General features: G+C 38.9%; 4 protein-coding genes and 2 long non-coding RNA genes across 10 annotated transcripts in view; 4 read left to right on the forward strand and 2 right to left on the reverse strand.

The window, feature by feature from the left end:
• Window positions 1-3,134: 3,134 nt before the first annotated feature.
• On the reverse strand, window positions 3,135-8,160 carry LOC115429313 (tripartite motif-containing protein 16-like). 4 transcript variants are annotated; one of them, XR_003936767.1, is made up of 3 exons: window positions 7,900-8,160; window positions 3,916-6,018; window positions 3,135-3,356 (listed from the first exon to the last, which is right to left on the reverse strand). XR_003936767.1 is itself a non-coding variant. In XM_030148646.1 (3 exons), exons 2-3 carry the CDS (start codon window positions 5,843-5,845, stop codon window positions 4,163-4,165), a joined length of 1,650 nt encoding a protein of 549 aa, XP_030004506.1. In that variant the 5' UTR covers window positions 5,846-6,018; window positions 7,900-8,160; the 3' UTR covers window positions 3,135-4,162. The 4 variants fall into 4 exon arrangements, 3 of the variants coding, with proteins under 3 accessions (XP_030004506.1, XP_030004503.1, XP_030004504.1); XM_030148646.1 differs by having other exon boundaries at window positions 3,135-4,729; window positions 4,763-6,018; XM_030148643.1 differs by having other exon boundaries at window positions 3,135-6,018.
• A 9,030-nt stretch (window positions 8,161-17,190) lies between these two features.
• LOC115429328 (uncharacterized) lies at window positions 17,191-29,571 on the reverse strand. The gene is made up of 3 exons (XR_003936768.1): window positions 29,422-29,571; window positions 17,648-17,726; window positions 17,191-17,565 (listed from the first exon to the last, which is right to left on the reverse strand). It is a non-coding gene; the product is annotated as an uncharacterized LOC115429328 (long non-coding RNA).
• A 13,922-nt stretch (window positions 29,572-43,493) lies between these two features.
• LOC115429314 (tripartite motif-containing protein 16-like) lies at window positions 43,494-47,218 on the forward strand. Its single transcript, XM_030148647.1, has 2 exons — window positions 43,494-43,754; window positions 44,606-47,218. The coding sequence occupies exon 2, from the start codon at window positions 44,779-44,781 to the stop codon at window positions 46,459-46,461; it is 1,683 nt and encodes a 560-aa protein (XP_030004507.1). The 5' UTR covers window positions 43,494-43,754; window positions 44,606-44,778; the 3' UTR covers window positions 46,462-47,218.
• On the forward strand, window positions 43,930-55,373 carry LOC115429330 (uncharacterized). The gene is made up of 3 exons (XR_003936770.1): window positions 43,930-43,947; window positions 53,124-53,130; window positions 55,281-55,373. It is a non-coding gene; the product is annotated as an uncharacterized LOC115429330 (long non-coding RNA).
• A 7,441-nt stretch (window positions 55,374-62,814) lies between these two features.
• LOC115429325 (E3 ubiquitin/ISG15 ligase TRIM25-like) lies at window positions 62,815-63,865 on the forward strand. Its single transcript, XM_030148659.1, has one exon. It carries the CDS (start codon window positions 63,198-63,200, stop codon window positions 63,750-63,752), a length of 555 nt encoding a protein of 184 aa, XP_030004519.1. The 5' UTR covers window positions 62,815-63,197; the 3' UTR covers window positions 63,753-63,865.
• Window positions 63,866-64,938: 1,073 nt separating this feature from the next.
• LOC115429312 (tripartite motif-containing protein 16-like) overlaps window positions 64,939-72,089 on the forward strand; it is an 18,066-nt gene continuing 10,915 nt past the window's right edge. Inside the window, exons 1-2 of one of the 2 annotated variants that reach the window (XR_003936766.1) lie at window positions 64,939-65,199; window positions 66,099-68,216. Coding sequence is in view for 1 of the 2 variants with exons in the window: in XM_030148642.1 (XP_030004502.1) it covers window positions 66,272-67,960 (1,689 nt within the window). In the remaining variant the exon portion in view is untranslated. Of the gene's footprint in view, window positions 65,200-66,098; window positions 68,714-72,089 lie in introns of those variants that run through there. The other variant, XM_030148642.1, reaches the window with a different exon arrangement.

A 72,089-nucleotide genomic window follows, 5' to 3' on the forward strand; every position in this document is an offset into this window, starting at 1 on the left:
AGCGGAGGCCGAAACAGGAGGAAGAAGAAAAGAGAAGAACTGAGACCGTTTGAGCAGAAAGTCGACAATACTGTGGGTGACACTGTTCTCACAGGGCTGACGCGGATCACCCCCAAAGTAAATATAGATTTAGTATTAGTGTCAGTCACACATTAGTTCATTCTATGGGTCATACAACGATCTGATCACAGCCAAACTAGATAAAGGTCCATGTGTAATCATGTCAGGATATCAAAGAGGAAATCAAAGACTTTGACTCATCTTTAATCACTCAAATGATTATTTTCCAACAATGACACAGCAGACGGTCAGACGCAGTGTCATCCTCCTGTCACAGAGGCTTCTGTTGACTCCCCAGTGTTAGCTGGTCCTCCGGTCCCCCACAGCCCACTGCTGATGCCCGTCCGGCCGGTGTCCAGAACACCGGCATGGGTCTGTGCTGACCCGGGTCACATTAGGACATCATGAGGACAATGGGCGGAGTCAATGAGCGACTGGACCAACTAATAAATGTTCTCACAGACATGAAGACTACAGTAAATGCATTTATCAACCAGTGAATTCTGGGTCCTTGTCTCTTTATATGGTTGTTGCTGAATGTCCTCCTGGGCTGGATTGGCATTGATGGGTTCAGGGTTGGTTCTGGTTCTGGCTGGTCTGGTTGGTTCTGGTTCTGGTGGTGGATGTGCTGCTCTGGCAGTAGGATGACGTACTTGTGTGTTCATTGTTCTTCTGTGTATCTCTGATGTACACATCAGTCGGAGGAATGACCTTTTTCACATTATTAACAGTTTCTCAGTATCACCTCTAAGTGTCGCCAATGGTTCCAAAGCACTAGAAACGTGCGTACGCCAGCTGTGGAGTTGGTGTGGAGGACCGCACATTTCCACGGTCATTTCACTCTTTATACATCTGAGCGTGAGCGTGGAAAAGGGCGTACGCCAGGTTTTTGTGCGTACGCACGCTTTATACATGAGGCCCCTGGTCTATCCACTGCACCACTGTGTCACCCACAACAGGACCTACACATGTAAATGTCACGGTCTGTGAAACTACTGTTTGTTCTTTTTGACATGTCTATATGGAGAATACATGAGTAAATAGTTCTGTTTAATGTGTCTTATTGTGTGTGTGTGTGTGGGGGGGGGGGTGGGGGGGTGGGGGGCTTAATATCAAATACCACATTAGCCCTGAGTTTCTGGTGCTACAAGATGTTCTAAGCATGGGTTCCAAGCAAGAATCACTAACACTTCATTCATTTTCTGAACCCGCCTTATCCTCACTAGGGTCACGGGGGTCGCTTGGAGCCTATCCCAGCTACATAGGGGTGAAGGCGGGGTTCACCCTGGACATTTCGCCAGTTCATCTCAGGGCTGAACATATACAGACAAACAATCACTGTCACATTCACACCTGTGGGTGATTTAGATTAACCAGTTAACCTATCAGTGCATGTGTTTGGATGGGAGGAATGTAAACTCCACACAGAAAGGACCCACCCCCATGGACTGGTGTTGGAATCGAACCCAGGACCTTCTGTCTGTGAGGCTCCAGGTCTATCCACTGCACCACTGTGTCACCCACAGTGGGACCTACACATGTAAATGTCACAGTCTGTGAAACTACTGTTTGTTCTTTTTGACATGTCTGTATGGAAAATACATGAGTAAACAGTTGTGTTTACTGTGTCTTATTGAAAGTCAGTTGTTTGTGGTCAGTAGATGTGTTCTGAGGAGAGAACCTGAGCCCAACATTTGGAAGAACCCACATTAACAGCTTCATTCTGTCAAATATGCATTTTGGACCATTTGGGTGACCTTTGACCTATAATTTGACCTTGACTCTACACCTTTGGTAGTGCAAAGCACTCTGAAGACATGACATGTCTCACAAAAAAACACTGAAGGGCCCAGCATGAGCAGATTGCTACACTGTACTTTATCAAAAGTGAAGAAGGTTTGAAAGTTGACAAAAACCCATGTTTTCAGGGTTGAAAAAGTAATTTTTGGGGGTGGGGTGGGGGGTTGGATGAAAATTTGAAAAAAAATTACACAGGAGTGCTTAGAACATCTTGTTGCATCAGAAAATCAGGGCTAAAGTTGAATCTGAAAATTTTCCTGAAAAAGCCCCCTCCCCCTACTTGTTTGTTCAGACATTGTGTTGAACTCAGAACAAATGCAGAGTGAAAATAAGAGACGATGCGTTCCATTTCCCACATGTTTTACTCAAGAGCAGTTTCAACATTTCCTGAAAGGACTGACGTTCATTTTAACGACATGAAGAAATAATAAGATACAATATTTACAACAATGATAATATAAGCATAGAAATAATCTATTTACTGTATTATTTTGGTTGTAGTGGTGGTGTAGTTGAATACAGGTGACTCATGGGTAATCAGCTCTGGACAGTCATGACATTTTCACACACTGTTGCAAAACTTTCCAGTCAGTAGTTTGGACATTTATACAAAGATGTCATAATTGGATTTTATCATTTAATGTCAAATTTACTTTAGTTTTCACGAGTAGATTTACATTTAGAAGCTATTCCAGTTTGACACATGTATATTTCATAGAACTAAACTTCTAAGGCCAGTGCTTCTGTTTTTGTGGATCACTTTTATGGTATTTTATTTCTAAACTGGAAAATTAACAACTTTTGAATTCTAACCTAATACAAGTTGTGAAAAATCATGTAACCTTTGATTATATGAAGTGCAGTGTGCATAATATGCTCACCTGGATACCTGAAGGTTCCTGCTGTAAATGACACTGACATTTTGGATCAACACATGCTGCCATTCCATGCAGAGTTCAACCAGACCATGTAAAACCACATTGTGAACACATTCCAGAAGGACAGGGTGCTGGTCCTGGACTGGTCTGATGTGGTTCACACTGGTTCCCAGTAGAGAATGAGACACATTCAGACTTATTTACAGGAAGAATTCAACAAAATGAAGCTCAAACCCTTCATGACCTGGTGTCTTCAGTCATGTTGAGAAAAGAAATGGAACATTTACAAAACAGTCACAGCTGAACTGACCCAACTGTTAATGGGAAATAAAAGCATTAAAAGTCCCTCTGCTGATAAGTGTCCTGTTAATGTTCAGAAAAAACACAAACAAAAGGTTCAGTTCAGATGCTTTTATATCTGATAAAAAATTCACAAGAATCTGCTGCTTTTCTCTCATCACATCAGTAAAGGATTCAGTTTTATCTGCATTTATTCAAACAAAAGCATCAAAATGTAAAAAAAAAACCCAGATGATTTTCACAGTGATTCACTTTTTGTTAAAAGTCCAAGTCCATAAAATCGACTCATGTGAGTTTGATCTTTAACAGCAGTAATTCCTCATCATATGTGGCAGACACAGCAGGAATTTTGGATCTAATCTACAGACGTGGATTGAAAATGCACAGACTGAGTGGATGTGTTTGAACAGGATGACAGCGCCCTCTTGTGTTCAGCTTTTCACTTGTTCAGCTGCTGAAGTGTCCATGAAGGAAGACTCAGACACAACACATTTAGAAAGAGATGAAAAGAAAATCAACTATTAAAGATAAATCACTGCTTCAGCTGATATAATGATGATCACATGTTTCTGAACAGACCTCCAACTGTTCAGAAGAAAAAAAAAACAAAGATCAGCTGTTTATCAAAGACTGAAAACAACTAAACACATTTAGGAAATGATTGAACAGAATGACTTCAACCTCTGAATCCACAGAATGACAGTTACTGCTGCACAAAACACTGTTTCCTCAAAAACAGAGTTTTTACAGCAAACTGTACAGGATTCTTCAATGTTTCCAGCAGTTTTGGAACAAAAGCAAAGAGTAAAAAACTATGATCAGAACAAAGTTCAATGTGCAAATATCAAGACAGTTCAGATGAAATAAAATTCACAACAAAAAAAAAAAAAACAAGACCCAATAGAAAAGTTCCAACAAACCATTTTCATCTAGTTCCTGGTTGTGGAATTTCATTAGATTACAATTACTATTCTACATTTTACGATTTCACAAAATCCTCCAAAACCAAATGATGATCAAAGGTTAAAAACCATTTCAAAACAAGTAACAAAGAACTGTATTAATGAAAGAAACAGCTGTTTTTCAATACTTGGGTTTCAGATAGTTCAATAGCTACTAAGAGTTTACCAAAGTTTAATAATTTCTACAACGTCTCCAACAGTCTGAAGCCAAATTCCAAAGTACAGAGGTTCAGTGAATGTGGTCTGGACTCTGTGGAGGAGGGTCATGGTTTCAGAAACATTGTAAAAGGACAGAATACCTGCTGTGTGATCCAGGTACACTCCAACTGGGGAGTTAACTGGATGTGAGACAGGAGATTTGACTTTGTTGTGATAAAATCCAGAAAACCTGTTTAAACAACATAAGGACCAAGATTTGTCATTATATCCAAATGCACTTTTAAAAGACTCTCCTTTTCTTTTTATATTCTTGTATGTGAGGGCTATGTAAATTATACCCAACCCATACATCTCCGGTCTCAGCTCCACCTCCCAGTAACACCGACCAGTCAGACTCTCTTTGCTCAGAACCTGACTTAAGGTAGTGAATCTGTCTGGATGAAATGGGCGTTTTTTTTTCTTTGTCACAACTGTTACCTTTCGGTTTCCTTCAGACAGTGACAGCCATGAGTTCATAGTGTTTGGATCCAGTGTGATTTCACATGAATATTGTAAGAACTCCGCTCTGGTCTGTGGTTCAGGTTGTGATATACTCAGTAAAACCTTTGGTTCAGTGATTGCCACTGAGGTGTTTGTCCATCTCTCTCTCAGATTGTCGAGTAGTTTATCTCTGAGCTCTGACACAGCTGTGGTCACATCCTCAAAGTAGTTCAGAGGACAGATGTTGATGCTGGGTGAGTCTGGATCTTCACTGAGTTTGGACACTGATGGATACTGGAGTAAAAACTGGTTGTGGTCGTCTGTGTGTGAGAGTTTGTCCATCTCAGCGTCTTTCCTCCTCAGCTCAGTGATCTCCTGCTCCAGCTTCGACTCCAGCTCTTTGACTCGAATCATTTCAGTTTCCTCCTTGGATCTGATCCGCTGCTTCACATCACGCCTTCTTTCCTCCAGGAGTCGGATCATCTCAGTGAGGATCTTGTCGTTCTGTTCCTCTGCTTCATCAGCACAGTTACTGATGGTCTTCACCTCCTGTTGAAGCACCTTCATGTCTTTGTGTTTGTCTTTGATTCTCTGTTGGATTTTCTGTCGACTCAGCTCCAGCTCTGTCTGCTTCTCAGTCCTTCCTGCTGCAGATGTGACTGTGTCGTGGCCTTTATGTTCATCCACAGAGCACAGATAACAGATACACTGCTGATCAGTGCGGCAGAACATCTTCATCACCTCATCATGAAGAGAGCACATGCTCTCCTGGAGCTTCTCAGAGGGTTCCATCAGTTTGTGTTTCTTAAAGGCAGGAGATGTGAAGTGAGGCTGGAGGTGTTTGTGGCAGTAGGAGACCAGACACTGCAGACAGGACTTGGATGCCTTTCGCTTTCTGCCGTTGCAGAAATCACAGGCCACATCTCCAGGTCCAGCGTAGCAGTGATCAGCAGCAGCAGCTTGGAGTCCAGTCTTCTTCAGCTCCTCCACTAAATCTGCTAACATGGTGTTTTTCACCAGGACAGGCCTCGGTCTGAAGGTCTGTCTGCACTCAGGGCAGCTGTGGATGTTCTTCTCCCAGTGGGTTTTAATACACTTCATGCAGTAGTTGTGTCCACAGGGAATAGTCACTGGATCCTTCAGTAGATCCAAACAGATCGAACAGGAAAACCTGTCCTGGTTCAGCTCACTTCCTTCCTGCTCCATTTCTCTGATAACTATGACAATGACTGTCAAGTCTCTTCAATTTGTGCAGTTCTGGACTTGAACAGATCTCCTCTTTACAGGACATGTCTACTGGACTTCACTCTGAACCAGTTCATCAGTTAGTTTTTGCAGATGATTGTAGGCAGGTAGGTCACACATCTGAGGTGAAAAAGCTGAAAAGGAAAAGAAAATACAAAACAAAGACAATTAGCAAAAAAAAGCTCAATTACTTAAATGTTTATTCAGTGAATTAATCAATGACCATTTCTCAAACAGCCTTTGAACCTTTTACAAAAGTTATAATTTTAAAAAGGCAGCAATTCTTCCATTCAGTAATTTTCTCATTAGTGCTACTTTTATTAAGCGAGGATTTTAAAACTATTGGTATTTTAATTGTATTTCTTTTAACAATCAACTTTTAATATCGCATTTATCTTGTCAGTTTTAACCAACCACATGTCTTTAACCAACTCTTTTTAAACAAAAAGCAGATTTTAAATAAACATTTAACTTATAAGTACATTATAAATCAAGGTATTTTTAAACAATATACACCACATTAATCCATTAATTTAACCCAATGCTTTTAACCATTTCATCTTTACTTATTTATATTTCATATTAAACACAATTCATTTTAACCAATTAACTCGGCATTTGAAAAATACATTTATTGTAAATGTTCAATATAAAACAATAACATTAAAACCCAATGAATATTCTTTATGCTTCTCAATTGGCTATTACTCAATAAACAATATGACAAACTTTGCAATTAATGGATTAATTATTTGAATAACTAATCATTCATGGGATAAACCCAACAGACTCAGTTGTCTCAGATCAGTATTGAACCCACAGCAGTTTAATCTGCAGACAAGTCACTAATGATTCCATCCACAGTGTCTTCAGGTTTAGTTGGTGAGCACTAACCCACTACCTAGACTGGTTCTGGTTCCAGACTAGTCAGATGTAGTCTGGAACCAGCTCCGGTTCTCGTCTATCAAACTAGTGTTGGATGGATTAGTTCCAGTCAGTGATCGGTACCGTTAGTCTGGTGGTCTGATAAACGGACATGGATGAAAACGGTAGAATTCTGATGATAGTGTCTCAGTATCTAACAGTTGTTGTGCTGAATTCTACTCCCTGCTGAAAACAATTCCCCCTTCCTAATTCAGCCATGAAGAGGACAAAGTGACCCAAATTCACCCTGTCACACTAGAACAGCTCCACATGTGAGCTGTTCCAGTCATTTCACTCCTGTAGCTTTGCAAGTTTATTGTAATGGAGGATGTAGTTTTCAGTAATATCTGCTTTTATTGCTACATATTTTGTGTGTTGTGGATCTAAGATTTAACTTTAGAAAATTTTATATACCTTACAGTTTGAACATTATTTAATATTAACCAGATAAAAACACATAACTGCAATATCTTACAATATTATTCATTACTTAATTGCTCCAGTTATGATGGTGTTCAGAGGTTGAAGAATTCACTGTTACTTTCATACCCTACAGTCAGAAAGGAGAAAAAGTTCTGACAGGGTGAATTTGGGTCATATTTTCCTCTTCATGGCTGATTTAGGAAGGGGAAGTGTTTTGGACAGGGAGTAGAATTCAGCACAACAACAGACACACAGAAGGAAATGAAGACAAAAGGTGATGGTGCAGCAGTATCTAACGGCTGAAGTCCTCACACTCGTAGACTATCTGAAAGCAGGTTCACATTCTGGTCCCGGTGGACACGGCAGACCCGTTTGGACCAAACCTAGTGGATTTGGAGCATTTTTTCCTCCATATTCAAGTTCTGTTCCATAATGGGCGCATTCCGTTTGGTCCAAACGGCTGTTCCGTGTCCACCGGGAACAGAATGTAAACCTGCTTTAAACCTGTGTCCGTGCATCCTCAGCCTCAGCCATGCTGCTCTGGGTTTTCCTCTGTTCCACAGCTAAGGACAGGCCTCAAGACTAACGAGGAAAAGACACAACGAACCCACTGCCCAAAGTTTTCAGAAGGGATTGAATGCAGTCGTTGTTGCATGAATGAAACTTACCGTCCACATATTCCAGTGTGAGTCCCTTGAACGCAGCACACAGGCAGCGGAGGTTCCAGACAAACAGACGCGGCTGTACTGGAGGTTCTGAGCAGATGTCCATCCGAGGGTGGAAAGAGTCTGCACCACACAGTTCAGTCACGACCCACAGTGGAAAAGGCTTCTTTCCGCTGTTGGAGCTCCGAGCTGAGCGCTGCCACCGTCCCACTTCACAACAACACTGACACAGGTCCGGCATTTAAAGTGAACCGGGCGGGAACGCTGAGCGGAAGAAGAGTTCCTTCTTCTTCTTGTGTTCTGAATGGAGGTTGGCTCCAGTTTGAAGGTGCATTACCGCCACCTATTGGACTGGAGTGGGAGCACTGAACTGTCAGACACATTCAAGTCAAACCTGCCTATGACCTGCAGTAACCCTGAGGCATTAGAAGAGAGGTGTGGACCAGAACAATGGAAGTCCAGTCACCCCCCCCCCACACACACACACACACTGACCAAGAGGACATCCCACCCCCCACACAAAAACCAGACGCTCAGCCCTCCACCACACAGCTCCACTCAGTGGTCCAACAAAAAGACAAGTTCACACCTGGAGATTAGGCAAATGGAGATGGAGCACACACTCATCACACTGCAGTCCACACAGACCAGCACAACCCCCCGCTATCACCCCCACCCAACCACACCCAGAGAGAGAGAGAGAGAGAGAGAGAGAGAGAGAGAGAGAGAGAGAGAGAGAGAGAGAGAGAGAGACAGACAGACAGACAGACAGACAGACAGACAGACAGACAGACAGACAGACAGAGACAGACTTTATTATCTGGGTTCTTCTCTTAAACTGGTCCTAAAAACAGGACATGGGGCTAAAAGTTCAACCCAGATGTAGACGAATGTTCTGAAGCAGGTTTGGAAGCACTTTGGCTCTATTTGAAAAAGAAACATTTACTGAGATAAAAGACAAACTATTTTTCAGATAAAACACATTTTTATATTATTTTACATTATATTTAATACATAAATCCACATGTAACACAGTCAAAAGGACACAAAAATTACATGTGACTATTTTTTAAAATATCTCTTTATTCTCTCACAGGTACATTTTGGGAATTGAACTAATTATGCACGACAGAGGGTTTCACAAAAATGACCACTGTTGCAAAAATAATTTGTGATTTATATGTATTTAGATGGGCAGGTTCTGCATGTAACACCAGTGGACACGATGGGTTCCACATTAAACCTTGAATGAGACTGAGACTGATGCCAAACCCACATGTGTGGATCAGAAAACCCACTAGGATCCACACATTGAACACAGTGTCTGTATTTAGAGTCTATAGAAGAGCATTTACACACGTGTTCACATCTAATGCACTCACACCTAGGGAGATTTCATGTCCATATTTGGGTCCTATTTTTGGCCCCAATATTTGATTAGAAATTCATTAATTATGGGATGGCTCAGAGCAAGAGGATAATTTTTTTTTGCATTTTTCTGAGGTCATCATTCGGTCCATCCTGGGGGGAAATATGTCTACATTTACCTTTTATTATTGGGTCTAAAAAGATGGAAAAGTGACAGATACTAAAATAAACCCAGTTTCATAGAAGCACTCATCTATCTGTTCTTTTTGACAGGCTCGTACGCTGCAAAAAAGTGTCTAAAAGCAAGATAAAAACACTAAATCGGAGGAAAAGGTCCTCAACACAGGTGAAATGATCTGTCCATGCAGCAAGATAATGTCACATGACAAGATATCCTGAATTTAGATTGTTAAATCTAGAGATATGCATGTGTACAGATGGATTTAGAAGGCTGAAAATAAGTATAGAACTGGTTGTTCTCACCAAAATAAAATAAAACAAACACCTGAGATTTTAAAGTGTTAATTAATTTATCTTGTTGTCAAAGTTCATTTCTTATTTGAAGTGTTCAGCTTTACACTAGAATCTTCAATCAAGCACAACCTTATCTTTTTTGTCTCAAATAGGCAGGAAATGTTAAAATGGGGTAAATAACTGTTAAAATAAGATATATTACATCTACCACCAAAGTCTGATCCAAATAAATCTGGTTTTTAGATTCAGTATCAAACTGAAGTTGTTCGATTCAAGTCACACAAAAAGCATCTGAAAGAAACAGAGTTGATTATTCCTCTGAAAAGGAATCTGAACTAATGACAGTAACTCACTTTATTGAACTTGTCATTTTCAGACTTAAACCATGACAGAAATGAGAACACAGCTGAACATGAGCCTAGACTCATTTGAGAAATGACCGATAAATTCCTGCGTCCGGTCGAATGTCGTACACACATGAAACCACAGACACAGTTTGGTCTCATTCACTTCCATGTTCAGTGTCTGTCACTGACATGTTGGACCAACTCCACCTTCGCTCTATCACTGCTTATTCACTTCAGACTGTTTTCCACATATTATACATCCATACGTTCACAGACTCATCACAAGTCTCACCTGCAACAATTATGGAGATGAGAAGTACGTTTATGGATGAATACCAGTTTGTTTAAGGGTTGGTTTCTTAGTTAATTTAACATGGACGCCCATGTCTCCTCTATGACAACTAGTAAATTGGTCACATGACCCCACAGTGGGCGTTGACCTCAGTAGGTACGGCACTGGACTCTAATGTGGAAGATCTGAGTTCGATTCCTGGTTGAAAAGGTCATTTTCAGCTGAATCCAATGTTTAATTTCAGAGTTTTTTCTCCTTGTTCCTCTTATTTTAAAGGGCTCATATTTGTCTAAACCCACTTTTCTTAGTCTGTGCTTCATTTCTTTGTGTATTTGGACCCTAATAGTTCAGACAGTTTGAATTTGAACCCTCCAGCTGCTGCAAAACTAGCTTTAGATTCATTCTGGCAAAAATCCAGAGGATTTCTACAACCTGTTTGAATTCCTTCTTAATTTGTTACCTTTTGAAACATTTGCTCATATCAGGTCCAGACTTCAGACCAACATTTCTCCAGTTTTTCCCCATAATTGTTTATCAGCAGCAGCGGTTGTAGTCCAGACTGAAAATATGTCCAAATTTGGAGCCCATTACCTCAAATGTTGGTTGAACAGGACAGAGCAGCACAGCCAATAACCTGGAGGGGGCGGGGCCTGAAGTGGCTCATGTGCATTTAAAGGGCCAGCGCTCCAAACCACCTTTCTGGTGTCATTCCTCAGAAACAGGGTTGAAGATGGACCTGTGGAGTTGAATGAATGAAGAATTCAGAGCCAAGCAGAGCATTTACAGTTTATGGAGAGCACAGGGAAATGAGGGAAAAGGAAGAATTTCATTGAAAAAATCCAAATATAACTCCTTAAAATGAAATAACTGACACAGAAATGGGCAGCAGAAAGTCAGACTGCAGCCAAATGTGGTCCAAATCGGATTTTTTTGCCCATATGTGACCCGCATCTGATCTGTTAAAGAGAGTTTGAACAGCACTAATCTGACCCAGGCCACTTTCATATGTCAATCAATCAATCAATCAATCAATCACATTTTATTTATATAATGCCAAATCATAACAAAAGTTATCTCATGACACTTGACATATTGAGCCGATCCAGACTCTCAATCCAATATGTGGTCCTAAATTCAATATGTATCCGTTATTTTGCAATGCGGCTTCAGTGTGAACCATCAGGTCGCATTTATCCGACCATAATGTCATTGAAATGTGACTAGCACAGAGTGTGTCTGCATGGTCACGTATTATATCAGGACTTCTTTTGTGTATGCGGGTCACTTCAGGGTCACATTCAGTTCAGACTCAAAACTGATAGAAGTCGCATTTAACCCTTTCATGCATGAAATTATGAGAACCTTAATCAAGATTTTTTCCAGAGTGTTTTTATTCCTCTTTAGGCATGAAAAAAACTATTTTTCAAGGAATTGCAAAAACATCCACTCAAATGAACACCATGAGATTGATTTTTGAAGCAAAGAAACATGTATTTACTAATATTCTGTGTGAAAACTATAAAATATATATTTTTAATGCTGCTAATCTGAGGCTTTGTCACATTTTAACATACTCTAATATTAGTTATCACTCACTTTATGGAGATAATATGCAAAAAAGCCCTTTTTGTCAGAAAAAAAAAAAGTTTATTACAGTCTAATAACAATAACAAGGAATTGACTTACACTCAGACATGTTACTGCAGATCAGGTTTATCAAGAACAGCAAAGTTACAGCAATGGTACGTTCACTTTATTGACTGATATAGAACTAAAACAGTAAAATCCATGAATATATAAGATAACAGCTTAGAATAGCTGTCCACTGTAGTGACCACTACACATGAAAGGGTTAATGTGGAATATGAACAAGCACACAAAAAAATCAGATTTCATTAAAAAATTCCTGCAGTCTGAATGTAGCCGTAGTGTCATAAAAACCAGCCCAGGTCAAACTTTCATTTAGTACAATCAATGAAATTTTACTAATCAACAACAATTTTGTGATTCTTTTCTAGGATACATTCTTCATCTACAAACTGAAATCAAATGAAGCTCTGACTTTGTTGATAACATGAGCCTTTAGAGACGTTTGATGACACGACACTGAACTCATTACAGCTGCAAATAAAACCTTATCATTTAACTTTACAATGAAGTCCTTCACATTTCACACTTATCTTATCTTATAATGAATAAAATATGGATTTATTAGATTTGCGTTGTGTTCCGTTTTATCTACATTTTCCACAGTGAAACGAATCTGAAAACCATCTTCCTCCGCTGATTCAAATGTTAAATGTCAGAGTAAATGTGGTTGTACAGGAGTTAACCAGTGCGGTTGTTCTGAATGTAAAGCCCTTGAACTGCCCTGCCCTTTGGTTTCCTGCAGTGTAATAATTACACACAGTGAGTATTTAGGGCCTGGTAATAACAGTGCAGCCTGTATCATTACTGCTGCTGCCCATAAAGAGGAACAACAGAGATGGAGGGGAAGTAGATGCATTTCAGCTCCTGTCCTCAGTTCAGTTTGCAAATAAACGGAGGCATTTTGCATCTGCCGAAAGATTAACATCAACTCAAAAAAAACAAGGAACTACAGAACTACAGGGGTCAGATGTTGAACTGTCGACCTGGATCAGTGATTTAAAAAAAAAAAAAAGAACTGAAATAAGCAACAAAGTCAACAAAAAATGAGTAATTTGATCATTTGAAAATTTAAAAAAACATAGATGACATGTTGGAGCAGAACTGTGAGGGTGTCATGATGTAAAAGTAAAATGTGGATGAATGGAAAAAGAGCTTCTGAGATGCAAGAAAAGCGTCAGCCTCGAGCTAAAAAATAACAAAGTGGCTACTGACACGGTGCTGTGGCGCGAAATATTGGTTTGTCTGTTACCACAGAACCAATCAGCGCCCTCGTAATGCTGGTAATATTTTTTTCTGTCCGTTTTATTTATTATTTCGTGTTTTTCTTAAATTTTGTTGAGTCTGAACTGTAGATCAACAAATGGCAACTTAGCAAAGATAAGAACATCCCATAATAATAACTTTATACCTTCATTAATCTCAGGCTCAAATTCACTCATGTAGAAGAAACGCTGACATTTCACCATCGAACTCCATTCAAAAACGGCAGCTTCTATTTTTACCACTTCTTTTCTTTGACTCTAAAGTTGTTTCTTAATGGTTCTCATCCTATCTGGTCATTTTCTGGTGTTTCGGTCAAAGGCCCTGTGGCGTTATTTTCCTCAGAGTGACTCACTACTCCCTCTAGTGGTCACTCTGTGCTACGATACACTGGTGATAATTCAAGGTCATTGTTTAAATATTTTATTTTATATGATATATTTTTATTATTGTACCACATAGATGACGCATCATAACCTCCTCAAACACGCAGGTGTTCTAAACAGTGACCAGTCAGTTCAAACCAACTGTCAAATCCAACCTGTATATATTAAACTGACTTAGCTCCGCCCTTTGGACTGACCCCGCCCCCTGTGACCCATGGTAAATCTGCGACTGGTTTCAGGAAAGACTTGACGACCGCGTTGGACCATGACCTTCAGATAAGGCCTCCTTCAGACCGACCTTTGACCCCCTGATGACGAGGCCAGTTGGTGTTTGTTTTTATCTGAGCTGCAGTGAATCATTCAGTTGAAACCGTTAACACTTTGACCTTTCCTTTAGAGTCCAAGGGTCAAAAACATCACATATATTAAACATATTCATGTTATTTTTTGCTTTAACTGACTTGAATCTGAACCAACTTCATTCATCTGTCAAATATTCATTTAGCTTCACCATTTTAACTCATTAAATATCAATTTAAATGGTGATGAGCCTGTTTTTCAATGACTAAACATCCCAAAAAATGCACATTTTCTACAAAATATATACTTGAAGTTTATTTTATTATTCTTTTTTTTTATTAATATTGACTTTTTTTCAGTATCCCAATCACTTCTCGGCACAAGCACTGCTTTTGATGTTTGTTTTTATACATTTTATTTTCTACTTCTAAAATATTTTTCAACTTCATCATCATCAACTTCAGTCTTGATTAAATATTCATATATTTGCAGAATTTTAACCCTTTGAATTTCATTTTGAAGAGTTGTAACCCAGTTTTTAATGTACAAAAAAACAAACAAAAAGAAAACCCCAAATATTTTCTATATAAGGCATGACAGGTACAAGAGAAGAAAATAGATTTTTTTGTCTTTGTTTGTATGTTTTTTTTTTTCAAAGTGGTTACCGACTCAGTGCTGGGGCACAAAATACTGGTTTGTCTGTTCCCACAGAGCCAATCAGCATCCTCCTTATATCATATGTAGACTGGTAACTTCTCACATCCTGAAAAGGACCGAGGCAATCAGACAGCAAACAGGTCAGACTTAAAAACAGTGGAGATTTCGCTCACACAGTAACACATCAAACTGCAACACAGAAGACTCGGGTTCAATTCCCGGTCGAAGTAGTACTGATGAGTTCATGGAACAGTGTTGTCATCAGTCGGCCTGTCTCCGAACAGTCTGAAGGAACAGAGCAGAGCTGAGGCAAAAAGTCCAGGTGCAGACCACAGCGCATTTTATTCAAACTTAACCCAAAGACAGAAAAAATATTTACAAAAGGGACCTCAAAAAAGGTTTAAAATATGCAAAAATGGTATCATCTTGGTTCAGTCCAGGCAGCACTCCCCTTGAACAATGGAGGAAAGTTTAATTTTTGATTTTTGCATTATTATTTATGTTTTACTTGTTCACGTAGATGTTAAATTTCATTGCATGTTTGGAATAAACACTAAAAATAAAACATAAATAAATAAAAATGTTATCATATAGTATCTTATTTTATCTTATCTTATCTTTGCAAACAGAATTATTAGCATAAAAAATACTCCATATCAGTTAAATATATATCAGCACATTTAATTTACTTGACCGTGATAGAACCTCTGTAGAGATGGAAACCAAAGATGAAAAACACAGGGAAGCTGATGTTGGAATTGAGGGGGGAGGAGCTGAACGTGGGCTTGAGAGGAGGATTTAATGGGAAAGAGGAAGAATGGGAGTGTTTGAGACGGAGGACTGTGATTAAAACGTCCACAAATAAAAGCTGTGAAGCCCATTCAGCAGCAGAAAGCCACCGGCTTTTACACCAACACCACAGCGTGTCTTATGGAACGACTTTATTGCACAAAAATATCATACAGCTGCATCTCAGCAGCACAGACTGTCACACAGTGAATCCAAAAACACATTCAATACTGAGAAAACAAACAAACAAACAAAAAAAAAACATAGTCATTGTTAAATAGTTCAAATGAATCTCGAAGACGCATTTCCTCTGAATAAAATGTTCATTGCAGAATCATTTAATAAATACGGAGGGGTTGTGTTTCCTGGTTCCTGCAGTAGGAGGTCAAAGGTCAGGATTAGCTGCAGATCATATGTTTATGCTTCTGTCTACGTATGAACCCAGATGATTGTTTTCTCTTCCCTGAGACACTGATGTGTTCGTGGTTAGATTTAATTTATTTACTTTTGTTTTATTGCGTCAAGTCAGACGCCTGTTAAAAAAATGCTGCATAATGTCTCTGCAAACCTCAGATCTCTACGATGTCAAACTTTGTGAACAAAAAATATCTTTAGCCTCGTAGCATAATTGCCTAAGTTGTATTTTTTCAGGTCATAGCCAATGACGCAAAATGAAGCAGCAGTGTTTGGAGCGTAAAGTTATGCAGATATCACAATTTGGCTGAAAATATGACTTCGGCAATTATGCTTCGAGGCTATCGAGATGATTCATATCAAGTTTTTCAAGCATAGCAGGGCTTTTTCTAGTTCTAAACTAGTAAGAATTTTATTTTCACACATTCATCCTCTAATATCTTCATAACACAACTTTTTACCACTGCTTCACCTGCAGTTCTTCACCTTTCTTTCTTCGTCTTTACTCTCAAAAATGACTCTTTTATACTAAAAATACTATGGCTTTATTTCAGATAAGCATCCTGGGGTCAGACTGGAGCTACCTGAGTTTAAAAAGTGCCTTTTCATCTCACCAGCTGATTGGCCGTCGGGCTACTGTGAAGGTGTCGTGTTCTTCGTCATCTTCGTCATCGTCGTTGTCTTCGTCATATTCGTTAGCAATTTCTTCAAATATCTCCTCTGACAAAACTACTTCGCAGATTCATTTCAGATTTTTTATGTATCTTCCTTGGGACAATGTCTATGAAGTCTGTTTGCAGTTTTGAGAAATTTAGGATTTTTATTTTTTGAACATTTTTGAATATTGAAAATGTGCCTAACCTTCTAATGGTTCATATTTTGATTTGATTTGGTTTATAACATGTAAATGGTTCCAGATATCAATACAATGCCTGTTGATCACTGACAGGAAGTCATATATGGACTGTGATTTGGGTCCGTGACCTTTGACCCTGTCTGACCTCGAAGGGTCGAACTCAAGGTCACCGATGTTTACATTTCAACAATTTTCTCCAAAACTTCTGGTTGGATTCATTTCAAATTGTATATGTATCTTCCTTTGGACACTGTCTACAAAATGTATTCACAGTTTTGAGAAATTTAGATTTTTTTATTTTTTTTTTGAGTTTTTGAAATATTCTAAATGTTCCTTTCCTTCTACTGGTCCATATTTTGATGGTTTAGAACATGTAAATGGTTCCAGATATCAGTCTAGTTCCTATTGATCACTGATAGAAGTCATATATGGACTGTGATTGGATGAGTTCAGTTCTCCTCCAGTGAAAGTCCCGCCCACTTCTATAGTTAAGATTGATGTGCATCCAGACCACAGGACTGGAACATAGAACTGAACCTGACAACCTCACACATTGGACTGGGTCTGATCCACATAGAACAGACGCTGGCGTACAGGGACACTGGAGGCTGTTTTTCACACTTATCATGTGACTATAAAAGGAGTCCGTCTGTACCAGTGTTTGTCACATGTCTTGCGTTTCACAGTGCAATGAAGCTGTCATATCAAATGTCACAGTCAGTAAAGTCAGAGCCGAACACTCGACGCAGCCTCAGGACCTCAGGACGTCAGAGGTCAAAGGTCAAAGCTGAGACTCAGGGGTCGTACATGGGGTTGCTGAAGTTTCCCAAAGCGCTGTAGTCGCTGGCGTCCAGCAGGGGGCCGTAGGATGTTCGTCTGAAATGGAGACGGAGCAGGTGATGAGGACGCCGCATGTACCACATAGAGGTCAAAGGTCAAAGCTGCGACCTGAACTCACCTGAATTTGTAGTAGTATATGCCACCTAAAACCAGGAGGACTGTGGCAATAAACACACAAATGATGGCAGCGATGCCTCCTAGAGAGAGAAAACAAAAGACAGCGGTTTAAATGGAAAGTATAGGCTTGAATTTTCAATACGTTTGTTTTTATTTACTCTTTTAATTTGGGTTTTCAGTTAAGTCAGGGCAGGGGGGTCGAACTCAGTTTAGTTCAGGGGCCATATCCTCCCAATATGATCTGAAGTGGGCTGGACCAGTGAATTAATAACATAATAATATATAAATAATGCCAACTCCAAACATTTCAATATTCTTTATAGTGAAAAAGTAAAATTACATTATGGAGGCATTTACATCTATTAACTGTCCTTTTAAAAATGTGAATAACATGATCAACCGTGAAAAAACTAAAATTTATTAAGAAAAATAAGTGCAATTTTAACTGTATTCTGCCTCTGCTTATCATTTGTAAATGTGCATGAAAACTTACAGATCACAATGTGAGGAAGAAAATTTGTGATTGGAGAACACAGACAGCACCCTTTTGTTTCATGTTCCCTGCTGAAGCTAACCTGTTTAGCATTAACCAGTGAGGTTTTGATTATATGTTAAGATGCCTCCATCAGGTCTGAGAGACTTACCCTCCCTTTCCCTTGGTGTGAACGCCCCCCTTCCTGGAGTGCGACCCCCCTCCCTTTTCCGTTGAATGTAAATTCTCTTGTCTCCTTCCTGAAGTACAACCCCCTTTTTTCTTTATTACTTTGTTTGTCTTTTGTTTTCTGTTGACTGCTTTGAAGTAACTGTCTAAATACCATCTGAAAACGTAGATTCGGGGTCAGACGACTGAAACAGACTCTGTCTGCATCGGTACTCTCACCGTGCTCCGGAACACTAAATAAAGCTACACTCATCGCAGCAAACTTGGAACCACGTTTTGTGATTTTTCTTCAACAAATGGATCTGCAAATACACAAAATATTTTAGTAACTGGCAGAATATTAGTAAAATTACACTTACTTCTCTTAAGACATTTCTAGTTTTTCATATTTTTTGTGACAGGATAGTTTGTAAATTTACACATTTTCATGGAATTACACTTTTTTTACACTAAAACAAAAAGGAAAAATTTGGAATTGTCATTATTTGTAGGTTTTTATGATAGTATTTAACTGATCTGACCCACTTGAGACTAAAGCAGGGCTTTACATGGGCCCTAAAGTAAAAGGATTGACTGTTATTATCTTGAGTGTAATTTTTGCATTTCACAAATTCATCCTACGGGCTGGATTGGACCCTTTGGGCTGGATTGGACCCTTTGGGCTGGATTGGACCCTTTGGCGGGCCGGTTTTGGCCCCCGGGCCGCATGTTTGACACTTGTGAGTTAGGGGGACCAAACGTCCATTTTTGCCCAGACATGTTTTCATAAATTAGTGAAAATGTCTGGTTTTCATTGTGTTTACAGGAAAACTCTTTAAATGCGTGTGTATCGGCACAAGCCCATTTCTGATGTCCATCACTGTCACTGTTGGAAAAGTTCCAGATCCCACTGGAAGAACAGACTTTGGTCTGTCCAGGGACATGTGGGACATGAGGGACATGAGGGCAGTGAAAGGCTCTGGTCCACACCAGCCTGTGGATGTGGGATGGGCCCACCTGTCCACAGACCCACTGGAGCAGGGCTGGCACACATGTGGCCCACGGGCCAAAACCGGCCCACCAAAGGGTCCAGTCTGGGCCATGGTAGGAATTTACAAAGAGCAAAAATGATACTGAAGTTAATAACACATTTTATGAAGTTATTAAGGCATTTTTATAGACTTGCCTTCATGTGATGTCGTCTCTTTTTAATGTTTTTAATGTTGAATATTTATTTTTACCCTGTTTTGGTTCATTTTTATTGACATACATGATGTTGTTTTATTCCACTCCTTCATTTCACATTGATCTGACAGCATCATGTTCTGTTATTTCTGCCCTCTCCACTGTGATACATTCAAAGTTCATCATGTTTTCGTGTTTGCTGGACTCATCTCTTTTATTGTGTTGTCTGCTGTGTTTTTATGCTGCTGTTGTGCACTTTTGCTTTGTCTGTCAAAGCACTTTGTAAACTCAGTTTTTAAAGGTGCTATATTACGGAAGTGTATTGCATTCACACAAAAAAATAAATTCGGCTCTGTTTTTTCAATTAACGAGATAATTATCTTATTATTACGAGAAAAAATAAGTTGAAAAAAATCTGTCTGTTTTTCTGAATTAATGAGAAACAGAGCCAAATTAATTTTTTTGTGTGAATACAATACACTTCCGTGCAATATAAATAAAGTTATTATTATTATTATTATTATTATTATTATTATTATTATTATTATTATTATCATTATTATTATTATTATTATTATTATTATTATTATTATTATTATTATTATTATTATCATTAAGAGTCAAAGGTGTCAAATTTGTTTTAGTTCAGGTTCCACATCCAGACCAATATGATCTACGGTAAAATAATAACATAATAACCTATAAATAATGACTGCAAATGTTCTTCTTGGTTTAATGTGAGACAAATAAATACAAATTATATTATGCCTATAACTATTGCCAAAAAAACCCCCCAAAACATTAATTTATGAAAATGTTTACAGAAACAAACTGTCCTTTAACATGATCACATGCTTTGTAAATACAGTAGTATTCTGTGCAGGTACCCATAAACCTGGAGAAAACATCTCAGTGAACAGTGTGTTTGGAATAATTGGATTATTCCAGCTGCAGAAGTGTCATAAAAGCTGCGGTGTCCCTTTTTCAGTTCATATTTGTTCATGTTATTCACATATTCATGTATCTCGAAGTGGAGCTGACTGTTCTCTTTTTTTGGAAATCAAAATATGTTCACCCTAGTTAAGTTTAAGGAATTCATAAGTTTTTTACTCTGTTTTACTTTATTTTTAATCAAGATTATGAGGAAAACCTTGTTTTATACAGATGGATAGATCAGACTTGAATTCATCATATTTTGTTGTTTTTAATTGTATGGCTTTTTCGCTTTTTTTTAATCTATTCTTATATTTTATTCTTTTATTTAGGTTTTATTTATTCTTCTGTATAGCACTGGGTTTTTTTTTGTACAGTTTCTACATCTTTAAATCTATTCTGTATTTTATTCTTCTATTTTGCTTTTAATTCTTCTTCTGTACAGCACTTTGGTCCACTGCGGTTGTTTTTAAAGTGCTTTACAAATAAAGTTGGATTGGATCATAAACCAAAGCCTGTGACAATAAACTGGAATTTAAAAATATTAAAAGGACTTTGTTCCACAAGTTGATTCGTGGAACAGTTTCAGAGTCTTTTGTCTTCGTGGTTCGGACACGCTCACTCTGTTGTATCAGATGTGGTGGAGTGGATGGAGGTTGGACTGGATGGTGCTTCATCCAGGACTGGAGGCATGTGTGGTCCATGTGAACTCTAGGTTCTGGGTTCGGGATCATTTGTAAGCGGGAAATGGCTGCATTGAATTATAGTGAATATTGAATTATACTGGTTCCAGGCAGGAGGAAATGAAGCCTATGAGATGGGCTCCAGGTCAGTTCACTCATATCCATCCATAATGATGGTACGTGGAGGCGGTTGAAGATCTGGGAAAGGTTACACATTTCCTTTTGTATTCGGCATATTTGTAATGAATCTCTCACATTGTCTGACATTTTACAAACCAGTTTAACTTCGAATGCGTTTCAGAAACAGAGAAAACTGAACATAAACCCAGTGTGTCCATTCACTGTCATTGGGTTTTACTGGTGAATCAATGTTGTAGAAGATGACGCTGTTTCCACGGTAACTACGGAGCCGCTGAACATCCAAATGGGTCATATCTGATGCCCATGAAAAGACGACAAACTGTATTTTACACCAATTATTTCCATGTATTGATAGGATTAGTGGATCGGCAGGTATTAAACAGTTTAGATCAGTAGATGGTTTAGGTTTCTGAGGATTATCAGACTAAATACAGGGTTCTGGATGCTATGAAGTGATGAACTCTGCTAATTTTTCAAGTATTTTGCTCATTTTGTCCTCATTGTAGAAGTATTTGTCCCTTCTATGCCATATTTCAAGGTTTTTTGGTCCATTTTTCCCTTTTTTTCCAAGTATTTTGCTCATTTTACACTCATTTTACAAGTGTTTGTACATTTTATCCTTTGAATAACTGAGTTAAAACTGTATTTTACACCAAATATTTCCATGGATTGATAGGATTAGTGGATCAACAGGCATTAAACAGTTTAGATCAGTAGATGGTTTAGGTTAAAGGTGGATGTTTGGGTTTTTATGGGTTAAACTCTGAACACTAGACAATGATTCAGCAAATCGGTGGAAAATTCCTCCTTTTTTGTCAATGTAAAGCTGTTTTTGTTCTACATTTACGCAGACGATGTGATACAAAGCAGTTGTAAACTAGAGCAGAGTTTCTATGACTGAGGTGACGCATCACATTTAAAACAACGCCCTCTGACACAGTTTAACCTGGACAGAAGTCATAAAAACCATCAGAGTCACAGTGTCAGGTGTAATGAGTCTAAACAAGTCGAAGGAAGAACAAATCAGGAACAGTCTCCAGTTCAGTCATTTAATCTGCAGATCATCTTCTAAAGTATTAATAAACCTCCTGTAAATACCACACAAGTTAATGAATAATTTAATACATAAATGTAGGTCAGTCATTCTGTTTCTTCAGGTCAGAACAGAAGGATCAATACCAATCTAAACAATATAATAATTATGTACATTTTTCAGCTGGATTGATGGGTTTTTTGTACAAACCCAACCCATAATGGAAACATTTGGACATGGAAAACGGGATTAAAAAGTACAATATTAACCTCTGAGATGCAGGAGAACAGAAAAATACAAGTTACGTAAATGGACATTTTGACGTAAGAAATGAAAATAAAAATAAAAGCAGTTTGTTTAATTCCCCCAAAAGGAAATAAAGCCAAAGCTGAATGTAATAAAGAAAAATTGAATAAAAGAAAATGAGCTAAATCCATAAAAACCCAGAGCTACTTTTGTGTCAGTTCCCAAATGATTTTTTCTCCCTATTTCTTAGTGATTTATCCATTTATTAGCTATAATATTTTCTTGTGTATTTTGCATTTTTTCCAGTGAACATTGCGTATTTTCCAATGTGTAATTCACTGATCATGTAGATGTTCATTAAAGCGCAGATTAGAGTTGAGAGGTATTATATTTGAAACACAGAAAACCGAAGAAATAGAGACTTTTTCCAGCAAAATCTGTCATTAACTGAACATAAACCCAGTGTGTCCATCCACTGTCATTGGGTTTTACTGGTGAATCAATGTTGTAGAAGATGATGGTGTTTCCACGGTAACTACAGAGCCTCTGAATGTCCAAATATGGTCATATCTGATGACCATGAAAAGATGAAGAACTGTATTTTACACCAATTACTGACATGTACTGATAGGATTAGTGGATCAACAGGGATTAAACAGTTTAGGTTAAAGGTGGACATTTGGGTCTTTAAGGGTTAATTAATTTATTTATTTTTAACCTTTATTTAACCAGGAAGTCCCTTGAGATGAAATCTCTTTTTCAAGGAAGGTGGTGCAGGTGTTAGTATCTTACCACTTCCTGTCACAAAAAGTGTCAGGAGGAGGGAAACCAGGTCAGTGGTTTAACACTCTGACTGTGTAAATGAACAGAGGAAGACTTTCTATTCCTCCCATTTACTGGCAGCATGTTTTTATTGTGCTTCTAAACTAAGTTAATGAGTAACTGGTTCGTCACTGGTTTGGTGGAGATGATTCCAGTCGTAAACAAGGCTGTGTATTAATCTGTGGAAGAGGATTTAGGTTCAAGAACAGGCTAAAGCAGCGGCTCTCAAACCCCTCAACCCCAACAACATTTGAATCCTGTTTCACATCTCACTTTTACTGAAATCAATATTACAACCTTTTTTTTTTTTTTTGGTGTGTGTGTGTGTGTGTGGGGGGGGGGGGTGAAATAATTTGTCGCACACATTAAAAACAACACACATTTTTGCTTAACCCATAAAGACCCAAACATTCACCTTTAACCAAAACCATCTACTGATCTAAACCATTTAATAACTGTTGATCCATTAATCCTATTAATCCATGGAAATAATTGAGGTAAAATAAGTTTTACCTCAATTATTCAAAGGATAAAATGTGCAAACACTTGTAAAAAAAAAAAAGTGTTCAGAGAACGCAAACCTCCTCCTTCACCCCAAACAGTGTGCATGTGTGGATCGACTATTTCTGTTTAAATTCAACAGTTTCCAGGTTGTTCCATACAGCAGAAAAAGCTTGGTACCAGTCATGTGTATGTCAAATTATATTAAATTCACATCAATATTTGATGAGTTCTAATTTTAAATGTGTGGTAAATGGGATTTTCAATGTTAAATGTAAATGTCCACAGAGTCCACATTCCTCAGTGGATGTGGACAATTTTGTAACAGATACAAGATACTGTTCTAAGCTACAGGTGGATCCAATTGGAGGCTAATCGGAGTCATTTTGAATTTTTTATGAATTTTGGAAAATTGCTCAATGTTGACAGATAGGACAATTGTAGATTTTGTGACCTTGAACTTTGGCCTACTTGGCCCAAAATTTAATGGGCTGGTCCCAGGGCCTAGGCCTATCTGTGGGGAAGATTTGGGAAAGATGGTTGGAAGAGTTTTCCCATAAAGTTGCTAAAAAACAAACAAACAAACACGCAAACAAACAAACACACAAAGCAAAGTGAACACAAAACCTCCTGGAGGAGGTAATGAGAGTAAAATGAGCAAAATACTTGAAAAATAAGGAAAATAATAAACCAAAAACCTTGAAATATGGCATAGACGTGACAAATACTTTTACAACAAGAAAACCCGGTAATGAGGACTAAATGAGCAAAATACTTGAAAAATTAGCAGAGTTCATTGTTTCATAGCATCCAGAACCCTGTATTTAGTCTGATAACCCTCAAAAACCAAAACCATCCACTGATCTAAACTGTTTAATACCTGTTCATCCACTAATCCTATTAATCCATGTCAATAATTGGTGTAAAATACAGTTCTTCATCTTTTCATGGTCATCAGATATGACCTATTTGGACGTTCAGAGGCTCCGTAGTTACCGTGGAAACAGCGTCATCTTCTACAACATTGATTCACCAGTAAAACCCATGGAGTCGGATCAATGACAGTGGATGGACACACTGGGTTTATGTTCAGTTAATGATATGTTTGTTGAAAAAATCACTTTTTATTCAGTTTTCTCTGCTTTGACATAATAACCCTCAACTTTAATCAGAGCTTTTATGAACATCTATGTGATCAGTAAAATGAAATGTAGGAAAATACCTAATTTTCACTGAAATAAATGCAAAATAAAGCAGATAATATCACAATAAATGATGATAAATTCTTTAAGAAAGGTTAAATATAAAGAAAAAATAATTTGGGAACTGCCACAAAAGTAGCACTGGGTCTGTATGGGTTAAACAATACAAAATAAATACTTACAATATGATGCTTTTCCAAATCAGAATATGAAATGTGCACTAATCTTGTTATAATTGTAACAGTAAAGTGAACCCTCCGGTGTCCAGCCCATAGAGGTCCTTCATAACCAACAAAAGTTATAGTAGTTATAGTTAGTAATCTACACAGGGGTGTAAAAAAAAAAATCTCAGTTTGCCGTTTTTATTTATTCATTTTTTTCCTCATTGTTTTGGACTTCATCAACTTGAGCCATAAACAAAAAAGACCAAATACTCAATAACTGTCACATTTTTAACCCTTTAAATGCCACGTTTCTAATGTAAACAAGCCATATTTTTAATGCAAACAACACAAAAAAGTCTCTGTTTTTTCCACTATACTACATAAAATTTGGATTACATACTTTTTTAATTTTTTCCTCCTGTCTTATGTCAGTGATTAACACCAACATTGGTTCATATCCAGTATTATTTCTTGCTCTAGGTCAAATGTTAAATATTAAATGTGTCAGTGTGTATTTTGCACTCACTTGGTAGAAGGGTGTTAGTGTAGGAATTTAACACTGTTTATTTTGGGATGGTTTTAGTGGATGGATCAGAATTTAAAACATCATGAGAAAATGAACAACTTTTGAATTCTGACCTAAAACAAATTATGAAAAATAATTTGACCTTTAATAACATGAAGGGGAAAGTGTGCATAATATGCTCACCTGGATACCAGAGGGTTAAATGTATTATTATTATTATTATTATTTTATTTTTTTATTTTTTATTTTATTTTTTTATTTTTATTCATTTATTTATTTGCTTATTTTTGGAACAAGCAGATTTTGGCAACAAAGATGAATATTTTCACAGTATCAGTGGCTGAAATGAACCTGTTTTTCATCGTACATTTTCTCAGACAGTGGAAACTGCACAAACGGTGCAAAAATGGAAACGTCAGTCTGACATAAAGCTGAGGCGTATGTTGTCGAGAACTGAAACAACACAAACTCTCTCTTAAAGTCATCTCAGTGTTGACACTTTTTTGGGTCAAATGCTGATGTCACCATACGTACATGTATATAGACTAGGGCTGTGTATCTGCAAGAATCTGGCAATACGATACAATTCACAATACTAGGATCACAATATGATATATCACGCTATATCATGATACTGTTAAAAAGGCAATTTTTTGTTTGTTTCTTTTTTTAAAATGATTATTTGCTTGAAGAATTGTATTACACCAGAAATCTGCACAAATACTAAACATATTTTTATTTGATCACAACAGGATCTAATGCTATATCACAAAATGTTCCTGTGTTCAAACTTAAATTCTGTTTTACAGACATTACAGTTTAAGATCCTGTTCAAATGTTCACATTCTATTAGTTAAGAACTAACATCAGAACGTATTTTTGTGCGATCCCAACAAAGGAACTAAAATTATTGAATGAAAGAGTGTTAAATAATAATAATAAATAAAATGGAAACAAAAAAGAAAAACAAAAAAACTAAACTGAACCTCAACAATATCATCATTTGAATAAATATCTAAAAATATCCATACAGTACTTTTTAATATTGATACAGTATTGTGAAGTGAAATATCACGATATATTGCAGAACCTATATTTTCTTACACCCCTAATATACTGTAGATGTGATTATACCAGGACACGCCCACATATGCTGACATCACCACACATATAGACATGATGACATGATGGGCTTGTTGTGCCTGGAACCACTTGTTTTATTTGATGCGTTGCATGTGGAACCAGAACCCCTGTAAGTGTTTCTATCTTCAGTATAATTTGTACACATCCATCCCTGGGCTGGACTGGACCCTTTGGTGGGCTGGTCTGGGGCTGTGGGCCTTAGGTTTGACACCCCTGCTTTAACATGATAAACAGAGCGGAAAGAATAACACAGTGTACGATCTGGAGGCTGTGAGGTCATGTGACTCCCATCGTCTCCACACTCATCAAACCGTTACTGGTTGGTGTGATTAGTATGAATGGGTTTGATGAGCTCGGCCTCTGTGGATAAAAGCGTTGTAAATGTGGAACACACACATTTTCAACATCAAACACTGCATTTCTGACATTCTTGTGACTTTACATGCACCACTTTGTACTTTTATTGCGTTGTTTTACAATAGTCCTTCATACACATGTACAGGAATCTAACCCTCTTTGGTTTTGGGGAAGTCATTCTCAAATGGAGCCTGTGAAAACTTTTAATTAAGTCAAAAAGTCAAGATTTCTGCTCATGCTCCAAACTTTCTGCACATTTAAAACATATGCAATGCATGTTTGGATACTTTTAGGACTATTAAAGCTAACTGGCAACACACATTTTGGCACCAAACGATTAAACCTCTAAGTACTCTTATTATTATTATTATTATTACTTTTTTTCTGATCAATACTCTGTTTTACAAATGTGTATTCGTGCTTGTCTGTGCAATAACTGCTTTTATATGTTTTAGCTGTGTTTCTGTTTTGTTTCTGTTTTTTATTCATATCTTTTTCTAACTCTGACTCAGGGAAACACACGAGAATTCCAGTGTACCTATACTGCTATGTATCTGCGCAGATGGCAAATAAAGTCTATTCTAAACATCAATTAAATCTCTTAAAAATAAGATGTTGCAAATACGTCTGAGTTCATAACTCTGCTGTATTATGAGTGTGTGGTGAATCTGTCTGTTTTGTTTAAATATTAAAAAAAACTGGAAAGTGACCACAATTGGTTTCTCAAAAACTGTGAATCTATTCAGTTTTTAAAGTAAATTTAACTTACTACATACCGTTAGCCCTGTTAGCTTGATAGCTACTGAGAACTGATAGATTGTTTGGAAAAAATATAAATGTATTTGATTAACAAATGAATCATATTTCATAAACACTAAAACAAAGATAACATATTTATATTTATACTCATTTGTTGTCTTTAAATCTGAGAACCTGCTGTAATTTAGAGATATGAGTGACAGGAAATACTTGAATACATTTGTGTATATTCATTTATATGATGGAAAATAGAAGAAAAGCAGCCTTCATCTGGAACATTTACATCTGCAGTGTTTCCTGTGGAATGATCTCTTGGTGTGGTGGTGTGTAATCTGGGGGATGTGTGTGCTATTCATACAAACGTACTTCAGGGTGCAAATTTATGTGTCCCAAGGCTCTACTATCGCTTGTATTGGGGGTGGAGGGGTAGGGTTAACCATCTATTTATTTATTTTTTTATTTATTCATTTATTTATTTAGACAAGAGTCTGTATTTAACTCCATAGTAATACAGGAGTTGTGTAAGACATTATAATTCCTAGACAGTAATAATGTAAGGTAAGGAATTACTTTTAAATAACAGTAACAAGTAATCTGTAATGGATTACAGTCTGGAAATAACTTGCACAACACTGGTAAGGACGTCCCATAACTACTGTGACGTGGGAATGAGGTCCTGAAGCGTCTGGAGCTGACACACCAACCTTTGACTGGACTACTGTCCATAAAAGTACAACTGGTAACAATGGGCCGTCCTGTTGGAGACCATCAACCCACTGGGAATGAGTCACTAAACACTGAACCTTTAACCCAGAAACACCCAGGGCTACGTCTGTGGCAACTCCCAAAGGATTTTTTCTCTATTTTTAACTTTTCTTAAATGATTTATCTCCATTTATTCTAACAATATGGTCAGTATTTTGCATTCTTAAGTGAAAATCAGGTGTTTTTCTACATTTGATTCACTGATCATGATTTTTGTTCATAAAAGCTCAAATTAAAATTGAGGGGTATTATATCAAAACCAGAGAAAATGGAGGAAACAGTGACTTTTTCAGTCAAATCTGTCATAAACCAATCATAAACCCAGTGTGTCCATCCACTGTCATTGATCCAACAACATGGGTTTTACTGGTGAATCAAAGTTGTAGAAGATGACGCTGTTACCACAGTAACTACGGAGCCTCTGAACGTCCAAGTGGCTCATATCTGATGACCATGAAAAGATGAAGAACTGTATTTGACACCAATTATTGACATGGATTAATAGGATTAGTGGATCAACAGGTATTTAACTTTTTATATCAGTAAATGATTTTAGTCTCCAGTGGGTGTTTGGGTCTTTAAGGGTTAAAGTACGAGATGTTCAGTGTCTTATGAGGTGTTGGACTATGCATGTCACAGAAATGTTAACTGAAAATCAACACTGATGTCGCTTACCTGAGCTCACAGCTTTGGATGTGTGTTGTACTCCAGCGGTGGTGGTGGTGGGGCCGGTGGTACCAGTGATAGAGGTGGTGGTACCAGTGGTGGGGGCAGTGGTACCAGTGGTGGTGGTGGTACCAGTGATGGGGGCGGTGGTACCAGTGGTGGTGGTGGTTCCAGTGATGGGGGCGGTGGTACCAGTGGTGGTGGTGGTACCAGTGATGGGGGCGGTGGTACCAAGTGGTGGTGGTGGTTCCAGTGATGGGGGCGGTGGTACCAGTGGTGGTGGTGGTTCCAGTGGTGGTGGCGGTACCAGTGGTGGGGGCAGTGGTACCAGTGGTGGTGGTGGTACCAGTGGTGGGGGCAGTGGTACCAGTGGTGGTGGTGGTACCAGTGATGGGGGCGGTGGTACCAGTGGTGGTGGTGGTACCAGTGGTGGGGGCAGTGGTACCAGTGGTGGTGGTGGTACCAGTGGTGGTGGTGGTACCAGTGGTGGTGGTGGTACCAGTGGTGGGGGCGGTGGTACCAGTGGTGGTGGTGGTTCCAGTGATGGGGGCGGTGGTACCAGTGGTGGTGGTGGTTCCAGTGATGGGGGCGGTGGTACCAGTGGTGGTGGTGGTACCAGTGATGGGGGCGGTGGTACCAGTGGTGGTGGTGGTTCCAGTGATGGGGGCGGTGGTACCAGTGGTGGTGGTGGTTCCAGTGGTGGTGGCGGTACCAGTGGTGGGGGCAGTGGTACCAGTGGTGGTGGTGGTACCAGTGGTGGGGGCAGTGGTACCAGTGGTGGTGGTGGTACCAGTGATGGGGGCGGTGGTACCAGTGGTGGTGGTGGTACCAGTGGTGGGGGCAGTGGTACCAGTGGTGGTGGTGGTACCAGTGGTGGTGGTGGTACCAGTGGTGGTGGTGGTACCAGTGGTGGGGGCGGTGGTACCAGTGGTGGTGGTGGTTCCAGTGATGGGGGCGGTGGTACCAGTGGTGGTGGTGGTTCCAGTGATGGGGGCGGTGGTACCAGTGGTGGTGGCGGTACCAGTGATGGGGGCGGTGGTACCAGGGATAGTTTCATTGATTGTGGTGGCCACAGTGGTGGTAGTTACATGAGCAATGGTGGTCTCACTGGTTGTGGTGGATCCGGTGGCGGTCTCACTGGTTGTGGTGGCTCCCGTGGTGGTGGGTTTGATAGCAGAGGTGGTTTCGTTGTTGGTAGGTGGGGTGGTTTGAACTGGGCCTATTCCGGCGCTGCTGGTCTGTATGGTGGTGGTGGTGGTGGTAATAGCAGGGGTGGTGGAAGGAGTGGTTGGAGCATCTGTGGTGGCTGACGGGGCATTGGTGGTGGGAGTAATGGTTGGAAGGGCAGAGGCTGCACAGGTCAACAGTAGACCTGCAACGGAACACAGCAGGATCAAGTCAGCGGTGACACATGAGGACATGAGTCAGATGGTTTGTATCTGCTGCTCTAAAGTGTTTAATAACCTGTGAACCACTCATCTTACAAGTAAGTCAAATAATTCAGGTAAAAATGTAGTTTCACAGCTTTTCAGTGCCTCAGATTTGTCTTTTTTTTTTGGACGTTCAGAGGCTCTGTAGTGAACAGAGACACCATCAGCCTCTATGACATAGTTTCACCTGTAAAACCCATGGAGTTTGGTTGTAGATGCTTGTTTTTATGTCTTTGAATCATATATTTTTGCTGAAAAAGTCACTTCTTCAGATTTCTCAGTAAGATTGGAGAAAATTAATAGTAATTTTTTAAAAAAAAGCAACAAAACAAATTTAAAATGTGCGCCTTTGAAAACCCTCAGCCTTCAGTCCACACCATACGGACACATACAGACAGATGGACAATGTGCCGGACCCCCCCCCCCCCCCCCTCCACACACACACACACACACACACACACACTCATGGACCTCAGTCCGGACCCTAGTACATAATTCTACAAGTGACAGACCTGTATGTATGTATGTTGTTGTTAAATATCTGCTGAACCACTGGTGCATGCCACAGTTTTTGCACATACATGGACAGACGGACGGACGGACGGACGGACGGACGACCAACTGATGACAATACCCTTCAGCCAATGTGGGCGAAGGGTAAAAACCAGTAAGAAAATTTACAAAATCATAAATAACATGGAGAAATTGAACAAAAACGGCCAAAGTCATCAATAAAATGGACGGGGGCCCACTGATCTGCCTTGGCGGAGGTCTGCGCTCTCCGAGTGCTTTTCCCGTTAGGTTATGTTTTCATCAGCGTCTGTCTGTCTGTCTGTCTGTCTGTCTGTCTGTCTGTCTGTTAGCAAGGTAATTCAAAAACTTATGGACAGATTTTCATGAAATTTTCAGGAAATGTTGATACTGGTACAAGCAGTGGCGTGCACAGACATTTAGAGGGGCAGGTCCACAGCCAACGAAAAAGGGCACCCCTCTCCTGAGTCCGACAATCCTGATCTGCAGCATTTTCATAAATATTGGTCCGCAATAACTTGCCATTACTGTTTATTCAGTATTACACATATGCAGGGCCGTAGCACCAAATTCTGGGCCCATACACAAAAAGTCCTGATGGGCCCCCTGCAACCCCCCCCTCGACACACACACACACACATACACACACACACACACACACACACACACACACACACACACACACGCCCACCCATCTGCCAAAGGCCTTACCCACCAACACAATGGCTATATCACAGGGCTAACATTATGATTTAACCATAATTCGCAAATCTGCTTCAGCTGCTGTATAAGAAAACACAAGCACACAGACTGTATTTACCCATTAGATTTCATGAGTGAAAAAGATTGGGCCAAATTTTTCAATAGCCTATAATAATATGTCATAAAAGGTAATCAAACAAAACATGACTCAATAGTCTTTTTCCTGTAAAGACGCAAAAAAGGCAAAAACAAACAGATTTGAACAAGTATTCCAAAAATAAAAACAGCACAATTCTAGACATTCCAGTTTACTCGACAGAAAAGGCCCACTGACGGCTCTTTTTGCTGGAAAAATCCCTGATGAGGTCTTTAAAGTCCAGTGCTCTTGCCAATGTGCTTTCAATGGAGCGAACCATTTTGTGCTTCTTTCAAGGGGTGTTCACAGAGCAGTGACATCTGTCTTTACTTTTTTGGAATACAATAATATACCAATTTATAAAATCTAATGTGTGAAGTTTGAATATAGGTCGATATTTATCATGTAATTTAGTTGAACAACAGGGAAAAAAAATACTTAAAAAAACCCCAAAATCATAACTTCCCATGGGCCCCCCTCTCCCTTGGGCCCCCCCACAGCCATTTAGGTTAACACCCCTGATCAACGGCCCTGCACATATGTTAGCATTCTACAAAACAATGTTCTGCTACTGCAATGGCCTTACACTGTTCACACCAAATAACTGGAAAAAAACAAACCAAAAACATTCTACTGGTGAAGTACAGTGAGCACAGGCCTGAAGAGTCCAGGATTATGAACCACCCAACCCTGTGAAGATCTACAAAGCCAAAACTGAGTCCCAGAACCAGGACAGTCACTCATTTACTGAACAAGCCAGTATCAGAACCAGTCTAGGACTACACACTGACACAGCTGTGCAGAAGGACTGACATGTGGTCTGGTCCAGGACAGAACAGAGCTGCTACTGTGGGCTGTCTGCTGACAGTCTCTGTCCCTGTTTCTTTACTCTTTCCTTTCTTGGAATTTTGCTGCAATTGATGAATAAGAAACATCAAACTGTGCTCACAGTGAACAGTGTAGACCAGGGGGGTCAAACTCATTTTAGCTCAGGGGCCACATACGCTTAATCTGATCTGAAGTGGGCCGGACCAGTCAAATAATATAAATAATAGGATAAGAACTTCTGAGTGAAAAAAGTAAATTCTGTAATGAAAATGTTTACATCTACAAATTGTACTTGAACATAACACGAACAAATATGAACAACCTGAAAATGGGTTAGTAAAATAAGTGCAATGTTAACAATATTCCACCTCAGTTTATCATTTATACACGTGAATCACAACTTAGAGACCACAGTGGATCTACAAATACACCAAACATTAAATAACAGGGAGAATATTATTAAAATGCCACATATTTCTCTTAAGACATTTCAGATATTCACATTTTTTGTTAAAAGCTTGTCTGTAAATGTAAACATTTTTGTGTAATTTTACTTTTTTTTTTACACTAAAACAAAGAGACAGATGTACAGTTTTCATTATTTACAGGTTATTATGACAGTATTTTACTGGTCTGATCCACTTTAGACTGAAATGACCTGAAATGATTTGAACATCCTTGATTTGCAATATCTTCAGTGTAATTTTTGCTTTTCACAAATTCATCCCAGGGGCCGGATTGGACCTTTTGGTGGGCCAGATATGGCCCCTGGGCCACATGTTGGACACCTGTGTTGTAGACATACAGATTTTTTTTCATGCTTGTGTAACTTATTATAATGACAAACAACGACTTTGACAATAATCTAATAATCTGAAACTTTACATCCCAATAATTTCCAAAGAAGGGGATTTGATTTAACTTTAATATTATGTGTAATACTCCAGTCAGTGTGAATGTAACATGAAGCCTATCGTCTGGGTGTTCACCTCTGACCTGCTCCTGTCGTCCACTCCCCACAAACTACAGACTCCAAACTCCACTGCCTCTGTTCAGCCTGACACCACAACAACACACACTTTTACACACACTTTGGATTCAGAGGCTATTATAGATTTGTGACTCTGGAAATATAGCGGGCACTCACAACTTTTCACGCAAATAAGTAGCAGAGGATTTTCGTCAGTTTGCTGGTTCGCCCCTCCATCTCTCCTCACATTATCAAATACACTGAATTAGCATCACTGGGCCGTGGGCTGTGACCTCTGTGACCTCTATGACCTCTGTGTGACCTCTGTGACCTCTGTGACCTCTGTGACCTCTGTGACCTCTGTGTGACCTCTGTGACCTCTGTGACCTCTGTGACCTCTGTGACCTCTGTGACCTCTGTGACCTCTCTGCTTGTGACAGCTTATCAGCCGACACACACTAGTATTGGACTACCGGCTGCACTAACCAGACAAACTGGTGGGGAACGGGACACAGATTTGCTTAAACAGTTGGAGGTCAAAGGCACCGCTGTTCTGACCAGTTTGACTCTTGCAAAAAGTCGAGGTCATGCGATGTGTGATCAGCAACAGCAGAGCCCCGACCGCACTGAGCAGGAGAGAGAGGCAGAGACAGGAGGCACTGGGAACTATGTGGATTTAACTGAACAGTAAAATATGATTCGAATGTCATGTCGATGCAGACTCTGGTGTCTTCTTTGAATGAGGAAAAAAAGAAATAATTAAGAAAAAAAAAAAAAAAAGATTGCCAGAAGGGCACCGAGGCCAAGGGGCAGGTCTTTAGGGACCCCTCAGGTCTACCTGTGCACGTCCCTGGGTACGAGGAACAAATGGTCACATTTTGGTGGTGAATGGTGTAGTGTGTGTGTGTGTGTGTGTGTGTGTGTGTGTGTGTGTGTGTGTGTGTGGGTGTGGGTGTGGGGGGGAATACTTGAATTTCCCTCAGGATTAATAAAGTATCTATCTATCTATCTATCTATCTATCTATCTATCTATCTATCTATCTATCTATCGTTCTATCGTTCTATCGTTCTATCTATCGTTCTATCGTTCTATCGTTCTATCTATCGTTCTATCTATCTATCTATCTCTCTATCTATCTATCTATCTATCTATCTATCTATCGTTCTATCGTTCTATCGTTCTATCGTTCTATCTATCTATCTATCTATCTATCTATCTATCTATCTATCTATCTATCTATCTATCGTTCTATCTATCGTTCTATCTATCGTTCTATCTATCGTTCTATCTATCGTTCTATCGTTCTATCTATCTATCTATCGTTCTATCTATCTATCTATCTATCTATCTATCTATCTATCTATCTATCTATCTATCTATCTATCTATCTATCTATCTATCTATCGTTCTATCGTTCTATCGTTCTATCTATCGTTCTATCTATCTATCTATCTATCTATCTATCTATCGTTCTATCTATCGTTCTATCGTTCTATCGTTCTATCATTCTATCTATCGTTCTATCGTTCTATCTATCGTTCTATCTATCTATCTATCTATCTATCTATCTATCTATCTATCTATCTATCTATCTATCTATCTATCTATCTATCTATCGTTCTATCGTTCTATCGTTCTATCTATCTATCTATCTATCTATCTATCTATCTATCTATCTATCTATCTATCTATCGTTCTATCTATCGTTCTATCGTTCTATCATTCTATCTATCGTTCTATCGTTCTATCTATCGTTCTATCTATCTATCTATCTATCTATCTATCTATCTATCTATCTATCTATCTATCTATCTATCTATCTATCTATCTATCTATCTATCTATCTATCGTTCTATCGTTCTATCGTTCTATCTATCTATCTATCTATCTATCTATCTATCTATCTATCTATCTATCTATCTATCGTTCTATCTATCGTTCTATCGTTCTATCGTCCTATCTATCTATCTATCTATCTATCTATCTATCTATCGTTCTATCTATCGTTCTATCGTTCTATCGTTCTATCTATCTATCTATCTATCTATCTATCTATCTATCTATCTATCGTTCTATCGTTCTATCGTTCTATCGTTCTATCTATCTATCGTTCTATCTATCTATCTATCTATCTATCTATCTATCTATCTATCTATCTATCTATCTATCTATCTATCTATCTATCTATCTATCTATCGTTCTATCTATCGTTCTATCTATCGTTCTATCGTTCTATCTATCGTTCTATCTATCTATCTATCTATCTATCTATCTATCTATCTATCTATCTATCTATCTATCGTTCTATCGTTCTATCTATCTATCTATCTATCTATCTATCTATCTATCTATCTATCTATCTATCTATCGTTCTATCGTTCTATCGTTCTATCTATCGTTCTATCTATCTATCTATCTATCTATCTATCTATCTATCTATCTATCTATCTATCTATCTATCTATCTATCGTTCTATCGTTCTATCGTTCTATCTATCGTTCTATCTATCTATCTATCTATCTATCTATCTATCTATCTATCTATCTATCTATCTATCTATCTATCTATCTATCTATCTATCTATCTATCGTTCTATCTATCTATCTATCGTTCTATCTATCGTTCTATCGTTCTATCTATCTATCTATCTATCTATCTATCTATCTATCTATCTATCTATCTATCTATCTATCTATCTATCTATCTATCTATCTATCTATCTATCTATCTATCTATCGTCCTATCTATCTATCTATCTATCTATGGGTGTCAGTTTGAGGGTTTTCAAGTGTGCGCACATTATGTTTTCAGTGTTGATAGAATAACTGTTGAATTTGCTCTGAGCTTTAATGAACATCTACATAATCAGTGAAATAAATATTTTTAAAAAATGCACTGAAAAATTTTTAATACAAAGGATAATATGATGAAAACTGGTGGTAAATCATTTAGGAAAGGATATACTGTAATCATGTGGAAATCACCACTAAAGTAGTTGTAGGTCTTTAAGGGTTAATTACACTAATAAATGCAAACATAACTGAAGCTGAAGCTGTGTTTTTGGGTTTTTTTTTTTTTTTTTGATTGGAACAGTTGCAGTGAACAGGAAGTCAGAGCAAACACTTAGTAGGTGTTTGAGGTTTTCCATCTGTACTCAGGTCAGAATGTTTCAACATCATCGTGTGTTCATTAACAGAAAATTAACCTGACTTCTGCATTAACCTGAGATCAGAAAAGCACCGTTCAGTGACTGTTTCACCACAAAATCAGATAGAAAAACAGGACCTTGTGCATGTGCCTGTACTTCCAACAGTCTGCGTGCACCGTTGGAACTGCCGCTGCAAATGTTTCTGTTCTGCCTCCAGTGCATGAACGCTGCTGGATTTATCCACTTCTAATGGACACAAGAACTGAAGAACCTGGAGCTAAAAGGACTGAAGTCACAGTTTGGGACAATTCAACTTGAGCATATAAACATGTTAGATTTGTTTAGCTAAGTCCACCCTATAATGCAGATTCAGATTCAGATTTATTAATTGTCATTCAATAAAAACATTCCAGATGCTGTAAACTGCAAAATGTACAGCACGAAATAAAACAGAAAAAAAAAACAAAAACAAAAAACACAACTAAAAACAACCCAATAAATATGATAAAGTATTAAAAACTGCACTAAAATAAATAAATAAGTTAGTATAGGTAAATAAAAATAGTATAGTATATAAATATTTCTCACAGACTTTTTTGTGACCTCAGTGTTTTTAGCTCCAGGGTTTTCAGTTGTACATTTGTAAAACCGTCAAGTGTGACTTTTGTTTCCAGATCAAATAGAAACAAACTTTCTAAACACGTCTTGAATGATTTCAGGTCAGACTGAATATTTGTCTTTGAACGTGTCTGATCCATTTAAGTCCTACCGAACATTTTACATCAGTGAACATTATAATGTCCTGTCAAATAAATGTAAACACTTACAGAAAATGAATGTGTTGAATCTGTGTTACACCATAAACAGGAAACAAACTCAACAAACCACGTTTCCACAACAGAGCGAAGAGTTTAGTGAAATGAGCTGAAGACGGAAGCACTTTGTTAATAATTGAGTGTCTTCATGAAGCAGAACAGGACAAACCCACAGCTTCATTCACACAAATACTGTTTACAGCAGCAGGTTCATGTTCAGGTCCAGATGATGGGGGTCCACTCACCTGCTGTCAGAGCAGACACCATCAGCCGCTCCATGACTGTAGATGTGCACGCACTGGAGTGAGTCTGCTCCTCTGTGGGTCTGGAGTGGGTCTGGTGTGGGTCTGGTGTGGATCTGGTGTGGGTCTGGTGTGGATCTGCTCCTCTGTGGGTCTGGCGTGGATCTGCTGCCTGGGACTGGAAGTGAATGATTATTAAAGCCCATGCGGGAGGGAGGAGGAGGAGGAGGAGGAGGAGGGAGGGGTGACGTAGTCAAAGCAGTGAAAAGAAACTCAGGACGTTGATAACACGTAGCAGTGATGTTTAATTTCAGAGGAAATACAAGTAAAAACCACAGGATTAGGAAATAACTGGGTGGAGTACTCAGTAGTACTCAGTACTGGAAGAAGTACTCAGGTATTCAGGTACACTGTAGTACTCAGGTACTCAGTGGTGAAAAAAGTACCCAATAGTGGAAGAAGTACTCAGGTACTCAGGTACACCGTAGTACTAAGGTACTCAATAGTGGGAAAAGTACTCAGTAGTTCTCAGTAGTGGAAGAAGTACTCAGGTACTCAGGTAGACTGTAGTACTCAGGTACTCAGTAGTGAAACAAGTACTCAGTAGTGGAAGAAGTACTCAGGTGCTCTGGTACACTGTAGTACTCAGGTACTCAGTAGTGGAAAAAGTACTCAGTAGTGGAAGAAGTACTCAGGTACACAGTAGTGAAGTACTCAGGTACACAGTAGTGAAAAAGTACTCAGTAGTGGAAGAAGTACTCAGGTGCTCTGGTACACTGTAGTACTCAGGTACTCAGTAGTGGAAAAAGTACTCAGTAGTGGAAGAAGTACTCAGGTACTCAATAATACCCAGTAGTGGAAAAAGTACTCACTAGTGGAAGAAGTACTCAGGTACTCAGGTACACTGTACTACCCAGGTGCTCAGTAGTACTCAGTAGTACTCAGTAATAGAAGAAGTACTCAGGTACGCTGTAGTACTCAGGTACTCAGTAGTACTCAGTAGTGGAAGAAGTACTCAAGTCCTCAGGTATACTGTAGTACTCATGTACTCAGTAGTACTCAGTAGTGGAAGAAGTACTTAGGTACACTGTAGCACTCATTACATCACAGTAGTATTCTGTAGTACTCACTATTACCCAGGTACTCAGTAGTTCTCGGTAGTACTCAGTATTACTTAATAGTACTCACTAATATTCAGTATTACTCAGTAGTATTCAATAGTAACCAGTATTACTCAGTAATACTCAGTATTACTCAGAAGTATTCAGTATTACTCAGAAGTATTCTGTAGTATTCAGTAGTTTTCAGTATTACTCAGCAGTATTAGTAGTATTAGTAGTATTATTCAGTATTACTCAGTAGTGTTAGTAGTATTAGTAGTATTATTCAGTATTACTCAGTAGTAATCAGTAGTACGCTGTAGTATTAGTATTATCAGTAGTACTACTAGTATTATTCGGTAGTATCAGTAGTATTAGTATTATTATTCACTAGTACTCGGGTACTCAGTAGTACTCAGTAGAATGAGTAGCATCAGTAGTATTAGTAGTATTACTCAGTGGTACTCAGTAGTATTAGTATTGTTAGTAGTATTATTCAGTAGTACTCAGTGGTATCAGTAGTATTAGTATTATTCTGTATTACTCAGTAGTCATCTGTAGTACTCAGTAGTATTAGCAGAATTAGTATTATTTTTCAGTAGTACTCAGTAGTACTCAGTCGTATTAGTACTTTTGCATCATTTATGTATATTTTAGTACATTTTTGTGCATTTGTGTATATTTGAATGCATTTTTGTGTGTTTTCCAAGCATGTTATCACATTTTTTAATAGTTTTTGCATAACTTAGTGCGTTTTTGTGGATTTTTAACTATATATTAGGGTATTTTGTGTATTTCAGTCTTTGCTGTACAGTGTTTGTGTATTTTAGTGTATTATTTTGTGTATTTTTGGTAATAATAGCTATGATACCATCTGATTTGTGTATTTTAGTGAATGTTTCCTGTGTTTATCATGTGATTTGTGATAACCATGATGTATTTTCATAACTTACATGTGTGTATTTTTCATATTTACAGATTGTTATTTGTTTTTCCTCATTGTCATACATTTATTTTCTGAAATAACGTCTCATGGGACACAACAGGAAGGGGTGGGGCTATCATTTTGTAGCTCCACCCCCTGAAATACATGTGTCCCAATACATTTGTCTATATTATTATTTATTTATTTATTTATTTTTAATTCTTTATTATTATTACATTTTTTTTTTATTGTTTTTTTTTTTTTTTATTGTTATCCACACCATCTCTTCCACTGACCTGTAGTGGAGTACATAGTCATACTTCAAATGAACTTCTATAAATCACAGAATACTTTGTCTTTATCAGTTGGATGTTCTTACGTTGCTTATATTTCTTTCTTCTGATGCTATTCTTTAGTCCAGTCCACATGTGGCAACAGCAGAATTTACACGTGACATTTATTATCCAGATTATTATCCTTATTATGTGTTTCCTTGTGAAAACAGCCTGTGGTGTTTAAAGTGTAGTTCTACTATGAGCCACAAGAGGGCAGCACGTGACTGGGAAAGTCAATGCACGGGGATCCTTAAAAAGTTTCACATTTGTCCTAAATTAAGTCCTAATTCTCCTTCAAATTAGTGATTAATCCTCAAATCTGTCACTCAAGGGTCTTCAAAACTCCAAAACAGACACAATAAATGATGTTTCTACATTTTCTCTTTTACAGAATTAGTCCAATGTGTAACCCCCCCCCCCCCCCCCCCCCCCCCCGGCTGTCACTCTGATGAACACTTTATGACTCATCCAGTGTCAATACCCCCCTTACTCCAGTTCACCAACTCACAAACTTACATTTTACACTCTTTATAAAATGGTCTAATTTGCACAGTGTAAAAAACTGTATTTCCAACACAGTAATTTTTACATATACATGGGATACATGGGTGTAGGTGTTCATGAGTGGAGGTGTTCAATTATGAGACCTCAATGTGAATTAAAGTCTGAAATTATATATATATATATATATATATATATATATATATATATATATATATATATACACACACACACACACACACACACACACACACACACACAGTATATATATATATATATATATATATATATATATATATATATATATATCCACTATAAGAAAAAAAAGATTGTGATTTATTTAAAAAGAAGTATCTGAAAAATAAATGTACCCCTTAAATACACTTGTATGAACAAAAAAATGTCCTAAAAAAACCCTTTAAATTAAAAATAAATTTGTACAAAGAAATAAAATAACTTTGTATGATTTTTTTTCATTAAATGAAATGATCTCCTCAAATAAAATAGACTTTTACCAAAAAGAGTGTCTCAGAATAAAACTAAGCAACATCAAACGTTATATGCCAAAAAAAGAAAACCCCTTCACTTTTTAAATAACGTTCATCTAAAAAAGAAAGAAAGAAAACATCATCAACCTTTTCAATAAAGGGGGCGCTGTTTACCCAAAAGGTCTCTTGCTTTAAAATGAAGGCCACCATAAAAAATAAAAGCATAGGCTGAAAATGTTTAAGGCCTTCAGCTAATGTGGCTAATGCTAAGGAAGTACCCCACTGGAAGTGGGGGGCACTAAAAATAAAATTATTTTAAAAATATTTGAAGTAATCACCTGGAAGGTGTTGGAAGTTAGCTGGACTTGAATTATCTTGAATTAAGATTGTTAGATGAAGAAATAAACATGTCTAGATGTGTTCAGAAGGTGTCAAATAAGCATCAAATGCTGATTTTGAGATGAAATTTCTTACAGCCTCAAAATTGGTGAAATATACTAAATATACTAAATATAAGATTACTGACCTGAGCATAAGAATTTCAGTCTGGAAATAAGAGTAATTGCTGTCATTTTTAAGATTAAATGGAGACGTTGTGCAAGTGTTTTCAGTCTTAAATAAGGAAAATGATGTGGATCCTTTGATGGAATCATTTGTAAAATATTGCCAAACCTTGTTAATAGTGAAATCCGGCTTGATATTAGTTGGAAAATCTAATTAAGAAAAAAATAGATATGTATTTTTAAAATAAGAATATTTTTTCTTATGTAAAAAGTTCTTAGCAAGCTTTTTTTTCTATTTAGATGAAAATCAGACAAATGTTCTCGAAATAAGGCTTCTTTCACTTTCTTAGAAACCATTTTTTGCAGAGTTGTCTTTAGTGTTTTTATATGAACCACTGGGTGACAGAGAATAAAGTCTATCTATCTATCTATCTATCTATCTATCTATCTATCTATCTATCTATCTATCTATCTATCTATCTATCTATCTATCTATCTATCTATCTATCTATCTATCTATCTATCGCTGTCTCTTTCTCTCAGTGAATTAAATATTTAAAAAATGTACTGAAAATTTTAGAATACAAAGGATAATATGATGAAAACTGGTGGTAAATCATTTAGGAAAGGATATACTGTAATCATGTGGAAATCACCACTAAAGTAGTTGTAGGTCTTTAAGGGTTAATTACACTAATAAATGCACACATAACCGAAGCTGAAGCTGTGTTTTTTGGGGTTCTTTTTTTGGATTGGAACAGTTCCAGTGAACAGGACGTCAGAGCAGACACTTAGTAGGTGTTTGAGGTTTTCCATCTGTACTCAGGTCAGAATATTTCAACATCATCATGAGTTCATTAACAGAAAATAAACCCGACTTCTGCATTAACCTGAGATCAGAAAAACACCATTCAGTGACTGTTTCACCACAAAATCAGATAGAAAAACAGGACCTGGTGCATGTGCCTGTACTTCCAACAGTCAGCTATCACACTCCCCCCCCTCTCTCTCTGGGTGTGGTTGGGTGGGGGTGATAGTGGGGGGTTGTGCTGGTCTGTGTGGACTGCAGTGTGATGAGTGTGTGCTCCATCTCCATTTGCCTAATCTCCATGTGTGAACTTGTCTTTTTGTTGGACCACTGAGTGGAGCTGTGTGGTGGAGGGCTGAGCGTCTGGTTTCTGTGTGGGCGGTGGGATGTCCTCTTGGTCAGTGGGGGGGGGGGGGTGACTGGACTTCCATTGTTCTGGTCCACACCTCTCTTCTGAATGCCTCAGGGTTACTGCAGGTCATAGGCAGGTTTGACTTGAATGTGTCTGACAGTTCAGTGCTCCCACTCCAGTCCAATAGGTGGCGGTAATGCACCTTCAAACTGGAGCCAACCTCCATTCAGAACACAAGAAGAAGAAGGAACTCTTCTTCCGCTCAGCGTTCCCGCCCGGTTCACTTTAAATGCCGGACCTGTGTCAGTGTTGTTGTGAAGTGGGACGGTGGCAGCGCTCAGCTCGGAGCTCCAACAGCGGAAAGAAGCCTTTTCCACTGTGGGTCGTGACTGAACTGTGTGGTGCAGACTCTTTCCACCCTCGGATGGACATCTGCTCAGAACCTCCAGTACAGCCGCGTCTGTTTGTCTGGAACCTCCGCTGCCTGTGTGCTGCGTTCAAGGGACTCACACTGGAATATGTGGACGGTAAGTTTCATTCATGCAACAACGACTGCATTCAATCCCTTCTGAAAACTTTGGGCAGTGGGTTCGTTGTGTCTTTTCCTCGTTAGTCTTGAGGCCTGTCCTTAGCTGTGGAACAGAGGAAAACCCAGAGCAGCATGGCTGAGGCTGAGGATGCACGGACACAGGTTTAAAGCAGGTTTACATTCTGTTCCCGGTGGACACGGAACAGCCGTTTGGACCAAACGGAATGCGCCCATTATGGAACAGAACTTGAATATGGAGGAAAAAATGCTCCAAATCCACTAGGTTTGGTCCAAACGGGTCTGCCGTGTCCACCGGGACCAGAATGTGAACCTGCTTTCAGATAGTCTACGAGTGTGAGGACTTCAGCCGTTAGATACTGCTGCACCATCACCTTTTGTCTTCATTTCCTTCTGTGTGTCTGTTGTTGTGCTGAATTCTACTCCCTGCTGAAAACACTTCCCCTTCCTAAATCAGCCATGAAGAGGAAAATATGACCCAAATTCACCCTGTCACACTAGAGCAGCTCCACATGTGAGCTGTTCCAGTCATTTCACTCCTGTAGTTTTGCAAGTTTAATGTAATGGAGGATGTAGTTTTCAGCAGAATCTGCTTTTATTGTTACATCTTTGTGTTGTTGTGGATCTAAGATTTAACTTTAGAAAGTTTTATATACCTTACAGTTTGAACATTCTTTAATATCAAACAGACCAAAAATATAACATTTGTAAAAGGTTAAAAGGCTGTTTGAGAAATGGTCATTGATTTTAATTCACTGAATAAACATTTAGAGTAACTGAACCTTTTTTTTTTTTTTGCTAATTTCTTTTGTATTTTCTTTTCCTTTTCAGCTTTTTCACCTCAGATGTGTGACCTACCTGCCTACAATCATCTGCAAAAACTAATTGATGAACTGGTTCTGAGTGAAGTCCAGTAGACACGTCCTGTAAAGAGGAGATCTGTTCAAGTCCAGAACTGCACAAACTTAAGAGACTTGACAGTCATTGTCATAGTTATCAGAGAAATGGAGCAGGAAGGAAGTGAGCTGAACCAGGACAGGTTTTCCTGTTCGATCTGTTTGGATCTACTGAAGGATCCAGTGACTATTCCCTGTGGACACAGCTACTGCATGAAGTGTATTAAAACCCACTGGGATGGAGAAGATGAGAAGAACATCCACAGCTGCCCTCAGTGCAGACAGACCTTCAGACCGAGGCCTGTCCTGGTGAAAAACACCATGTTAGCAGATTTAGTGGAGGAGCTGAAGAAGACTGGACTCCAAGCTGCTGCTGCTGATCATTGCTACGCTGGACCTGGAGATGTGGCCTGTGATTTCTGCACCGGCAGAAAGCTGAAAGCTGTGAAGTCCTGTCTGCAGTGTCTGGTCTCCTACTGCCACAAACACCTCCAGCCTCACTTCACATCTCCTGCCTTTAAGAAACACAAACTGATGGAACCCTCTGAGAAGCTCCAGGAGAGCATGTGCTCTCGTCATGATGAGGTGATGAAGATGTTCTGCCGCACTGATCAGCAGTGTATCTGTTATCTGTGCTCTGTGGATGAACATAAAGGCCACGACACAGTCACATCTGCAGCAGGAAGGACTGAGAAGCAGACAGAGCTGGAGCTGAGTCGACAGAAAATCCAACAGAGAATCAAAGACAAACACAAAGACATGAAGGTGCTTCAACAGGAGGTGAAGACCATCAGTAACTGTGCTGATGAAGCAGAGGAACAGAACGACAAGATCCTCACTGAGATGATCCGACTCCTGGAGGAAAGAAGGCGTGATGTGAAGCAGCGGATCAGATCCAAGGAGGAAACTGAAATGATTCGAGTCAAAGAGCTGGAGTCGAAGCTGGAGCAGGAGATCACTGAGCTGAGGAGGAAAGACGCTGAGATGGACAAACTCTCACACACAGACGACCACATCCAGTTTTTACTCCAGTATCCATCAGTGTCCAAACTCAGTGAAGATCCAGACTCACCCAACATCTGTCCTCTGAACTACTTTGAGGATGTGACCACAGCTGTGTCAGAGCTCAGAGATAAACTACTCGACAATCTGAGAGAGAGATGGACAAACACCTCAGTGGCAATCACTGAACCAAAGGTTTTACTGAGTATATCACAACCTGAACCACAGACCAGAGCGGAGTTCTTACAATATTCATGTGAAATCACACTGGATCCAAACACATTGAGCCAATGGCTGTCGCTGTCTAAAGGAAACAAAAAGATAACAGCTATGAGATATGAAAAGGAATATCCAGATCTTCCAGACAGATTCGAAATCAGTCAAGTTCTGAGCAAAGAGAGTCTGACTGGTCGACGTTACTGGGAGGTGAAGTTTAAAGTGAGGAATGAGGGTTTTGGTTTCACTTCTTTAGCCGTCACGTACAAGGATATACAGAGAAAAGGAGGCGATGTTGATGATAGATGTTTTTTTGGATTCAATGACAAATCTTGGTCATTCTCTTGTCATAGAACTGGTTATGAATTTTGTCACAACAGAGTCCCATCTTCTCGCTCATGTCCAGTTTCCTCCAGAATCGGAGTGTACCTGGATCACACAGCAGGTATTCTGTCCTTTTACAGCATCTCTGAAACCATGACCCTCCTCCACAGATACCAGACCACATTCACTGAACCTCTGTACGCTGGAATTTTTCTTGTCTCTGATGGAGCCACTGCAGAAATTAAGTAAAGTCTTAGTAGCTGTTGAACTGTCTGAAACCTAAGCATTGATTTAACTGATCAATAAAATTCTTGTTTGTTTTTTTCTGATGATCATTTGGTTTTGGAGGATTTTGTGAAATTGATGTAAAATGCAGAATAGTAATTGTAATCTAATGCAATTCCACAATCGGGAACTAGATGAAAATGGTTTGTTGGAACTTTTCTGTTGGGTTTTCTTCTTTTTGTTGTTGTGCAGCAGTGACTGTCATTCCATGGATTCAGAGGTTGAAGTCATTCTGTTCAATCATTTCCTAAATGTATTTAGTTGTTTTCAGTCTTTGATAAACAGCTGATCTTTGTTGTTTTTCTTCTGAACAGTTGGAGGTCTGTTCAGAAACATGTGATCGTCATTATATCAGCTGAAGCAGTGATTTATCTTTTCTAGTTGATTTTGTTTCATTTCTTTCTAAATGTGTTGTGTGAGTCTTCCTTCATGGACACTTCAGCAGCTGAACAAGTGAAAAGCTGAACACAAGAGGGCGCCGTCATCCTGTTCAAACACATCCACTCAGTCTGTGCATTTTCAATCCACGTCTGTAGATTAGATCCAAAACTCCTGCTGTGTCTGCCACATGATGAGGAATTACTGCTGTTAAAGATCAAACTCACACGACTCGATTTTATGGACTTGGACTTTTAACAAAAACTGAATCACTGTGAAAATCATCTGGGTTTTTTTTACATGTTGATGCTTTTGTTTGAATAAATGCAGATAAAACTGAATCCTTTACTGATGCAGATTCTTGTGAGTTTTTAATCAGATGTAAAATCGTAAATAAAAGCGTCTGAATTGAACCTTTTGTTTGTGTTTTTTCAGAACATTAACAGGACACTTGTCAGCAGAGTGACTTTTAATGCATTATTTTTCCATACGGCACTTCACGGTCACTTGTCATTTAGTCGTCTTCTCGTTCGACCTGGAAACATGAAAACTAAAGCTGGGAGAAAGCAGCAGAGTCCAGTCTGGGATTTATGTGAATACGACAGTGAAGAAGAGAAAAGATAAGAAAAACGAAGCATTTAGACAAAAACTAATACAAACTATCAAACCTGCTCTAAAAACTAACTGAATAAGAGAAAAGTCAAAACTGAATGAAACTAAACTAGAATGAAAAAGCCAAAACTATTCCAGCCTTGGTCTGATCCAGCTCCAGATGATCCCATCCATGGAAATGGAAGAACAGGATGATGCACAGGTGGAAAATATGGTAAGATCTAGACGCTGGGTTTTTCCACAGTTTGATGGCTGTGCAGAGACTGAAATGAAATCACTGCAATAAAGGGGTGTCTCAAAACAAGAACTGAATCTGAGGAAAAGGTTCTTGAAACAAGTGAAATGATCTGTCCATGCAGCAAGATAATGTCACTTGACAAGATTTCTTGAATTTAGATTAAATCTAGGAAAAAGCATGTGTACAGATGGATTTCGAAGGCTGAAAATAAGTATAAAATACAGGTTTTAAAATTATATTACTTCAAATGTAACTTTTTGCAGCCTCAAAATAAGTGAAATATACTAAATATAAGCTGACTGAGCTGAGTATAAGAATGGAAGTCTGAAAGGAGTGATATTTGGCTTTTTGAAATGGAATTCTTCCTTTTCCCACATTTCCCTGTGCTCTCCATAAACTGTAAATGCCAGTGGTGGAGAATCCCAGCTCTAGAAAGTAAAAGTCCTGCCATGTATTGGTTCTACGTGTTGACGTAACACAGGTGATTCCACTAATTATCCCATCTACCTGGATGAGGAGTTGTGCTCATCAAAATGGGCTGGTGCAGTGAATGGCTGGAACAAACACATGGCAGGATTTTTACTTTATGGAGCTGGGATTCTCCACCACTGGGTTTCAGTGGCTGTTACATGTAAGACAGCACCTTCTTTGTTGTTTTGTGTGAATTTAAGATAAACTTATTTCTGGTAGTATTTAAATATGCTCTTTTATGGCTGATCATAATCAGGAATAAAACAACCCCCATTAAGTCATAAATAACCAGTGGTGGAGAATCCCAGCTCCATAAAATAAAAGTCCTGCCATGTATTGGTTCAAACCATTCACTGAACCAGCCCATTTTGATGAGCACAACCCCTCGTCTAGGTAGATGGGATAATTAGTGGAATCACCTGTGTTACGTGAATAGGTAGGATCAATACCTGGCCGGACTTTTACTTTATGGAGCAGGGATTCTCCACCACTGGTTGGCTCTGAATTCTTCATTCATTCAACTCCACAGGTCCATCTTCAACCCTGTTTCTGAGGAATGACACCAGAAAGGTGGTTTGGAGCGCTGGCCCTTTAAATGCACAGGAGACACTTCAGGCCCCCGCCCCCCCGCCCCCTCCAGGTTATTGGCTGTGCTGCTCTGTCCCATTCAACCAACAACTGAACATTTGAAGTAATGGGCTCCGAGTTTGGACATACAGTATTTTCAGAGCGTCTTTGAGTACTTAGAAAAGCGCTGTATAAAACTGATTTATTATTATTATTATTATTATTGTTATTATTATTATTATTATTATTATTATTATTATTATTATTGTTATTATTATTGTTATTATTATTATTATTATTATTTATTTTATAATAATAATAATAATAATAATAATAATAATAATAATAATAATAATTATTATTATTATTATTATTATTATTATTATTATTATTATTTTCAGTCTGGACTACAACCGCTGCTGCTGATAAACAATTATGGAGAAATACTGGACAAATGTTGGTCTGAAGTCTGGACCTGATATGAGCAAATGTGGAGACAGAACTAGTTATAGACGGAACAAATTAAGAAGGAATTCAAACAGGTTGTAGAAATCCTCTGGATTTTTGCCAGAATGAATCTAAAGCTAGTTTTGCAGCAGCTGGAGGGTTCAAATTCAAACTGTCTGAACTATTAGGGTCCAAATACACAAAGAAATGAAGCACAGACTAAGAAAAGTGGGTTTAGACAAATATGAGCCCTTTAAAATAAGAGGAACAAGGAGAAAAAACTCTGAAATTAAACATTGGATTCAGCTGAAAATGACCTTTTCAACCAGGAATCAAACTCAGATCTTCCACATTAGAGTCCAGTGCCGTACCTACTGAGGTCAACGCCCACTGTGGGGTCATGTGACCAATTTACTAGTTGTCATAGAGGAGACATGGGCGTCCATGTTAAATTAACTAAGAAACCAACCCTTAAACAAACTGGTATTCATCCATAAACGTACTTCTCATCTCCATAATTGTTGCAGGTGAGACTTGTGATGAGTCTGTGAACGTATGGATGTATAATATGTGGAAAACAGTCTGAAGTGAATAAGCAGTGATAGAGCGAAGGTGGAGTTGGTCCAACATGTCAGTGACAGACACTGAACATGGAAGTGAATGAGACCAAACTGTGTCTGTGGTTTCATGTGTGTACGACATTCGACCGGACGCAGGAATTTATCGGTCATTTCTCAAATGAGTCTAGGCTCATGTTCAGCTGTGTTCTCATTTCTGTCATGGTTTAAGTCTGAAAATGACAAGTTCAATAAAGTGAGTTACTGTCATTAGTTCAGATTCCTTTTCAGAGGAATAATCAACTCTGTTTCTTTCAGATGCTTTTTGTGTGACTTGAATCGAACAACTTCAGTTTGATACTGAATCTAAAAACCAGATTTATTTGGATCAGACTTTGGTGGTAGATGTAATATATCTTATTTTAACAGTTATTTACCCCATTTTAACATTTCCTGCCTATTTGAGACAAAAAAGATAAGGTTGTGCTTGATTGAAGATTATAGTGTAAAGCTGAACACTTCAAATAAGAAATGAACTTTGACAACAAGATAAATTAATTAACACTTTAAAATCTCAGGTGTTTGTTTTATTTTATTTTGGTGAGAACAACCAGTTCTATACTTATTTTCAGCCTTCTAAATCCATCTGTACACATGCTTATCTCTAGATTTAACAATCTAAATTCAGGATATCTTGTCATGTGACATTATCTTGCTGCATGGACAGATTATTTCACCTGTGTTGAGGACCTTTTCCTCCGATTTAGTGTTTTTATCTTGCTTTTAGACACTTTTTTGCAGCGTACGAGCCTGTCAAAAAGAACAGATAGATGAGTGCTTCTATGAAACTGGGTTTATTTTAGTATCTGTCACTTTTCCATCTTTTTAGACCCAATAATAAAAGGTAAATGTAGACATATTTCCCCCCAGGATGGACCGAATGATGACCTCAGAAAAATGCAAAAAAAAATTATCCTCTTGCTCTGAGCCATCCCATAATTAATGAATTTCTAATCAAATATTGGGGCCAAAAATAGGACCCAAATATGGACATGAAATCTCCCTAGGTGTGAGTGCATTAGATGTGAACACGTGTGTAAATGCTCTTCTATAGACTCTAAATACAGACACTGTGTTCAATGTGTGGATCCTAGTGGGTTTTCTGATCCACACATGTGGGTTTGGCATCAGTCTCAGTCTCATTCAAGGTTTAATGTGGAACCCATCGTGTCCACTGGTGTTACATGCAGAACCTGCCCATCTAAATACATATAAATCACAAATTATTTTTGCAACAGCGGCCATTTTTGTGAAACACTCTGTCGTGCATAATTAGTTCAATTCCCAAAATGTACCTGTGAGAGAATAAAGAGATATTTTAAAAAATAGTCACATGTAATTTTTGTGTCCTTTTGACTGTGTTACATGTGGATTTATGTATTAAATATAATGTAAAATAATATAAAAATGTGTTTTATCTGAAAAATAGTTTGTCTTTTATCTCAGTAAATGTTTCTTTTTCAAATAGAGCCAAAGTGCTTCCAAACCTGCTTCAGAACATTCGTCTACATCTGGGTTGAACTTTTAGCCCCATGTCCTGTTTTTAGGACCAGTTTAAGAGAAGAACCCAGATAATAAAGTCTGTCTGTCTCTTTCTCTCTCTCTCTCTGTCTCTCTCTCTCTGGGTGTGGTTGGGTGGGGGCAGGGCCACCTTAACCTAATGGTAGGCCCCGGGGCTGAGGGAGGTGTTGTAGGCCCCCCTGTCCCATCCTTCAAAATTACCAAGCCTCATTATAAAATATAATATCTTGGTAATCTACAACAGCGAGTAGATTGTAACCAAGATGGATGGAAGTTTGACTTCATGATAAAAATTATTGTCACCAACCATCAACTGTCAGGAAAAACAATTATTTAACAGCAGCAACAGATCAAACTATAAAGCCTGAGAACCCATGCACCTGCACATAGGCGTAAACTCAACCCCCCTCCCCCAGCTCACACAAACACACACAGCACCATGGACAGTGACATGGAGATAAAGTGCTTCTCCTGTATGGCTTTCAATGGGGAGGAACTTTACAAAGCGCTCTTCTATACAGCCCTCTGGCGATACATAGCACAGAATGAAAGTCAGCGGGTCCAGATGTGGAATATCTGGTGTGGGGTCCACACTGAAAGCAAAATACTTTGCAACTTTTACTCGACTGATATTTTCATCCAGCACCTTCTGTGCCATCAGCTGTATGAATTCCTCACACACATTTAGAGAAAGGTTGGATGGAGTTCCTCTGCTAGCGTTTCCATATTTTTCAAAATGAACCTTTAAAAAAGGATCAAACTGTCTGATCAGTTCCATACTGCCCAAATCATTTCCATTGTTGGTGTCTCCAAACCTGTGGCTATCACTCTTGAAAGTTAGCCCACGCTCAGCTAAATACTTCACAACAGCAACAACCCTCTGTAGAACCTGTGTCCAATATTCACACTCATCAAACTGTTTTTTTTTTTAGTTCTGAGTCCACTGTCCCACGGCCAGCTGCTTGATTGATATAAGTGATCATGGCCTTTCTGTGGGTGTCACCAGTTTCGTGTTCTGCTGTGCGATCACCTGCATGTTTCCAATCTGAATATCCCCCATTAGCAAATACCGACTTTTCATTTTTCTCACCAAATATCTTGCATGCAAAACAAAACACACTGCCTGCTGATGGTGAATAACAGCCATTCTCTACTAACACACTCTCCGTTATTTAGTTTGCGGCTGAAATGAGTTCTAGAACAATCCCGTCTCTGATGCTTGTATACACGCTCTGATGCACACTGTGTCTGGAGTTTGGCTGGTCTCTGGTCCCATTTTCACCCAGTATGCGCGTACCTGTTGCTGGTCAAAGTTGTTTCCCCAACGACCCGGGTCACTGCTGAAAGGTTCACCTGGCTCTCCTCCCCCGCCCTGATGCTTCTGTCTCCCCCTCGCCCTGATGCTTCTGTCTCCCCCTCCTTCTCCCCCTCTGTGGCTGTTAACTCCACCTGCACGGGCTGGGGCTTACCAGTTGGGATCAATATGCAGCTTCAGACGTGCATACAGTACGTATAAAAAGATAGACAGGAAAACTGACAAATTACAAATCGATGTTAGTTTTTATACTTATGGAGTACGTAAAAATGATAGGCCCTTTAAGTCAGTAGGCCCCTGGGCTACAGCCCCGGTTAGCCCGTGCATTAAGGCGGCCTTGGGTGGGGGTGATAGTGGGGGGTTGTGCTGGTCTGTGTGGACTGCAGTGTGATGAGTGTGTGCTCCATCTCCATTTGCCTAATCTCCATGTGTGAACTTGTCTTTGCGTTGGACCACTGAGTGGAGCTGTGTGGTGGAGGGCTGGACTGGACTCATTTGCATGTGTGTGTGTGTGTGTGTGTGTGTGTGGGGGGGGGGGGGTTCTGTGTTACTGGACTTCCATTGTTCTGGTTCACACCTCTCTTGTGAAGGCCTCAGGGTTACTGCAGGTCATAGGCAGGTTCTTTGGGCGTTTTTTCACAGTCGTAGTTTATGTCGATTTAATGTCGTTAATTAGCGGTTGAAGTCTTGCTAATGAGGGGAAAGACCAGGAGGAACTCATCTACCACTTCGAGACATTCACAACTTTCTTTCCAGACTGTATCAGAAAGGACTGAGGGTTTGCTTTGTTTGGGTCCTGCACATGTGGGATTAGAAGGAAATGAGGATGCAGATGTTCTGGTGAAACAACCTGTCAAATCACCCACTGTAGAGATAGAAGTACCACTGAGCAGAACAGAAGGGAAACCAAACATCAAAAATCACAGACAGGCAAGATGGGACAATTATTGGGACAGTCATGATACAGGAAGGCACTGATATAATATACAGAAGCAGGATGAGAGGAAAAAAATGAAGGGCAGGAACAGGAGAGAAGAGGCAGTGATCTGTGGCATTAGAATAAAACCAACTGGGTCAAATGAAACACTGCACAGAAGAGGAGAACACACAGATGGAGAGTGGGATCACTGTGATGAACCTGAATCAGTCCAGCATGTTCTATTTGAATGTAGGAGGTATGAGGAAGAAAGGAAAGGACTGAAAGAAGCAGCAGAGAAAGAGAAAATAACATTTAATACAGGAAGACTGAGGAGCTTTGATTTATTATGAATAAATAGTGGAATTGGTCCAAGATAAGGTTGTGTCATTACATTATGCTTCTACTTTTCAGATTTTATCAGAAGATGTTACAATTGAATGTTTCTTTCAGAAAATAGTATACGTGTTTTCATTCCATTCGAGCAGCGCATCCGAGGCAAGTAAATATCAATGTTTATTTAAGACTTAGTCAAGACAGAGTTAAGATTGAAATAAGTGAAGTGATGATAAAGTCTCTTTTCATACAGAGCAGATGAAAGCAAATGAAAGTTCTGGAGTTCTGGAGTGATCCCAACAAAGACAGCAGTTTAATAATGACACAACTACGGAGCAGAAAACCAATGGACCATTTCATTTCAGACATAAGAGCACATGTTCTAGTGCCAATCCAGATGCAAACAGACAAGAAAAGAACACAGAAGGTATTTTGGTGTCTTTGCAGGTCTGGATGCTAGGGCCGAACTGAAAATGGACTCAGGGATGAGTGGCACAGCACCCAAGAGGGCACGCCTTAAATGCCTGATACGACTTTGTCTCACTTCCCTCTATTTAACCTTTCTTAAATGATTTATCACCATTTATCAGGATTTTATCCTCTGTAATTTGCATTTTTTTCTGTGAAAATCAGGTATTTTCCTGTATTTGAAGACCCTGGTGCTAAAAGTACAGATATCACAAAAAAAGGTCTGTTAAAAATATTAGAGGGTGGACTTAGCTAAACAAATACATCATGTTTATATGCTCTACTTGAATTGTCCAAAAATGTGACTTCAGTACTTTTAGCACCAGAGTCTTCATTTATTTTGATTTGATTTAGTGTTTTATTCCGAGCATGCAATGAAATTTAACATATATGCAACAAGCAAAACATAAATAATAATACAAATATCAACAATTATAACAATCTTAGACAGAAGAACCGTACAATAGTTTCATTTACGTGCCCAAAAAGGGGTGGGAAGAAGTGCAACTTATTTAATCCCACCCCCTCTCCAGAAAATATTATTAATAATGAATATTTATGTATTTACATATATCTGGAATATGTGGACGGTAAGTTTCATGTGCTTTTCACACATGTATACAACAACAACTCCATTAAATCGATTCTTCAAACACTGGGCAGTGGGTTCGTTGTGTCTTTTCCTCGTTAGTCTTGAGGCCTGTCCTTAGCTGTGGAACAGAGGAAAACCCAGAGCAGCATGGCTGAGGCTGAGGATGCACGGACACAGGTTTAAAGTAGCTAACGGCTAACGGCTAAAGTCCTCAGACTCGTAGACTATCTGAAACCAGGTTTACATTCTGTTCCCGGTGGACACGGCAGACCCGTTTGGACCAAACCTAGTGGGATTTGGACCAGTTTTCTTCCATATTTAAGTTTTGTTCCATAAACGGCGCATTCCGTTTGGTCCAAACGGGTCTGCCGTGTCCACCGGGAACAGAATGTAAACCTGGTTTCAGATAGTCTACGAGTGTGAGGACTTTATCCGTTAAATGTATAAAAATTATTTTTGTTTGTTTGTTTGTTTGTTTGTTTGTTTCTGAAACCTGTAATAGTTGTGTTTAATCATTCCACCATGTCTCAAATGTATTTCTATATTTCTCTTTTGTAATGTTTATTCCATTCTTGATCTGTAAATTTGGTTTATGCCAATAAAAAAAAAAAAAAACGTAAAAAAAAAAAAAAAGAAAAAGAGGACTTTAGCCGTTAGCTACTGAGACACTATCATCAGAATTCTACCATTTTCATCCATGTCCGTTTATCAGACCACCAGACTAATGGTACCGATCAAAAATAGAACTTTTGTAAAAGGTTAAAAGACTGTTTGAGAAATGATCACTGATTAATTAATTCACTGAATAAACATTTAGAGTAATTGAACTTTTTTTTTTTGCTATTTCTCTTTGTTGTGGATTGTCCCAGAATCCCTTTTTTTCTTCAGTGCCTTCTCTGTGTCTGTTCTCCTGCGTGTTTATTTCTACAGAATAACAGTGAGTTCAGCCGCATTCTGTAATAAATTCCCATTATGTAATAAAAGTTCAAAATGTAATAAGAATGTCATGTCATCTTGTAATAAATAAGTTTTTACAATTTCAGAAATTTATTACAAAATGCACTTGACACATTTTTATTTTTAAAAAAATGTAATAACATGGTCCATTATGTAATAACAATCCAAATTAATATAATTTCAGAGCAGTTTAGAAGAAATTAGTTACAGGAGCTACAGGTAATGGAATCAGAACTTTAACCACACAGTTTAAAAATTAATTTAGCACATTACATTTTCCTGAAAATAACAATGTGTCAAGTCCATTTTGTAATAAATTTCTCAAATTGTAATAACTTACTTCATAATATGAAAACATTTACTACATAATGCATTGAGGTAGTTTATTACAAAATGCATGTTTATTACAAGATGACGTGACATTCTTATTACATTTTGAACTTTTACTCCATAAAGGGAATTTATTACAGAATGCGGCTCAACATGTGCTGAGCTCATGCGCAGAAACCTGTTCATCTGTTTGAGTTCATTCTGTTCCATCTGAGCATGTGCAAGAAAAGAGAAGTGAGGGAAAACAGAAGTGATTTAGTCAAACATGAGCTGAAGAACAGAACAGGAAGTTAGATTCTATTGTTACTACGTTTGTACAAACCCCCAAAGAAATCCAATAACGGACTGAAACACGTAAACGCAGGTTTTTCCATTCTTTCTGAAGTGCATGTAAACGCATCATATCTGATTATTCCATTTATCTGATTATTCCAGTTATTTATTTATTTTGTTTTTATGGTTGTGTAAACGGGCTGAAAATGTTGGATGACCCAGTTTGATAGACAGATGTCCACCATCTTAGAAAATGGACACATTTATCCTTAAAGCTTGAGGTGTGACTTAGTTCAGTGACGTAGAAAATGTTGTAAATATGAGAAGATGTAATATTAGGAGAATTATCAGTCATCACATAATGGGGAAGTTTATGGAAAAATGTTGATTTGTGCATGAAAATATGAACACAAAAATAAAGAAACAGTATTGTCTCTGAGTTCTAAGTCTTAAAGTAAACCGTTGTTTTTTCCCAACAGACGTTAACGTTCCATCAGATCCACATTTGGATACCATATGGACAATACTGTCCAGTGGAAAAGTCCAGGTCCAACATTCTGTTTGTTGGTTTAGTAAAGTTCTAATGTCCACATATGCATTTGTCTGTATTTAGATCCAATCTGATAGATGTGAAGGATGAACAGCAGGAAAAATCACACACTGTAACAAATTTTACCGTTAAATAACAGTAAAATACTGGCAGCTAGAGTTGCCAGCATGCTACTGTTATTCTACAGTATCTCTACTATAATCTACAACGACAGTTTCTTACTGTATGAAGTATGACGGTACTGGGCTGTACATAATGTACCTTTTACAGTAAAATACTGTTGCTGCATTTTACAGTAACTACCGTATTCCAAGAAACAATATATTACTGTAAAATGTATTTAATGTAATATTTACGGTATAACACAGGGAAAAGCTAGGATTTTAACATTTCAAGTTACATTTTAAAATACAAAATCATGAACATTGCTAGAAAAAGCTCAAACAAGAGATGACATTATTATATATAACCATGTAAATTGACACGCTATTTAGTTTAAGTGTGTCCACTTCGCAGCTAGCAAGTATGCTTCAACTTTAATTAGCTGCATGTTTGCTACATACGGTTAGCAAGTTGCGTCCGGTGTGAATGCAGTTTATGGAGGCAATTTAATGTTTAATGAACCCAAAATGCCACAGTTACATTGATAAAATCACAATTACCTTTATAAATGAACAACTGGAGTTGAATGGGGTTATGGCAGTGTTGGTAGAGAAGCATCAGGTGACCTCCGTTCCTGTGCTGTATGGGGTTAAGTTCAGTTGAAAATAGTCATCCTCAGTTATTTTCTCATTTTATTTTATCCTTCTGCTTCAAAAAAGAACCACTTACTTTTGATGCAGCAAGTCTATAGTTAACATTCGTTGGATTGAATCTTTTCTGAATGAGCTGGTGGGATGTGATGCCACATGACTTTGTTCAGACCAGTTCTGGGTGGACAGCAGTTAAGGAATTGAAGAAAATACTGTAGAATACTGTCAAATTTTGCAGTAGCTTACTGTTTTAAATTTGCACCTTAAAGACCTCATTATTTACAGCATTATACTGTATTTACAAATAACAGCATGATACTGTACAAAATGTACTGTTTTTTTACAGTAATTTGTTACAGTGCAGTTTAACGGAAAAAAACCCAGCTTCTATAAACCACAGGGGTCGTATTTAGTGTGACCTTTGACCTTAACATGTATATAACCCTTTAGTTCAGACAACAGGAGATTTAAAGCATTAATGTACTGAAGTTTTGTAGAAAAATTAGCAAAATGAGCCACTAATTTAAAAAAAAAAGTCAACATGAAGGGGCAGGTTAAGTTTTTGTGGGTGCCAGCACATGTAGGGGTGAGAGGGAATGAAAAGGTGGATAAATTGGCGAAGAGAGCTCTAAAGAAGCAAAATATAGAAATGCATATTAATTTGAGTAAGGGAGAGGTCAAATGTGAAATATGGAAGAAAAGTATTTAAATGTGGCAAGAGAGGAGGGATGGAGAGGGCAAAGGAAGACATTTATATGAAATACAGAAGAGTGTTAGAGTACAACGGATGGGAAGTGGAATAAGGACAGAAGAAATAATACTGACACGGTTAAAGCAGGGGCACTGCACATGAAATCAAACAATGACAGGAATAGGAAAACATGGAACAGGTTTGTGTGAAGGAGGGCAGGAGGAGGAATGTGTGGAGCATGTTTTATTAAAGTGTACTAAATATGAGATGAGGAGGAGGAGAACGGAGTCAGGGGTGAAGGAATTCACACTGAAGGGGATATTAGAAATGGTTGTGAGGGAACAGGGTAAGGCACTGATAGATTTTTAAAGAGCACAGAGGGATATGAAAGGATCTGAGGGTACAGGGTGTATAGTGGACAACAGAGGGAAGGGGAGTGTATGAGAATATAAGAGAGTTTTTTTCTTTAACCATTTATTAGTTGTTTTATTGGGATAAAGAAGGTTGTATATCAGGGGTCTCAAACTCATTTTCTGTCAGGGGCCACATTCAGCCCGATTTGATCTCCAGTGGGCCGGACCAGTAAAATAATGAATAATTACACTCCAAATTTTTGTCTTTGTTTTAGTGCAAAAAAAAAAAGCATTAAATTATGAAAATACTTACTTATAAACTATACAAACAAAAAAGATGTGAATAACCTGAAAAACAAAAATTTCTTAAAAAAAAAAAAAAGTGCAGTTTTAACAATATTATGCCTCAACTTAATCATAGTTGTGCATTACGGATCAGATCTAAAAAGACACCGAACACTTAACAACAGGCAGAAAATTGTTAAAATTGTACTTAATTTTCTTTAAACATTTCAGATTATTCATATTTTATTGTTAAATGATAGTTTGCAAATGTAAATATTTTCATAATTTAATGTTATTTTTTGCACTAAAACAAAAACAAAAATTTGAAGTCATTATTTATAGTTATGATGTAATTTTTTCATTTTTTTTTTCACATCAAACTGAGAATATGGAGTCATTATTTTCTGTTGGCTATGACACTGTTATTATTTAACTGTAGATCATATTGGTCTGTATGTGGAATCTGAACTAAAATGAGTTCCACAGCCTTGAATGTGGAATTTTTGCACTTTGCAAATTCATCCCATGGGCCGCATTGGAACCTTTGGCGGGCCGCATTTGGCCCCCGGGCCGCATGTTTGAGACCCCTGTTGTATATTGTCAGACCTACACTCCGGAGCAGAAGGTGGCGGTAATGCAACAAAAGCTGGAAGCCAACTGCCGTTAAAAACCAAGAAGAAGAAAAAGAAGCGGAAGAGGAAGAAGAAGTGTTGTTGTTGTGAAGTGGGACGGTGGCAGCGCTCAGCTCGGAGCTCCAACAGCGGAAAGAAGCCTTTTCCACTGTGGGTCGTGACTGAACTGTGTGGTGCAGACTCTTTCCACCCTCGGATGGACATCTGCTCAGAACCTCCAGTACAGCCGCGTCTGTTTGTCTGGAACCTCCGCTGCCTGTGTGCTGCGTTCAAGGGACTCACACTGGAATATGTGGACGGTAAGTTTCATTCATGCGACAACGACTGCATTCAGTCCCTTCTGAAAACTTTGGGCAGTGGGTTCGTTGTGTCTTTTCCTCGTTAGTCTTGAGGCCTGTCCTTAGCTGTGGAACAGAGGAAAACCCAGAGCAGCATGGCTGAGGCTGAGGATGCACGGACACAGGTTTAAAGTAGCTAACGGCTAACGGCTAAAGTCCTCACACTCGTAGACTATCTGAAACCAGGTTTACATTCTGTTCCCGGTGGACACGGAAGACCCGTTTGGACCAAACCTAGTGGGATTTGGACCATTTTTCTTCCATATTTAAGTTTTGTTCCATTATCGGCGCATTCCGTTTGGAGAGTCTACGAGTCTGAGGACTTTAGCCGTTAGCTACTGAGACACTGTTGTGGGAATTCTACTGTTTTCATCCATGTCCGTTTATCAGACCACCACACTAACGGTACTGATCAAAAATAGAACTTTTGTCAAAGGTTAAAAGACTGTTTGAGAAATGGTCAATAATTAATTCACTGAATAAACATTTAGAGTAATTGAACTTTTTTTTTTGTTGTTTTTGCTAATTCTCTTTGTTGTGGATTGTTCCAGAATCCCTTTTTTCCTTCAGTGCCTTCTCTGTGTCTGTTCTCCTGCGTGTTTATTTCTACAGAATAACAGTGAGTTCAGGGGGTCTCAGTTCACTATTTATTGAACAAAGTAGCAGTTGATCAGTTGTACAGAGCTCTGGGTCTTTCCTTTGTGTCCCTGACAACATTATACTGTGTCAGTTCATAAAGTCTGACTCACTGTTCTTTTGCTGACCCAGTATTTTATACTAGACAATAATTATGTAGAAATGTAGGTTCATCTTCTCATTGGTTCCTTGGATAAGTGTTTCCATTTGGTGGGTTGGCTTTTCTCCAGCGGCTTCCTGTTGTATCCTGAGACTCCGTCATGTCACCTGTTTTGATGACACTTTAGACATAAACACCCTAGTTACCCTTATTTAAGCAACATGTTTCTACAGCTGCAACAGATTAATCAACTAGGTGCTTGAAGTCAATGCAAAAAGTCTTGATTCGATTAATCGACTCAAATTGATTGATGAGAGATATTCTATTGCAGTTTTTCTGAATTGAAGCTCCTTTTTATGTCACAATAAGCGTCTGTGTGAAACACAACAGTGCAACCAATGTTTAACAGCAGAGAAATGAAGGAAACAAAGCTTTGATTCAGGAGAATTGTGGTTGAATGATTTTTTTTGATCACTTTGAGTCAGTTAATCAGTTGCAGCTCTGCATGTTTCATGTCTCTGCAGAGCCGCTCTCATACTACGTAGGGTGTCACAAAAAATGGACTGGTATTACCTGAGTCTATGGTCAAGCAGATGTTAAAACATTAACTACTATGAAGTAATATGTGATTAAACTGAAGTCTTTAACTATCTAAATTAAAAATAATATGAAGTATCTTTTAAAATGATTAAATGCTGATTAATTCTCATACTACTGAGACACTATTGTGGTAATTCTACCGTTTTTGTCCATGTCCATTTATCAGACTGTACAAAAATATAAGTTTTGTAAGAGGTTAAAAGATTGTTTGAGAAGTGGTCATTGATTAATTCACTGAATAAACTTTAAGAGTAATCGAACTTTTTTTTTTTCTAATTCTCTTTGTTTTGTATTTTCTTTTCCTTTTTCAGGTTTTTCACCTGAGATGTGTGACCTACACTATATTGCCAAAAGTATTGTCTCCCCCATCCAAATAATCAGAATCAGCTGTTCCAGTCCCTTCCATGTCCACAGGTGTATTAAATCCAGCCCCTAGGTAAGCAGACTGCTTTTACAAACATTTGTGACAGAATGGGTCGCTCTCAGGAGCTCAGTGAATTCCAGCGTGGAACTGTGATAGGATGCCACCTGTGCGACAAATCCAGTCGTGAAATTTCCTCACTCCTAAATATTCCACAGTCAACTATCAGCTATATTATAAGAAAGTGGAAGTGTTTGGGAACGACAGCAACTCAGCCACGAAGTGGTAGGCCACGTAAACTGACAAAGCGGGGTCAGCGAATGCTGAGATGCATTGTGCAAAGAGATTGCCAACTTTCTGCAGAGTCTATCGCTACAGACCTCCAAACTTCATGTGGCCTTCAGATTAGCTCCAGAACAGTGCACAGAGAGCTTCATGGAATGGGTTTCCGTGGCCGAGCAGCCGCATCCAAGCCATACATCACCAAGTGCAATGCAAAGCGCCGGATGCAGTGGTGTAAAGCACGCCGCCACTGGACTCTAGAGCAGTGGAGGCGCGTTCTCTGGAGTGACTTCTCCATCTGGCAATCTGATGGACGGGTCTGGGTTCAGCGGTCACCAGGAGAACGGTACTTGTCGGACTGCATTGTGCCAAGTGTAAAGTTTGGTGGAGGGGGGGTTATGGTGTGGGGTTGTTTTTCAGGAGCTGGGCTGGGCCCCTTAGTTCCAGTGAAAGGAACTGTGAATGCTTCAGCATACCAAGACATTTTGGACAATTCCATGCTCCCAACTTTGTGGGAACAGTTTGGAGCCGGCCCCTTCCTCTTCCAACATGACTGTGCACCAGTGCACAAAGCAAGGTCCATTTGGACATGGATGACAGAGTCTGGTGTGGATGAACTGGACTGGCCTGCACACAGTCCTGACCTCAACCCCATAGAACACCTTTGGGATGAATTAGAGCGCAGACTGAGAGCCAGACCTTCTCCTCTAACATCAGTGTGTGACCTCACAAATGCGCTTCTGGAAGAATGGTCCAAAATTCACATAAACACACTCCTAAACCTTGTGGACAGCCTTCCCAGAAGAGTTGAAGCTGTTATATCTGCAGAGGGTGGACCGATGTCATATTGAACCCCATAGACTAGGAATGGGATGTCACTTAACTTCATATGCGAGTCAAGGCAGGTGACCAAATACTTTTGGCAATATAGTGTAGCTGCCTACAATCATCTGCAAAAACTAATTGATGAACTGGTTCTGAGTGAAGTCCAGTAGACACGTCCTGTAAAGAGGAGATCTGTTCAAGTCCAGAACTGCACAAATTGAAGAGACTTGACAGTCATTGTCATAGTTATCAGAGAAATGGAGCAGGAAGGAAGTGAGCTGAACCAGGACAGGTTTTCCTGTTCGATCTGTTTGGATCTACTGAAGGATCCAGTGACTATTCCCTGTGGACACAGCTACTGCATGAAGTGTATTAAAACCCACTGGGATGGAGAAGATGAGAAGAACATCCACAGCTGCCCTCAGTGCAGACAGACCTTCAGACCGAGGCCTGTCCTGGTGAAAAACACCATGTTAGCAGATTTAGTGGAGGAGCTGAAGAAGACTGGACTCCAAGCTGCTGCTGATCACTGCTACGCTGGACCTGGAGATGTGGCCTGTGATTTCTGCACCGGCAGAAAGCGAAAGGTGTCCAAGTCCTGTCTGCAGTGTCTGGTCTCCTACTGCCACAAACACCTCCAGCCTCACACATGTGGGTTTGTCATCAATCTCAGTCTCATTCCAGGTTTGATGTGGAACCCATTGTGTCCACTGATGTTACATGCAGAACCTGCCCATTTAAACGCATATAAATCGCTAATTATTTTTGCAAAAGTGGTCATTTTTGTGAAACACTCTGTCTTGCAAAATTAGTTCAATTCACAAAATGTACCTGTGGGAGAATAAAAAGATGTTCAATAAAAATAGTTGTGCATAATTTTTGTGTCCTTTTGACTGTGTTACATGCGGATTTATGTATTAAAAATTATGTGAAATAAAAAAAAGTGTGTTTTGTCTGAAAAATAGTTTGTCTTTTATCTCAGTAAATGTTTCTTTTTCAAATAGAGCCAAAATGCTTCCAAACCTGCTTCAGAACATTCGTCTACATCTGGGTTGAACTTTTAGCCCATGGCCTGTTTTTAGGACCAGTTTAAGAGAAGAACCCAGATAATAAGGTTCTCTCTCTCTCTCTCTCTCTCTCTCTCTCTCTCTCTCTCTCTCTCTCTCTCTCTCTCTCTCTCTCTCTCTCTCTCTCTCTCTCTCTCTCTCTCTCTCTCTCTCTCTCTCCTCTCTCTCTCTCTCTCTCTCTCTCTCTCTCTCTCTCTCTCTCTCTCTCTCTCTCTCTCTCTGGGTGTGGTTGGGTGGGGGTGATAGTGGGGGGTTGTGCTGGTCTGTGTGGACTGCAGTGTGATGAGTGTGTGCTCCATCTCCATTTGCCTAATCTCCATGTGTGAACTTGTCTTTTCGTTGGACCACTGAGTGGAGCTGTGTGGTGGAGGGCCAAACATCAAAAATCACATACAGGCAAAATGGCACAGTTATTGGGACAGTCATGATACAGGAAGGCACTGATATAATATACAGAAGCAGGATGGGAGGAAAAAAATGAAGGGCAGGAACAGGAGAGAAGAGGCAGTGATCTGTGGCATTAGAATAAAACCAACTGGGTCAAATGAAACACTGCACAGAAGAGGAGAACACACAGATGGAGAGTGGGATCACTGTGATGAACCTGAATCAGTCCAGCATGTTCTATTTGAATGTAGGAGGTATGAGGAAGAAAGGAAAGGACTGAAAGAAGCAGCAGAGAAAGAGAAAATAACATTTAATACAGGAAGACTGAGGAGCTTTGATTTATTTATGAAACTCATCGTGTTCTTAAAGGAAACAGGACGGTTTGAGTGGATTTAGAACTAGAATTGGTTTCTGCTTTGACTTGAATGTGTCTGACAGTTCAGTGCTCCCACTCCAGTCCAGTAGGTGGCGGTAATGCACCTTCAAACTGGTGCCAACCTCCATTCAAAACACAAGAAGAAGAAGGAACTCTTCTTCCGCTCAGCGTTCCCGCCCGGTTCACTTTAAATGCCGGACCTGTGTCAGTGTTGTTGTGAAGTGGGACGGTGGCAGCGCTCAGCTCGGAGCTCCAACAGCGGAAAGAAGCCTTTTCCACTGTGGGTCGTGACTGAACTGTGTGGTGCAGACTCTTTCCACCCTCGGATGGACATCTGCTCAGAACCTCCAGTACAGCCGCGTCTGTTTGTCTGGAACCTCCGCTGCCTGTGTGCTGCGTTCAAGGGACTCACACTGGAATATGTGGACGGTAAGTTTCATTCATGCGACAACGACTGCATTCAATCCCTTCTGAAAACTTTGGGCAGTGGGTTCGTTGTGTCTTTTCCTCGTTAGTCTTGAGGCCTGTCCTTAGCTGTGGAACAGAGGAAAACCCAGAGCAGCATGGCTGAGGCTGAGGATGCACGGACACAGGTTTAAAGTAGCTAACGGCTAAAGTCCTCAGACTCGTAGACTATCTGAAACCAGGTTTACATTCTGTTCCCGGTGGACACGGAACAGCCGTTTGGACCAAACGGAATGCGCCCATTATGGAACAGAACTTGAATATGGAGGAAAAAATGCTCCAAATCCCACTAGGTTTGGTCCAAACGGGTCTGCCGTGTCCACCGGGACCAGAATGTGAACCTGCTTTCAGATAGTCTACGAGTGTGAGGACTTCAGCCGTTAGATACTGCTGCACCATCACCTTTTGTCTTCATTTCCTTCTGTGTGTCTGTTGTTGTGCTGAATTCTACTCCCTGCCGAAAACACTTCCCCTTCCTAAATCAGCCATGAAGAGGAAAATATGACCCAAATTCACCCTGTCACACTAGAGCAGCTCCACATGTGAGCTGTTCCAGTCATTTCACTCCTGTAGTTTTGCAAGTTTATTGTAATGGAGGATGTAGTTTTCAGCAGAATCTGCTTTTATTGTTACATCTTTGTGTTGTTGTGGATCTAAGATTTAACTTTAGAAAGTTTTATATACCTTACAGTTTGAACATTCTTTAATATCAAACAGACCAAAAATATAACATTTGCAAAAGGTTAAAAGGCTGTTTGAGAAATGGTCATTGATTTTAATTCACTGAATAAACATTTAGAGTAACTGAACCTTTTTTTTTTTTTTTTTTGCTAATTTCTTTTGTATTTTCTTTTCCTTTTCAGCTTTTTCACCTCAGATGTGTGACCTACCTGCCTACAATCATCTGCAAAAACTAATTGATGAACTGGTTCTGAGTGAAGTCCAGTAGACACGTCCTGTAAAGAGGAGATCTGTTCAAGTCCAGAACTGCACAAACTTAAGAGACTTGACAGTCATTGTCATAGTTATCAGAGAAATGGAGCAGGAAGGAAGTGAGCTGAACCAGGACAGGTTTTCCTGTTCGATCTGTTTGGATCTACTGAAGGATCCAGTGACTATTCCCTGTGGACACAGCTACTGCATGAAGTGTATTAAAACCCACTGGGATGGAGAAGATGAGAAGAACATCCACAGCTGCCCTCAGTGCAGACAGACCTTCAGACCGAGGCCTGTCCTGGTGAAAAACACCATGTTAGCAGATTTAGTGGAGGAGCTGAAGAAGACTGGACTCCAAGCTGCTGCTGCTGATCATTGCTACGCTGGACCTGGAGATGTGGCCTGTGATTTCTGCACCGGCAGAAAGCTGAAAGCTGTGAAGTCCTGTCTGCAGTGTCTGGTCTCCTACTGCCACAAACACCTCCAGCCTCACTTCACATCTCCTGCCTTTAAGAAACACAAGCTGATGGAACCCTCTGAGAAGCTCCAGGAGAGCATGTGCTCTCGTCATGATGAGGTGATGAAGATGTTCTGCCGCACTGATCAGCAGTGTATCTGTTATCTGTGCTCTGTGGATGAACATAAAGGCCACGACACAGTCACATCTGCAGCAGGAAGGACTGAGAAGCAGACAGAGCTGGAGCTGAGTCGACAGAAAATCCAACAGAGAATCAAAGACAAACACAAAGACATGAAGGTGCTTCAACAGGAGGTGAAGACCATCAGTAACTGTGCTGATGAAGCAGAGGAACAGAACGACAAGATCCTCGCTGAGATGATCCGACTCCTGGAGGAAAGAAGGCGTGATGTGAAGCAGCGGATCAGATCCAAGGAGGAAACTGAAATGATTCGAGTCAAAGAGCTGGAGTCGAAGCTGGAGCAGGAGATCACTGAGCTGAGGAGGAAAGACGCTGAGATGGACAAACTCTCACACACAGACGACCACATCCAGTTTTTACTCCAGTATCCATCAGTGTCCAAACTCAGTGAAGATCCAGACTCACCCAGCATCAACATCTGTCCTCCGAACTACTTTGAGGACGTGACCACAGCTGTGTCAGAGCTCAGAGATAAACTACTCGACAATCTGAGAGAGAGATGGACAAACACCTCAGTGGCAATCACTGAACCAAAGGTTTTACTGAGTATATCACAACCTGAACCACAGACCAGAGCGGAGTTCTTACAATATTCATGTGAAATCACACTGGATCCAAACACATTGAGCCAATGGCTGTCGCTGTCTAAAGGAAACAAAAAGATAACAGCTCTGAGATATGAAAAGGAATATCCAGATCTTCCAGACAGATTCGAAATCAGTCAAGTTCTGAGCAAAGAGAGTCTGACTGGTCGATGTTACTGGGAGGTGAAGTTTAAAGTGAGGAATGAGGGTTTTGGTTTCACTTCTTTAGCCGTCACGTACAAGGATATACAGAGAAAAGGAGGCGATGTTGATGATAGATGTTTTTTTGGATTCAATGACAAATCTTGGTCATTCTCTTGTCATAGAACTGGTTATGAATTTTGTCACAACAGAGTCCCATCTCCTCGCTCATGTCCAGTTTCCTCCAGAATCGGAGTGTACCTGGATCACACAGCAGGTATTCTGTCCTTTTACAGCATCTCTGAAACCATGACCCTCCTCCACAGATACCAGACCACATTCACTGAACCTCTGTACGCTGGAATTTTTCTTGTCTCTGATGGAGCCACTGCAGAAATTAAGTAAAGTCTTAGTAGCTGTTGAACTGTCTGAAACCTAAGCATTGATTTAACTGATCAATAAAATTCTTGTTTGTTTTTTTCTGATCATCATTTGGTTTTGGAGGATTTTGTGAAATTGATGTAAAATGCAGAATAGTAATTGTAATCTAATGCAATTCCACAATCAGGAACTAGATGAAAATGGTTTGTTGGAACTTTTCTGTTGGGTTTTCTTCTTTTTGTTGTTGTGCAGCAGTGACTGTCATTCCATGGATTCAGAGGTTGAAGTCATTCTGTTCAATCATTTCCTAAATGTGTTTAGTTGTTTTCAGTCTTTGATAAACAGCTGATCTTTGTTGTTTTTCTTCTGAACAGTTGGAGGGCTGTTTAGAAACGTGATCGTCATTATATCGGCTGAAGCAGTGATTTATCTTTTCTAGTTGATTTTGTTTCATCTCTTTCTAAATGTGTTGTGTGAGTCTTCCTTCATGGACACTTCAGCAGCTGAACAAGTGAAAAGCTGAACACAAGAGGGCGCCGTCATCCTGTTCAAACACATCCACTCAGTCTGTGCATTTTCAATCCACATCTGTAGATTAGATCCAAAACTCCTGCTGTGTCTGCCACATGATGAGGAATTACTGCTGTTAAAGATCAAACTCACACGAGTCGAATTTATGGACTTGGACTTTTAACAAAAAGTGAATCACTGTGAAAATCATCTGGGTTTTTTTTACATGTTGATGCTTTTGTTTGAATAAATGCAGATAAAACTGAATCCTTTACTGATGCAGATTCTTGTGAGCTTTTAATCATATGTAAAATCGTAAATAAAAGCATCTGAATTGAACCTTTTGTTTGTGTTTTTTCAGAGCATTAACAGGACACTTGTCAGCAGAGCAGGGCCGTGCAGAGAGCTATAAAGGGGCAGGGGCTCAAACTTCCAAAAGGGCACATGAAAACGAATAACCACCAATTACAAAGTTCACATTTAGCAACAAGCAACATTATTAATCAACAGCAAGTCAAAGATTGACCAAACGGTCCAGATCAATATCCTCAATACTGGGTGTGTCCTCCCTGAGCCCTAACACAGGCTGTGCACCTTCTGCACACACTCTGGATTCACCTCCTGATCCTATCTTGGGGGATGTTGTCCCGCTCTTCCTGAAGGGCCTGGATGAGCATCTGGCGGTTGACAGGTGCTGGACGCCTAGCATTTACGGATCTACCAAGAATATCCCACAGATGTTCAATGGGATTGAGATCTTTGACTTCCTGTGGATTAATAATGTTGCTTGTTACTAAATGTGAACTTTGTTGAACTACCCTTTGCCATATTTTACATTATCCTCTGGATACTCGTCCACTGTTTTGTTGTTTGTTGTATTTTGTTAATTAAACGTTTTTTTAACAACAAGAAAGAATTTGTTTTCATATTTAATAAAATGGTGTGAAATGGCATCACATAGAATATGTGATAAGTTTCTTTTGATGTTCAGTTTATATTTAAGTGGAAATAAAGATGTAATATGTAGAAGGTTTTGTGTGTTAATACCCTGCAAAAATCTAAATCTTACCAGGTGTATTTTTCTCATTTCTCGTCAAAATATCTCATCACACTTAAAATAAGACAAAATCACCTAAAGAGTAACTTTTCAGTAAGATATAAGAACTTGGTTTTAGACAATAGATCTTGAAAATCTTATTTCAAGAAATCTTAGTAAGATCATTTGCACTTGTTCCATTGGCAGATTTTTTTTTGCTTAATTCAAGATTTTTTTTTTTTTGCTCAATTCACCAAAAAAAATCTGCCAATGGAACAAGTGAAAATTATCTTGGTAAGATTTCTTGAAATAAGATTTTCTAGATCTATTGTCTAAAAATAAGTTCTTTTATCTCCATTACAAGTTACTCTGTAGGTGATTATGTCTTATTTTAAGTGTGATGAGACATTTTGACTAGTAAATGAGAATAATAGACTTTGTAAGATTTGGATTTTTGCAGTGTAAGTCAAAGACAAATTCTTAAAAACAGAAGTTAAATTATGTATAAAAGCATGACAGTGAATGTTAATAACTAGAAATATCTTCATTTTACACCTGGTTTTACACCTACTTTTACAGTGAAACATTGAATATTTAGTTTCTTTTCATTATAGGACATATTTATGATGATATTTAGGTCCACAGTTAAGAAATAACCATGTAGAGGAAGTGTTAACCCAAGCCAAACCATTTAACATTACATGATAATAATAACGTTTATATTGTAGTATTTATAGCTGTATCATTTAATATTGACCAGGTTGATGGGAATATTTGTGGAGGTTTGTGGTTATTTCAAATAAGATTCACTCAAGGCTCATGTTCAGCTGTGTTCTCATTTCTGTCATGGTTTAAGTCTGAAAATGACAAGAAATGGTTCAATAAAGTGAGTTACTGTCATTAGTTCAGATTCCTTTTCAGAGGAATAATCAACTCTGTTTCTTTCAGATGCTTTTTGTGGGACTTCAATCGAACAACTTCAGTTTGATACTGACTCTAAAAACCAGATTTATTTGGATCAGACTTTGGTGGTAGATGTAATATATCTTATTTTAACAGTTATTTACTTCATTTTAGCATTTCCTGCCTATTTGAGACAAAAAAGATAAGGTTGTGCTTGATTGAAGATTCTAGTGTAAAGCTGAACACTTCAAATTAGAAATGAACTCTGACAAGATAAATTAATTAACTCTTTAAAATCTCAGGTGTTTGTTTTATTTTATTTTGGTGAGAACAACCAGTTCTATTCTTATTTTCAGCCTTCTAAATCCATCTGTACACATGCTTATCTCTAGATTTAACAATCTAAATTCAGGATATCTTGTCATGTGACATTATCTTGCTGCATGGACAGATCATTTCACTTGTTTTGAGGACCTTTTCCTCCGATTTAGTGTTTTTATCTTGCTTTTAGACACTTTTTTGCAGTGTGCGAGCCTGTCAAAAAGAACAGATAGATGAGTGCTTCTATGAAACTGGGTTTATTTTAGTATCTGTCACTTTTCCATCTTTTTAGACCCAATAATAAAAGGTAAATGTAGACAGATTTCCCCCCAGGATGGACCTAATGATGACCTCAGAGAAATGCAAAAAAACCTATCCTCTTGCTCTGAGCCATCCCATAATTAATGAATTTCTAATCAAATATTGGGGCCAAAAATAGGACCCAAATATGGACATTAAATCTCCCTAGATGTGAGTGCATTAGATGTGAACACGTGTGTAAATGCTCTTCTATAGACTCTAAATACAGACACTGTGTTCAATGTGTGGATCCTAGTGGGTTTTCTGATCCACACATGTGGGTTTGGCATCAGTCTCAGTCTCATTCAAGGTTTAATGTGGAACCCATTGTGTCCACTGGTGTTACATGCAGAACCTGCCCATCTAAATACATATAAATCACAAATTATTTTTGCAACAGCGGCCATTTTTGTGAAACACTCTGTCGTGCATAATTAGTTCAATTCCCAAAATGTACCTGTGAGAGAATAAAGAGATATTTTAAAAAATAGTCACATGTAATTTTTGTGTCCTTTTGACTGTGTTACATGTGGATTTATGTATTAAATATAATGTAAAATAATATAAAAATGTGTTTTATCTGAAAAATAGTTTGTCTTTTATCTCAGTAAATGTTTCTTTTTCAAATAGAGCCAAAGTGCTTCCAAACCTGCTTCAGAACATTCGTCTACATCTGGGTTGAACTTTTAGCCCCATGTCCTGTTTTTAGGACCAGTTTAAGAGAAGAACCCAGATAATAAAGTATGTCTCTGTCTCTCTCTCTCTCTCTCTGGGTGTGGTTGGGTGGGGGTGATAGTGGGGGGTTGTGCTGGTCTGTGTGGACTGCAGTGTGATGAGTGTGTGCTCCATCTCCATTTGCCTAATCTCCATGTGTGAACTTGTCTTTTCGTTGGACCACTGAGTGGAGCTGTGTGGTGGAGGGCTGGATTGGACTCATTTGCGTGTGTGTGTGTGGGTGGGGGGGGTTCTGTGTTACTGGACTTCCATTGTTCTGGTTCACACCTCTCTTGTGAAGGCCTCAGGGTTACTGCAGGTCATAGGCAGGTTCTTTGGGCGTTTTTTCTCAGTCGTAGTTTATGTCAA

This window comes from Sphaeramia orbicularis, chromosome 12 (assembly GCF_902148855.1).
Source record: "Sphaeramia orbicularis chromosome 12, fSphaOr1.1, whole genome shotgun sequence".
NCBI classification, from domain to species: domain Eukaryota; kingdom Metazoa; phylum Chordata; class Actinopteri; order Kurtiformes; family Apogonidae; genus Sphaeramia; species Sphaeramia orbicularis.

Coding starts and splice junctions, on each gene's coding strand:
- LOC115429325 (XM_030148659.1), top strand. CDS start 63,198: ATGGAGCAGGAAGGAAGTGAGCTGAACCAGGACAGGTTTTCCTGTTCG.
- LOC115429314 (XM_030148647.1), top strand. CDS start 44,779: ATGGAGCAGGAAGGAAGTGAGCTGAACCAGGACAGGTTTTCCTGTTCG.
- LOC115429313 (XM_030148643.1), bottom strand. CDS start 5,845: ATGGAGCAGGAAGGAAGTGAGCTGAACCAGGACAGGTTTTCCTGTTCG.